The following is a 67,179-nucleotide window of genomic DNA, read 5'->3' as shown; positions in this document are numbered from 1 at the left end:
CACAGACTGAAAGTCAAAGGATGGAATACAATATTTCACACAACAGGAATCCAAAAAAAAAAAAAAAAAAGCCAGAGTAGCCTTTCTGTTTTCAGACAACGTGAACTTTAAACCAACAATGATCATAAAAGACAAAGAATGTCACTACATACTCGTTAGGGGAAAACTCCAAGAGGAAGAGAAAACTATCTTAAATATATATGCACCAAACTCCAGAGCACCTAGTTATATAAAAAAACTATTAACAGAAATGAAAACTCAAATTATCAGTAACACAATTGTAGTAGGAGACCTTAACATGACATTGACCCCAAGGGACAGATCAACCAGACAGAAAATGAGCAAAGAAATGACAGAACTGAATCACACCTGTAAACAAGTGGACTTGATAAACATATACAGAATGGTCCACCCAACAACATCAAAATACACATTCTTCTCAGCAGTACATGGGTCATTTTCTAAGATAGGCCATATATTAGCTCATAGAACATATTTAAACAAATGCAAAAGAGTTGAAATCATCCCTTGCATGTTATCAAATCATAGCGCTTTGAAATTAGAAATTAATGATAAAAGATACTGCAAAAATCCTACAAACACATGGAACCTGAATAACACTCTCTTGAGTAATCAGTGGGTCACAGAGAAGAATAAAGAAGAAATTAAACAATACCTACACGAAAATGAAAATACAGATACAACTTACGGGAATCTGTGGGATGCAATGAAAGCCATCCTCAGAGGAAAATTTATCGCTCTGAGTTCCCACGTCAGGAAATCAGAATGAATACAAATATATAACCTGATGCTACACCTCAAAGAGCTAGAAAAAGAAGAGCAAGTCAAGCCCAAAGCCAAAAGACGGGAGGAATTATAAAAATCAGAGCAGAAATCAATGCAATAGAAACTAAGAAAACAATCCAAAGAATCAATGAATCAAAGAGTTGGTTCTTTGAAAGAATAAATAAAATCGATAAGCCCCTAGCCAACATTATAAAAAAAGGGAAGAAAAGGCTCAAATTCATGCAATAAGAAATGAAAAAGGTGAAATCACTACAGACCCAATAGAAATACAGAAGATCATCAACACCTATTTCGAAAACCTGTACTCTCAAAAGTTTGATAACACAGAAGAAATAGACAGATTCTTAGAAGCATATGAAGTACCAAAGCTAGATCAAGAGGATGTATACCTGCTGAATAACCCAATCTCTATTAATGAAATTGAAAATGTAATGTAGTCCTTACCTACAAAGAAGAGCCCAGGCCCAGATGGATTCACTGCAGAATTCTACAAGTAATACAAAGAAGACCTAATGCCGCCATTCCTCAAACTATTCAATGAAATTGAAAGGGAAGCAATCCTTTCTAAGTCATTCCTGGAAGCAAATATTATTCTAGTATGAAAGACTGAGAAAGACCCAAAAGAGAAATATAGACCAATCTCCCTAACAAACATACATGCAAAAATCCTCAATAAAATACTGGCAAATAGGATACAGCAAATCATCAAGATTATACACCACGACCAAGTGGGATTCATCCAGGGAATGCAGGGATGGTTCAACATACATATATCAATAAATGTAATCCACCATATCAGTAAAGTCAAAAGTAAGAATCACATGATCATTTCTATAGATGCAGAAAAAGCCTTCGATATGGTTCAATATTCATGCATGATAAGAACTTTACAGAAAATTGAAATAGATATCCTTTACCTCAATATAATAAAGGCCATTTATGACAAACCAACAGCCAGCATCACACTAAATGGCCAAAAATTGAAAGCCTTTACTTTAAAATCAGGCACAAGACAAGGATATCCTTTATCACCACTCCTATTTAATATAGTACTGGAAGTACTAGTCAGAGCAATTAGACAAGAGAGAGAAATAAAAGGGGTAAAGATAGGAAAAGAAGAATTTAAATTGTCATTATTTGCAGATGACATGATACTCTATATAGAAGACCCCCTAAACTCCATTGAATTACTCTTAGATGTAATAAATAAATTTAGTAATGTAGCTGGATACAAAATCAATACTCAGAATTCAATAGCATTCCTATACACTAACAACAAAATCACAGAGAAGGAAATAAGAGAAACCACACTCTTCACACTAGTAAGCAAAAAAGTGAAATATTTAGGAATTATTCTTATGAAAGAAGTGAAAGACTTTTACAGGGAAAATTATAATACATTGAAAAAAGAAATTGAAGATGATCTCAGAAAATGGAAAGACATCCCTTGCTCATGGATAGAAAGAACAAACATTGTGAAAATGGCCGTTCTCCCAAAACTGTTATACAGATTCAATGCAATCCCAATAAAAATAACATCACATACCTTATAAATCTAGAGAAATCACTCCTAAAATTCATCTGGAACCAGAAGAGACCTAGAATAGCAAAGGCAATTCTAAGCAGCAAAGGCAAGGCAGGAAGTATCACAATCCCTGACCTAAAGTTATACTACAAAGCAACAGTAGTAAAATCAACATGGTACTGGAATAAAAACAGAGCCGAAGGTCAATGGAATAGGATAGAAGATACAACCACAGCTACAAACACACTCAACCATCTTACCTTTGATAAAGGAACCAAGCAGGTTCACTGGAAGAACGACAGTCTCTTTAATAAATGGTGCTGGAAAAACTGGCTATCCCTTTGCCGAAAACTAACACTAGACCCATGCCTGTCACCATGTACTAAATTCAAATCTAAATGGATGAAAATCTGAATATTAAAACAGAAACACTAAATCTACTGGCAGACAAATTGGGTAGAAACCTTAAAGATAAAGGGGTAGGTAGAGAATTCATGAACAGGACTCAAACTGCATGGAAAATACTTGACCACCTCTTACTAAAAAGTTTCTGCATGTCAAAAGAAATCTCCAGCGTAGTGAAAAGAAAACCCACAAACTTGGAAAAGATCTTAGTGAACTCTCTCTCAGACAAGGGACTTTTTACATATCTAAAATATATAACGAATTAAAAAACTTCAGACCCCCAAAATTCAAAGATTCAGTCCAAAAATGTGCATCTGAGATGAATACACACTTCTCAGATGAAGAAATACAAATGGCAAATAAATACATGAAAACATGCTCATCATCATTGGTCATTAGAGAAATGCAAATTAAAACCACACTGAGATACCATCTCACTCCTGAAAGAATGGCCAGGATCAAGAAAACCAACAACAAATGCTGGAGAGGCTGTGGGGAAAAAGGAACTCTCCCGCACTGTTGGTGGGAGTGTAGACTGGTACAACCTTTGTGGAGGTCAGTCTGGAGATTTCTCAAAAAGATGGAATTGGAGGTCCCATTTATTCCAGCTATTCCACTTCTAGGCATATTCCCAGAAGAACTGAAAGCATCATACCACAGTGATGTATGTGCACCTATGTTTATAGCAGCACAATTTGTAATCACCCAATCTTGGAAACAACCCAAGTGTCTGTCAACTGAGGAATGGATAAAAAAGTTGTGGTATTTCTATACAATGGAGTATTATTCAGCTGTAAAGAAGGATCACATTGAGATATTTATCAATAAATGGGCGCAGCTTGAGACCATACTCATAAGTGAATACTCAAAATGAATACTGAATATTTTCCCTAATATAAGTAATGATTCAAATATATACTCATAAGACCATACTCATAAGTGAATACTCAAAATGAATACTGAATATTTTCCCTAATATAAGTAATGATTCAAATATATAAAAGTATGTAGTAATCATGATTCCCCATGTATGTGGCCTTGAAGGCCTATAAAGTTTTCACTTATTAATTGGAATGGCTTTATTCTGAGCTGCTTGATATTATTGCCTGTGATGAAATGAACAGCTATTTTGAAGAAAATAAGTCATCATAATATAATAGCTAGTGTTGATTTACTATCGTCTTGTTTTGAAGCCCCAGCAAACTATGGCTCTTCTGTCTCCATTGGTTTTATCATGATGTATCTTGCTGGATTTTATTATATGTGATAGTATAAACAAAAATCGTTATAGGCAAAGAGATAATATAGTAACCATTGTTCGTTTTCTGTTAGCTGGTTCTAAATACCCTACAATGCTTTCATCCACTTGAATGGTTTTACACTGACTTGATATGTTTGAAGCTATAGTATGTGAAGTTATATTCAAATATTTCAAGGAAAAAGACACTATGGTAACTACTATTAAGTCTAGTTATTTGGTGGTGAAGCACTAGGTTGCTGAAACTGTCGTGCTTTGACCTATTGTTATGTTATGTCCTCTTTTATCTCACTCTCTCCCTTATTCATTAAAAATTTTTTAAGTTATTTTTATGATTTTTTTAATTAATGGGAAAAATAAAAAAATAGCAGGATATATTATAGTAACTTTTTTGATTTCCTATTAACTTGATTTGAAGTCCTGTAATACTCCCACTATCTTGTTTTGACTGATTAGATTCTGTTCCATTCTGTTTGATAGTTTCAAGTTTGAAGGTATAGGCAACTATTTTGAAGGCAATAAGATTCACTATGATGCCCATTCTGCTTTGACTATTATCTTCTTTGGAAGTCCTGTAATGTTTACAAGGTTTAGGTTTTATTGGTCTTGTTCTCTACTGTTTTGTTCAACTTTATAATACCTAATGAGATAGACAATTCTTTTTAAGGAAGCAAGAGGCATTTTGGTAATCATTGTTGATAATCTTGTACTCTGTTTTTACATCATGTGCTATGTCTATCCTTGGTTTTGACTGACAGCTCTGTTTTGCCATATTTTAGTTTATTCTCTTCCAAAAAAAGTAATAAGAACTAAGGAGTAATAAAACCCAAAATGTGTAAATTTTGTTGTAAAAAAGAGAGGAAAAAAAAGGTGCTCTAAAGGATACAACTGCAAGTGTGTTTGGGATGTAAAATAGATGAGCATATTAATGTTTTTGGTTTGATCATTGAACACAACTGTTTGTAGTCTCACTGTTTGAGTGTCCACTTTGTATGCTTTGATACTGTGACTTGAGCAACTATGTCTAAGATGATAATGTGTAATCTATTAAATGGTGATTTCTCACTTTTTTTTGTAATTCAGTATTACTTGTACCCTTACTCTGCTTTGTTTTGTTTTTTATCTTTTTCCTTTTAAATAAAATTTTAAAAAAAGTTACTGCACGTGAAAAAAAATCTCCAACACAGTGAAAAGAAACCCCACAAACTGGGAAAAAATCTTGGTGAATTGTCCCTCAGACAAAGGTCTTCTGTCTAAAACATACAAAGAATTAAAAAAATCAGACCCCCCAAATTCAAAAATGGGCATTTGAGATGAACACACGCTTCTCCGAGGAAGAAATACAAATGGTAAATAAATACACGAAAAAATGTAAATCATCATTGCTCATTATAGAAATGCACATTAAAACCACACCGAGATTTCATCTCACTCCAGGAACAGTGGCCAGGATCAAGAGAACAACCAACAACAAAGGCTGGAGAGGCTGTGGGAAAAAAGGAACTCGCCTGCACTTTTTGTGGGAGTGTAAACTGGTGGAACCATTGTGGAGGTCAGTCTGGAGATTCCTCAAAAAGCAGGGGTTGGAAGTCCCATTTGTTCCAGCAATTCCACTTCTACGCATATTCCCAGAAGAATAGAAAACATCATACCACAATGATATATGTGCACCCATGTTAATAGCAGCACAATTTGTAATAGCCAGATCTTGGAAACAATCTAAGTGTTCATCAACTGAGGAATGGATAAAAACGCTGTGGTATTTTTATACAATGGTGTACCACTCAGCTATAAAGGAAGATCACATTGAGATATTGATAAATAAATGGATGCTGCTTGAGACCATACTCATAAGTGAAATAAATCAAACTCACATGTGTACATACCAAATAGTTTCCCTAATGTAAGAAATGATAAGAATACATAAAAGTATGTGGTAATCATGATTCCCCATTTTATTGCTTTGAAACCTTCTAATGTTTTCATTTATTAGTTGGAAATGGGTTTATTATGGGTTGTTTATTAGTTGGAATGGGTTTATTATGGGTTATTGTCTGTGATGGTATGAACAGGTATTTTGAAGAAACAAGATATTAGAATAGCTAGTGGTGATGTAATATCATCTTGTTTTGAAGTCCTACGAAGCTTTTGTTCTTCTGTCTCCATCAGTTTTATTATGTTGTACCTTATTGGATTTTATTACATATGATAGTACAAACAAAATTTTTATGGACAAGGAGATAATATAGTAACCATTTTTCACTTTCTGTTAGTTGGTTTGGAATACCCTGTAATACGTTCATTCTCTTGAATGATTTTAGACTTTCTTGTTATGTTTGATACTACAGTATATGAAGATATACTCAAATATTTCAAAAAAGAGACACTATGATAGCTAATGTCGTGTTGGGTTGTCTTGTGGTGAAACAGTATTTTGCTTAAATTGTTCTATTCTGACCTGTGTTGTTATGTCCTCTTTTATCTTAATCTTTTTAAAAATATAATAAAAAATAAACAGTGTTAGAAAAATTGAGTCTCCACATGCCAAAGACTGAAACTAGATCCATGCCTATCACCATGCACAAAACTAAAGTCTTTATGGATCAAAGACCTAAATATTAATGCAGAAACAGTAAATCTACTGGAAGACAAGGTAGGTGGAAATCTTGGAAACATAGGGATAAGCAGAGAATTCATTAAAAAAAACACAAATTGCATGGGAAATACTTCCAAGAATTAATAACTAGGATTTCATATTATTGAGAAGTAAAATGGGCATCTGAGATTAATACAGTTCTCAAATGAAGATATACAAATGTCAAATAAATACATGAAGAAATGTTCACCATCACTGGTCATTCAAAAAATTCAAATTAAAACAGCATTGAGATTTCATCTCACTCTGGGAAGAATAGCAAGCATCAAGAAATCAACTCATAACAAATGTTGGTGAGGCTGCGGGGGAAAAAGGAACACTGCTCCACTATTGGTGGAAGTGTAGACTGGTGCAATCACTACAGAAATCAGTATGGAGAATTCTCAGAAGACTAGGATTGGAACTTCCATTCAATCCAGCTATTCTCCTCCTGGGTATTTTCCCAGAAAGTCTGAAAATGTCATATCCCAGTGATACATGGGCCACCCATGTTCATAGCAGCACAATTTGTAATAGTTACATCTTGGAAACCACCAAGATGCCCATCTACTAAAGCACTGATGAAAAAGATGTGGTATGTTTATACAATTGAATATTTCACAGGTATAAGAGAGGATGATCTTGAGGCCTTCATAGGTAAATGGAGACAACTTGAGACTATCCTCATTAGTGAAATAAATAAGAATCATATTTATAAATATTACATTGTGTCTCTAGTATTAAAAAGTAATAACAAATGTAGGAGTAAAAAAATCCAAAATGTGTAATTGCTGTTGTAAAATGGATAGGAAAGGAAAGTGCTCTAAAGGATATAACTGCATGTATGTTTATGGGTACAGGATTGATAACCATATTACTAAGTTTTTGTTGCATCATTGAACAGAACTGTTTGCAGTCTCGCTGTTTGAATGTCCACTTTGTATGCCTTACTTCTGTAACTTGAACAACTATTTCTAAGAGGACAATATGTAAATTATCTATTAGTGATTTGTTATTGTTTTTTTGAAATTAGGTATTATTTCTACCACATAAATTCCTCACATTTCTACTACTACTGCTACTACTACTACTAGAGTTAATAAGGAAATTCAGCAGCAAATCCGGATACAAAGTCAACACTCAAAAATCAGCATTCCTGTACACAAACAACTCGCTGAGAGGGAAACCACGGAAATAACACATTGCTCCTATTAACAATCACTTACACGCCCCAGGCCGAAGCACAGAAAACTTTGGCTGTTTTTTCTTCCTGCTTCTTAGCATCAGCCATGGCCTCCTACCTGAGACAACAGGTGACCACACAGAAGTGCAGGCTCCCCCTGCTGTTTTTAAAAGTAAGTCATTTTGTCTTGTGATATTTCCCATCATTAAACATAGTTTTAATTTATAGAACATTTGAATTTAGAAAAAGCTTACTTGTGCTCCTTTAATTGATCTTTATAATTTCTCTTAGAGATGAAAAAACTGCCTCTTAGAGAGTAAGTGATTTGCACAAAATCACACAGCTATCAAGGGTGGAGACTTTACAGTTCAGATGTCTGACTCCTCACTCAGTTCCTCCTACGTTGCAGAAAGTACACTCCACACTCCGTAAAACCGATCCACGCTACCTGCTACCCACCCAGCAAAAGGAACCCTAGGCAAGGTGCCATAGTTTGCAGGAGTGTGGGTCCCACCTTGGGACACCTTTCCTCTGTCTAAGCGCTGTTACCACAGGGGGCGCTGCTGCAATAAGTTGAATCTGAAGTGTTTCATTTCCAGGCAAGCTATATTCTCTCTTCAGCTCCCTCTTAAATACTTTCTTCTCCTCTGCTTCGTATTGAGGTAAAACTGCTTATTATTTCTTGTAACATCTTCTTTTTTTTTGCCAAACATTACTAGAAGCCATTACTATTACTCCTCTTTTTATGGGGAAATGGCAAGTTGCTTTTCATTTAGAATACTGTGGACAAATCTTAACCTAAAAAAGAAGCGTGTCTCAAATATTTTCCAGCTTTATTTCCACTTCTACACTATGTGGGCAAAGAACCCAACTGTACACTGAGTTTCCACATTAATATGTGTATCTAGGATGCTTATCACAGCACCTTGCTGACTCCTTAACCGAATGCTGTCTTTTGGATATGGCTCTTTTTCCAAATGCCTGGTTTTTAAAAATTTCTTTTCGTGTTACTGAGTTTGTACTGTATTTATTTTTTTTTAGAAAAAGTTTCATTAGTAAATGTTTCCAGGATGTAATGATTGTGTTCTTCCTGGGGAATTGTGCATGTAGATAAAATATCTTCAATTCTTTTGCACTCTTTTTGAGTTAAATTATTCTTGGCTGATGCATTAAATCATAAAATTATACATGTTTATGGGATACTATATGACATTTTGATACAGGAATGAGTTGTGTGATGTTTAATTAAATCAAGGTAAACTTACCTCTGTTTAGTTATTTATCATTTTTGTAGTAAAAGTATTCAAAAGCTTTTCCTGTAGTTTTTGAAATATATTCTTCTGTATTTTTTAGCTTTACATAAATATTTACCTGTTTATTATTTTTTTGTGATGCATAAGTAATATATTCATTGTGAGAGATTGCTGCATATATGCGTTGCTTTCTGATACTTGTCACTTTTCTTTCCCCTTCTTCCTATCTGTCTCTTGTATTCTTAGACCCCACCTCCATCTCCACAAAATCTGTTTCTTATAATTTTTATTTTATTTTGCTTTTTAAATTATTTATATTTTATCATATAGGACAAACCACATGACATTTCATCATCTATGTGTGATTTCTTTTACTCAGCATTATGGTATTAAGATATATTCATTTTCCTACAAATGACCCCAATTTATTCTTCTTTATTGCTGAAATATCTGTAAATTATCTATCTATCTATCTATCTATCTATCTATCTATCTATCTGTCTGTCTGTTTGTCTATCTATCTATCTATCTATCTATCTATCTATCTATCTATCTATCATCTATCTGCCAAATCTATAAGCAGTTAGACCTCAGGAAAGATCTCCAATGAAATATGGGCTCCTGGGCCCTTGTACTGGCAGATTTCATCCCTGTTCTTCCTGGGCAGCAGCTGAGTCTTGCAGGGAAGCTGCACTCCGCTGCTCTGCTGGCTGGTGGGTGGTGCTCTCCTAAGGACAGCCCCAGGTGACAGCTGCTAGAGTGAGCCAGGGAAGTGGCTGTGGTGCTTTGACTCTGGTTTCCTTTTCAGTTCAGGGCTGGGATCAGTGAAAGCGTAGAACTTCTACCCTGGTACACATTTGAAAAATGGAGCAGATGATAAGAGTGACCGTGCTCCTCATCCTGGGTGAGTTATTTTGGACTAAGTGGAATTTGGATCTGAAGCTAAGGGATGTTGAACAGAAGTGTTTATTCCGTTCTGCTTTCAACTGCTGTTTATCCAAGATGTTGGGAGAAAGCTTTGAGTCCTGTTTTTCTCCTGGAAGCTTCTAAGTCTTTATATGAGAGCGGATTTTGGCCAGTAAAGTTACTCTGGACTATTGATCCATGGGTTCACGATGGGAGGGAGAAAGCAAGCTCCTTACTCTGTGTAGGGAACCCTGAGCCCTCCTGGAATAAATATAAAGAATTTTTTTTTATTCTGGAACACAAGTGAGAAGTAAACTGTGTGTGATGGAGAAGTCAGGGGTGGGGTGGATTGGACTGTGAGAAACACTGGGGAGTGGGGATGGGGGGCTTCTAACCACCTCATTCCAGCACATGCACCAGCATTGTGTTTACTCCCACAGGTACTGGGAGCCTTGCTAAGACCACTCAGCCCATCTCCATGGACTCCTATGAGGGACAAGAGGTGAACTTGTCCTGTACCCACCCCGACATCGCTACAAATGAGAACATCATCTGGTACCGACAAGTCCACCTCCAGGGACCACAGTTTATTATTTAAGGGTATAAGACAGATGTGGCCAATGGAGTGGCATCTCTGTTTATCCCTAAAGACAGGAAGTCCAGCACCCTGAGCCTGCCCCGGGTTGCTCTGAGAGACACTGCTGTCTACTACTGCATCGTGGCTGATGCACAGTGAGTCATCTGGCCCTGCACCTGTGCAGTATCCTGCTGTTAGGTGACAGTCATGCCCAGAAGAAGCCCCAAAGTAGGGCTTTCTAAAACCTTCTTTTTCCAATTTTTGAGTGTTTGTAAATTAATTCTTATGCTATTTAAACCTTCCTATTAATTATTTTTAAACATATTTAATTTACATGGAGAATTGAAAAAATGGTACAAAATTGAGAAGGAGTATGGTGCAATGAATTTATCCCATCATTGTCTCTTCCCACTCAGCTGTGCAGATGGCAGACTCATGGGTTTTACCAGCTTTCTCTGCAGTGTGCTGGTGTGCCTCAGTTTGCACATAGACACACATCCATGTACTACACATGTGCACATCCAGTACTACACCTACTTCATATCCACTCCATACACAATGTGGAAAATACAGATTCTTAGGTTGTGATAAATTTTGCCTGTCCGTTTACTGTTACATAAACATTTTGAACATTTCTGTGACATGTTCACGTATCAACAATGTGGATTCCATGTGTCCTCTTAGATTTCTCTGCTGCTTGTCTTTCTCTGTCCTTCTGTGTCACTGTCTATTTGTGGATGATGTGGAAGGGGTAGAGGAGACTGGATTCTGATTGTGGTGGATTAACCAATGTGCAGCTCGTAACACAGAGCTGAATCAGTATGAATGTGGGTTTGGATGGCCCACCTGAACGTTGTTGCCTACAGCATGAAAAGAGACCTGGAGGAGAGAATGTGCTGCTGTTGACTCTCTTGGAGATGCTGGCTATGCTCGCTTTCTTGGCATGAACTCGGTTGTTCTCATCATCAGAGGAACTCAGTTGCTCATTGTCACTGAGGGCGGCTATGGTTCTCTTTGAGGGAGCTCTGGTCCTTACTCAGAACATTTATCCTGGCCCCAGTGCAGATCCCTCAGCCTGATGGCACAGATCCTTCATCCTGCTGTGAAGGTTTCCTAGCTTCTCTCACTGACCTCTGGGGCTTCCTAATGCAGATCCTTCATACAGACTTGCATGAGACATTGTCCTGTGCTTGAGGCCTCTGCTTGAACTTGTGGAGGACATTGCCATGGGTATCTAGGTCTTCAGCTGGACTTATGTAGTACATTGCTGTGAGATCAAGGTCCTCAGCTGAATTGTTTGGTTCTCCAGAGTGTGGACAAATGTCCTGCACTTTTTTCATTTCCCTTCCTTCTATTCTCCTTTCCTCATCCCAATTTCTCCTTCCATTTGAACAGTTTCTTCTCATTTCACAATATCTACTGTATGTTTTGGTTCTGAGTTACACTTTCAGCACCTTACACTATGAAGACAACATGAAATTTACACATGAGTCTGGCTTGTCTCACTTATGAGTATGGCTCAAGTTGGGTTCATTTACTCATAAAGTCTCAAGTTTTTTGTTCTTTATGGCCAAGTAGTATTGTATTGCATAGAAATATCATACCTTTTTTATTTATTTCTCAGTTGGTGGGCATTTGTATTGCTTCCAAGATTCCAAATTGTTTTTTCTATAAATGTGAGTGCATATATATTGCTATGTTATGTGCTTTCAGTTCTTCTGTGAAGAAACCCAGAAGAGGAACAGGTGGATCAAAAAATGGGAATTCTAATGCTAGTTTTTGAGAAAACTTCACACTGATTTCCATAGTGGTTGTACCAGTCTGCACCACCACCAACAGTGAAGAAGAGTCCCTTTTTTCCCGCCACCTTTCCAGCATTTGTCATTGGTTGATTTCTTGTTTGCAGTCACTTTTTCTGCAGTGAGATGGCATCTCAATGTTGTTTTAATTTGCATCTCTCAAATAACCACCGGTGCTGAACCTTTTTACCTATATTCATTTGCCATTCATATTCCTCCACTGAGAAGTACATGTTCACCTCAGATGCCTATTTTTGGATTGGGTCTTTGAATTTTGGGTTCTTATTTTCAATTTTTTATATGTTCTGCAAGTGCTTTGTCTGAAGGAGAATTGTGTATGATTTTTTTCCTATTCTCTCTGTTGTCTTTTACTCTGTGGTGATTTTTTTATTTGCAAACATTTTTTAATAAATAAGACCCCATTTTTGGTCATTCTTGGTAGTATTTCCCATGGAATATTGGTTTTGTTCATGAAATTTGTGCCAATACCTATGTCTTCAAAATTTCTAACTATTTTCTCTTCCAGGAGATTTAATTTGTCTCATTTAATTAGATATTTTTTCCATTTTGCCTTTAGTTTAGGGAATGGTGAAAAATATGTTTCTAGTTTTCAAATTCAGTATGTGGAGAACCAGTTTTTCTAGCACCACTTATTAAAGAGGCTGTTTTTCTTTCTCTGTACATGTTTGGCCCACTTGTGAAAGATAATGTGACTGAGTATTTTGGAGCTAAGTCTGCATTTTCCATTCTGTTCTATAGATTGTCACCTGATTTATTTTGCCAGTGCCATGCTGATTTTATCACATTAGCTTGGTAGTACCATTTCAAATCAGGGTTTGTGATTGACTTGCCTTTGTTGCCTGGGATTGCTTTTGAAATTGTAGGTCTCTTGTGGTTATATATGAATGTTAGGGATATTTTCTCTATATCTGTGAGGTACACTAATGCATTATGATCAGAATTGCATAAAATCTTCATAACAATTTGGGACTAGTGTCATTTTCACTATATTGGTTCTTCTTATCCATGAACTAGGGTTATCTTTCCATGTTCTGAAATCCTATTCAATCTCCTTTTTTAGAGTGCTCCAATGTTTAATGTATAGGTGTTTTACTTCTTTTATCAGATTGATTCTAAATATTACATTTTTTGAATGCTACTGTGAAGGGTGTGGTTTCCCTACTTTTTCTCTCAGTGAGATTTTTGCTTGTGCACAGAAATGCTATAAATGTTTGAGTGTTGAGTTTTTATCCAGCTATGCTGCTGAATTTGGCAAGCAAATCTAGAAGTGGGTTGGTAGAGTTTTTGGGGTGTTCTACACAGAGTAATATGTTATCTTCAAATAATGGTAATTTAACTTCTTCCCTTCCTAACCTTATTCCTTGCATTTCTTTTTCCTGTCTAGTGTCTCTGCCTAATGTTTCTAGAAGTATATTGAACAGGAGTTGTAACAGTGGACATCCGTGTCTTGTTTCTGATTTTTTATCATGAATGGGTGCTGAATTTTGTCAAATGCTTTTTCTGCATCTATTGAGATGATGATGTGTTTTTGTCTTTGGTTCTGTTAATACGTTATGCTACATTTTTTATTTTAACGTATAGAAACATGCTTGTATTCCTGGATTGAATCCTGTTTTGTCATGGTGTATAATCTTCTTGATGCTTTGCTGTATTCTGTTTGTCAATATCTTATTAAAGTTTTTCGTATCTATGATGATTAAGGAAACTGGTCTGTAGTTTTTTTTTTTTTTTTTTTCTGGGCGGGTCCGTGTCTATGCACTTTTAAACTTAATTCTATTGGTAATGTTAGATGTACATAATGATCATATCCATGATCTGTCTTGATGGCTCCTTTGTCCCCCCATCCCTTCCTCTCCACTGAACTTGCCTTTCCTTCTTATTTATAAAAGCTTTGTGTCTAATTTTTCTCTCTATTCCATTTTTTTCTTTTCCCTTCTTTCTTTTTAATCCCCCCCTCTCCATTGATCCCCTTCCTAGTTTAGCATTTTCTTTCTATTTGTAAATATTTATTATACATTTTAGACCTTATTTTCCTTTTTGATCTCTCATATCCGACAATGTGATATTTATGTATGTGCCAGATCTAAGAAAACATGTTTATGTACTGATCTTTGTTCATATTGCTAGCTTCTTCCAAATTTATGCAGATTCTTGGATTTCTCTGTTAGTTAAGAAGGAAGTAACAAAAAGTAAAAACTGACTGAAGACCATGTTGCAACAAGGCCTTGAAACCAGGTGGTCGTGGTCTTAAAGCAATGAGATGAAGTGGCAGCATTTTTCAGAGTGCTTTGAATACCAGATGTGGAAGGATTTACTAGGAGGGTGCTCATAACACTTCTGTTGCACTGAAATTTTTACAGTTTGCCAAAAATATTTTTAGAGATTTGTCTTTTTTGCCTGGTGGGTAAAGGTATTTCATTATTTGTGGATATTTGTATTTGTGGGAAAGAAAAATGTTTGGAATTGGATGAAAAGTTGATGTTCTGATTTCGATAGGAGGGGGCTCTTTAATAATCACAAAAGAGATTCTCTTAATATTTGAAGTTGAAATTGACACTGTGAAGCATACTGGGATTTAAATAAGAGAATGAGAGTGAGGGCGAGAATACTGGATATGGAATGGTGGAGAAGGTCCAAACATGTTGTGGTCTCCTCCCACTGAGACAGATCAGCTTACAAATTGGCTTAATAACAAATCACTCAGTAAGGCTGAGAATCTGGCTCAGTAGAACAGTGTGGGCTTAGCATGTGTAAGGCCTGGGTTCAACCGTTAGCTCCACAAATGGAGAAGAATGAGGAGTCACAGGAGGAGAAGTATGAAAAGAAGTGGAGAAGGAGAAAAAGAAAGAGGCGAGTAAGAATGTGGAGATAAAGGAGAACGTGGAAAAGGAGCAGAAAGGCAGACGAGAAAGAGGAGGGTCAAGAGGGGGATGAAGATAAGAAAGAAAAGGAGGAAACTGGTAAAAGAAAAGGAAGAAGAAGAAATAAAAGAGGAAGAAGAAAAGAAGGAGAGGGAAAAGACAAAGAGAATAAAGGAGGAGAAGAAGGAGAAAGAGAAGAACAGGAAAACAAAGTTTTGTGATTAGAGTTGTAGAGTTCCAGGGTAAATTTTTACTCTAAATCATATTGGCAGTCTCTATCATCTCAATTTAAATTTTGTAGAAACTTCTCCTCAGCTTCAAATCGGGGATAACTCTTTACTTTTCATTGTTATTTGTTTGTTTTGAGACAGAGACTGGCCTTGTAGTTTGGGTTGACCTTGAACTCACAGATATCCTCCTGCCTGTGTCCTGAGTGCTCAGATTACAAGTATGTACCATCATGCCTGGTTTACTCCTCATTTTAAAATTACATGTGGTGAAGATCCTGTATTAGACAGCTTTCCCATTGCTGGGACACAGTTCCTAATACAACTGAAAGGAGAAAAGGGTTAACCAGGCTCATGCTGGAAGCAGAAGTGCAAAGGCATTTATCTCATGGTACCTCGGAAGAAGAGAGGGGAATGGTGCCAGAGGAGCAGATTCCAGGTCTGAGACATAGACCTCAGAGTCCTGCCCCCATGATACACCAGGCACTGAAAAGTGTGCTTGATTGATTTCCTTGGCAGCTCCCAAGCCAACCGAGTTGACAGCTGCTTTAATGGTCACAGATTCATTCCCTCCCCATGACAAGAGCAGACATTGCCACTCACTGTAATTTTCTTTCTTTGTATGTTTTATATGATATATGGTGGTGATGTAATTATCGCGACAAATTTGGACTGTGAGTTGTTTTTTTTTTTTTTTTTCTTTTAGAGATAACTGATGTTTCCAAACTTTCTGCTGCTGAACACCTAGCCAACACTCCCTCCACTCCTCAACCCAGGCGAGGGAACAGAGTTTGCACAAGCCTGCCCCAGGAGGTGGGGACCCAGTCTGCTTTGCACAGGAACAGAGAAGAGGTGCTGAAAATGGCTGGGAGGGTAGAGCAAGCCTTGAGAGCTGTGTTGTCTCATCGTTTTCTCCTTCTCCTGTTCTTCACTGACTTTCATTGAATACAGACCATCAAGTTCTTGGACTCTATATTAGTGTGCAGTGTCCTACAGTGTGGACATGCACCGGCAGCCCCTACTGTGTGTGGTCTGTGCCCACCAGACAATGCATCCTGAGAACTGCTAAAGGAGAAGAGGACTCAGCTCAAACACTCTCACTCTCCACGGAAACCAGCAGCTCACAGGAGCCACACCAGGGTAGCCAAGCATTGCTTAACACTGTTGTTATCACAGAGATGCACTGTCTACTTTGTATCAATAAGGTTAAACTGCACTCAGTATCCAACATAAAGAATACCTCACACAGAATGAAAGACAACAGTGATCACAGGGAAACATGTGCAGAAAATTAAAAACAATGTGAATATTACTCATGCACAGTGAGATCAATGTAGTATGAGAAAACAGCAGTTTCATAGCACTTTTTTTGATAAGGACTTAAGGACTAATGACAAAGTCACATGACTGAGCATTTGTTGCAGGAATACTTATTCTCCGGTTTTAATATATATGTAGAACTGAGTACCATAGTTAAGTCACTTTCAAATGTCATCAGTTTTGAATTCTATACACATATTGACCTCTAGTGTCAAGAAAGGTACATGAGAAAGACAGCCAAAAATATCACTGTAAAATATTTGATATTTATATTCTATGAAGAATGAGTGAAAGAATGAAAATCTTTAAAATATAAAATTTAAATAATTGGATTTAATGTATGTAAGTGTACATGTTTCTATCATATGTACATATATTTCTATATTAGGAAAGTGACTTTGCATAATCACAACCTTGAAATGTATGAGTATAATATGAATAAAAAATATGTTAATTTTCTAAATATCCTCAGGTTCCATTGGCTCTAATCACTTGGAAGAGATTTTTGCTTCTAACGAACAGTTGGGCTAGGTACTCTGACAGTCAGTTTCTTATGGCTGAGTGATGTGCCACTCACAGGCATTGACTTTAGCTTTGCCCAGAGTCATTTCTGCTGTAATAAATCAAGAAGATCCAAGATGTTAAAACAAATGAGAAAGGACTCAGAAAGAGAACTTATCACAGGAGAATATCTACAGAGTGATTTTAGCACATACAAGAAAATCATGCAAAAAGTTTGTGCATCTCAAATTTGAGGTAACAGTGGTCTAGGCACAAGTGGGAAAATTCTACTACATGGTATTATTTCATAATTATGTAACCTTAACCCTAAGTAAGCCAATACTCAAGTTTTTAGACCATCTGTTCTTAGAAAAAGATCTTAAAATTTATGTCAGAGTTCCCATCACAATTTAAGGCTAACTTGCTTCTTTGGGTGGACTAATACTACTCTCTCGTGGGAAAGTTTGTCCCTCCTCTTCTCTATCTTAAGCTTTATTAAGGAACATTGTGTTTTCTTTCCTGAACTGTCCATTTCCTTGGAGTGGCAGTTCATGCCCAAAACCAGATATGGGGAGGAGAGTCTGACATAGTGTGTACCTGACATATCTAGTGAGCATCTGTCCTTTACTCAGGTCTTTGGGATTAAATGTCACTTGAAAGAGTTACCTTCCCTGGTTGATTTGGCTGATTCTCCGGCCAACTTCATAACAAGGAGAAGGATGGGGAGGCAAAGTTTGACTTTCAGTTGCTTAGGAGAGTCGATCATAGCACTAATTTTGTTACATTCAGCCTGGAAAAGCTAAAATATTAAAGTTAATTAAAATAAGTCAGTAGCATGCTGAGATGAGATACAATTTTCAACTGTACATTTGTTACGGGGCCTGATTTCTGCTAACCTACATTATTTTTGATAGGAGAAAAGCTTGAGATTTAACTCTTTTTGACCTTCAACCATTTTGTGTATCAGTGAGTCTCACAGCTATGGGATAAAACAGAACATGAAGGGTTGTCTTAGTAATTGAGGATCTGGCCACAAGATGGCAGAGCATCTCTCTTGATGCAGAATATGTAACAGACCTTGAGGTTGAATTCTTAAAAGCAGGGCACAAAACAAGCAGATTCTGTAGACAGTTTAAAAACCTGCTGTTCTCTGGAGGAGAGGAAGAGAAAACCTGATAGCAGAAGCATCTCTCGTGGCTGAAGGTCGCAGCCCTCCTGGAGAGGGCAATGAAGACACCCACTGCTCCTTGGTTCCTGTGCTTGTGGCTGCAGTTGCACAGTGAGTTGAGAGCTTTTGGAAACAAGGTGTTTAGTAATATTCTTCGTAAGCCTGGGACGAGTCTGGCCTTCCCAGGTTGAGTGAAATTGATATAGGAAACCCTGCAAAATCTGGAGAAGGATGACTGGTGATTGTCTGACTTTTCCTTTTGCTCAGGTTTGAGTGGAGGCGAGCAGTTGGAGCAGCATCCATCTTTCACAAGTGTCTTGGAGGGAGATAGTTCTGTTCTCAACTGCACTTACACGGACAGCACTTCCTCTTATTTCTACTGGTATAAACAAGAACCTGGTGCAGGTCTCCAGTTGCTCATAAATATTTTTTCAAATACAGCCAACAAACAAGATGGAAGATTCATTGTCTTTTTGAATAAAAAGGATAAACATCTCTCCCTGAACATCACATCTACCCGTCCTGGAGACTCAGCCTCCTACTTCTGTGCAGCCAGCACACAGAGCTCTTGAGGCACCTGCAGCCCGTGCGCAAACCTGGAACTGGGGCTGGGTACACAGCCTGCCATTCTCATGTTTAAATTCAGGATTTTCCCATTGTTTTTAAGACATGAACATTTTAAAATATTCTGAGACAAGGTCAACTTCAAAGTTCCCCGTATTTTAAGGAAGACCAAGTAAGTTTTAGAATACTCTGGGAACTCTCTTTGAAAGTCAGGGATGTCTTAGGGAAATGACAAGTCTCTAGGGTGGACTTTTGTGTGACATTCAGATTTCTTTCTTCCAAGGACATCTGATGTCAGTGTCAAGTAATATTGTTCTTACTAGAAAGGCTTTTACTTTTAATAACAGGATTACTAACTGATTTGAAAATACAATTAATAGCTGCATGGTATAGGAAAACAGTAAAATATTCAAATGTTTGCAATCTTGTAGCATAGATAAATCATGGCTAACTTCTGATAGCTTTTCTTCATTAAAGTTAGAAATAACGTTTTGGCTTTCTTTCATCTAATTGTATAAACTAACCTGAGGATTTCAAATTTCTTAACTCTTATAAAACCTGTTTTAATTTTATGAGTGATACTGCAAGTTATTCTTTTTTCCTCTTCTAATTGCCCTTGTAAATACGTATTGAAAGACAAAACTTTTCCTGCACTCAAATGTTTGTTTTTACACAGGTAAGTGGTTTTATCAATATATTATTTTATATTTATGTTGTTCCAGAATAAACCTTTTCATCAACCTGTGCTGCTTCTCTGGTCTCTTGCCTTCCTTAAGGTGCTAAATCTTTTCATTTGTACCATAATTTTTCTATTTTTGCATCAATTTAGAAGAAAAATCTTCTGTTTCCAGCAGTGTAAATTTTTGTTTTTATTTATTTTTTATCACAGATGATACTGGATTCATTAAAAATCTTTCAGATGGAGACAAGGAGGTCAGCATTTTATGGAATTAGTTGCAACCAGGGACAAGGCTGTTTTTTGACACAGTGGTCCCTCACCCATGTTGAGACCTCAGCTGGAGCTATGATGGAGCCTTCCAGTGCTGTACATGCTGGGCCTGAATTGTTTGGATGCTTCCATCTCCCATGTGACTTGAATTATTATCATAGGGGTGTATTCAATGACCTAGGATTGATGATTTTGTCTCTTAGTAATGACAGTGCCTGTTGAGAGTCATTGTATATAATCTTTGGGGGCAATAATTTCATACTTAAGTTGTGATTGGTCATCCTCTAAGGCCTAGCGTCTTGCAATGCAGCTGGCTGTGGTACACAGAAACATAACCTCCTGTGCCTCTGGTCATAGCTGAGGACCATGATGCTGTGATGTTCCAGGACAATATTATATCAGCTGATTCCTTGGAAACCAAATAGTGATAAAAAAATTTTACCTAGTGGAAAAGTCAAGTTACTAGTGTACCATATCTCCCCTCCTGCTATTGCAAGAACACTGTGCACATCCTGCCATCCTCATCAACATAGATTCCTCATCAGCATGAGATCACCACCTGCCTGCTCTCTGAGTCACTCAATACTTCCTTTGGTTATTGTGCGCACCCAATAAATAGTGGCTAGCTTGAGGTGTCTTTGTCTTTGCCTATTCTGAGGGATTTGTTCTCCCAGTCCTCCTCTTGTATGTTACTAAATTTTTCTCTGTCTGTTCTTTCATCCTTTCACCATATCCCTCATCCAGGCAGTTGGAGAAATTGGCCAGATCCCAACAAATGTTTCTATTTGCTATTCTGTTAATGACATGCAAGACAAGTATATTGAGCAAAATTACATCCTTACTTTCTGAACCGTTTTATGTAGAACAGTTGATGTTAACCTAATTTATGTTTTCACTATATTTGATCTACTTATTTTCAATATTAATGCAAGCCTGTTATTTTATACTTTGTGATCAGAATTACCCATTAGACTTTTGGCCTCACCCTGTTTATCTCTTCCTGTTCCCAAGGGCCCCATCATTGCTTGTGTGGCTTACTAGAAAGGCTGGCTAGTTGGCTTCCTAAGATGAAGTCTTAAAATTATGTTCTTTGTTAAACCTTTGTATGGCTTTCCCTTGTGTTATTGAGTTTTTATTTTAAAGAAAATGAAATCAAACAAAATGAAACAGAATAAATCCAATCAAACAAAACAGTGAGAATAGTATAGGAGTTCCAAACAAGATAATAGAAAATCACCAATGGCTACCATAATGCCTCTTGTTATCTTCAAAATAGCTGCCCATATCACCCAACATAATAAAAGTAATCCAAGCATAAATAGAATAGAGTAAAATAAAACCAATAGAATAGAATAAAACCAATCTATATAATGACTGATACAAAATTTCACAACAAGATAAGTTTTCAGAAGGTAAATCTGAAATTTCAAGTAAATACCATGATTGAGAATGACAACTGTTTCAGGAATTCACTAGAGTTCGAAGAAAAGGTGACATCTCCAGATGAGTGAAGCAGCAGCAACACTGCTTTATTATCACACGGGAGTATAAATTCAAGGGGCTGTTGAAGAAAAAAAGAGGATCAGCAGAAGAAAACAAAAACATAAAGTAATAAACCTAAGCAGTGAAAAAAGGTGGAAGAAAGAACAAAAAAGGGAAAAGGAGAAAAATAAAAAATGAAAGAAAAAATTCAAAACCAAAATGACCACAAAATACAAAACAAAACACAACAAAATAAAAGCAGCCAGGAAAAAGATAGCCAGTCAGATAATCCAGGGAGAAAAAGATACCTCTGGGGCTCACAGTTCCGCGATGGTGTCCAAGTCACATCCCAGAAATGTGCTGCTTGCTGTTCGACAGTCACACAGCCATGGGATTTGTGCTGGTACAGAGCTGGTCTTGGCCTCTAGATGTGGGGACTGGGCCTGTTCTGTTAGTGTCCTCTAGAGCTGAGATGCGGGCTCTCTGTTGCTGCCTCAGACCCTTCCATGTGTGTGTTGGCATGCGCTGGGGCATTGCCTGCCTGGTGTATTGGTGTTTCCTCTGCTCATCAAAGGTGTGTTAAACAGACTTTCTTGTCTAAGTTCAGCAAATCCATTTTCATTTCCTGTTTGGAGAACTATATTGAGGTAAAGACTGGTTATTTGAAAAGAAGAAGTGCTATGATCCCTCCACCCTCTTATGATTCAAAAATTCATCAAAAGAGAGTTGGCACAGGAGGTGTTCAATATTTGAAAGACAGCATTGGACAGTTACCAAATCACAGCTGGGATCTAGTACTGATACTTATGGGAAACTTTCCTGTCCCAAGAAGTGGTGGTTAATCTTTTACAAGAAACCAATTGAGTCTTTGAAAGATGTCATAGGCTTTCTGATTTGCCAAGGAATACCTTTAGACTTTCTACTATTCCTGTTGAATGTTTATGTATTGAACCTATGTAATATCTTGCTATGCATTTCAGAAAGGCCTTGAACTCACTAGATAGCCCAGCCCGGCCTTGAGTTTGCAGTAGTCCTCTTGGCTGAGTCTCTTGAGTGCTGAAATACAGGTGTGCCCCGCCATGCCTGGTTTATGTATTCAAGATATTGGTTATGCTTTGGAAATATGACTTGCTAGAATTCCTTCCTCAGATTCTAGGAATGGAAATCTGTATTTTTTGGGATGTTGGGCAACAGGCCAACACAGTTTTTCATATTTTTGATAAGCAATTTAATGATCACCTCATGCCACTAATAAGCTATTTTCTTCAGCTATCTGAAAGACTTCAGAAGAAAAAAAATTAAACATATGGAAATGAAACTAGACACTGGCATCGATAGAGCAATGTATTCTATGATTGGACAGATGAAGTGTATCTTAGCTGCAGAACAAAAGAAAAATATTTTGAGCCAGAAAATGAAAACAATGTTTTAACTCAATAGACTAATGGCTGTGTAAAAGTCTGCACTTATGTAAGAAAACAAGCGGAGAAGAAAAAGATTCAACAGAAAGAAAAATGTGGGTACAATTTCATGAAACTTGGAGGACATTTTCATAAACTTATTTACAAGTATCTTCTGCAGTATTCCTAGTTTTATGAGTGGCATGTTAGCAACTTTGATGAAGCTGAATATCAGAACTGTGCCAAAGATTTCCCGAGTCCAGGTATTACATTTATTTATTTATTTTTATTTTGAAGAGAATAAAACCAAATGAGAGAAAACAAAATGAGGTCAATCAAAACAAAAGGATGGACACAGTATGTGTCTTAAAACCAAATTACAAGGTGATCCACAATGGTTACCGTGATATCTCTTGTTCAATAGAATTTCTCCTGTTATCAGGCATAATAAAACTGAACATAATAATACAGAACAAAATCAATAAAAACAAAACATTGAAGACATTGTAGGACTTCAAAAGAAGATAATAGTCAAACCACAATGGGTATCACAGTGAATCTTATTGTCTTCAAATTAGTTGTCTATACCCTTAGACTTGATGTAATCAAACAAAACAGATTTGAAAAAAATCAGTGAAAACAAGACAACCATCAATCAAAACAGATTCAAATAAAATCAGTCAGGGATTTTGGGGAGCTGGGAATATGGCTCATCAATAAGCAGCAACGTAAAAAACCTCTGTGAGAGAAACAGCCCAGATGCTGGAATACAGCATTCTGAAGAAGACCAGAAGGAAGGAGACGGATGCTCTTGACCCAGGATAAAACTAAAAGAAAAAAGGAGGAAAGAAAGAAAAGAAAAGAAAACCCTGGACAGAAGGCTGTAGCCAGACCCGCCCTCACTGGAGCCCGTCCCACTGTGTGCCAGAAGCCACTGGTATTACATTTTTTGTTATCATTTTGTTACACATTTTGCAACCATCTGTAGCAGCTGCCCCAGCTAATGTAAAGCAGGTCTGCTGATGAGAACAATTTGCTACTCTGGACAGTAACCTCTCTATTCCTTCATACCACTTCCTGCTGGCTATAGAACTGCCTGCTTCAGTTGACACTTTGGCTGAGGTTAAAGCTAAAAAGGAATGTGTGACATTTCAGCAGGCCTCAGCTTACAGAAAGCACAGGACACTCCTTGTGACACAGCCAACATTTTACAAAAAAGACTGGAGGAAAACAGCAGCCGTACTTACCCTCTAGATTACATTTCAAATTTGGACACAACTAGCCGTATTTATTTTTCCCACTAAATTTAAGCTCATTTTTGTATTTGCAAATTTCAAATTCTGTAAAACTACATCTTACTGTTTTTTTCTGGAAATTGTTGGTGTCACAAGGCAAATGTGTCACACTTAAAAATGAATCCTGAGGTAACAGCTTACGTGAACCATATTTCTGACAGAGTTTCTCCCAGCTGGCACCATCACTCAGGCTTCAGCCAGCTGTTCCCTGTTTCAGTTAGGTTGGCTGCTTCTGGGTGATGTGAAATGTGTCAGATTTGTCAATTAAATGAGAATGATGTTTTGGAGTTGTCAGATTTACTAGTATCACTAATTCAATACTTTTATAAATGCTGACTGTAGAAAGTATTTTATAAAATCACAAATTATTGATAAGAAGGAAGGGAAGAAAGAAGGAAGGAAAGAAGAGATGAAAGAAAGAAGGGAGATATGAAGGAAGGAAGGGAACAAAGCAGACGGTTTCTCAGGCAAAGATGGGATGAGCCTTCTCTCTTGCTTTGGTCTCTCTCCTGCTCCATTGCTGAGATATTTCTGGCTTGCAACCGGCTAAAAAGCAGTGGAACCAGCTGATCATGGACTGGAATCACTGAAATTGTGAGTTGGACCATGTCTTTCTTTCTTTAAGCTTTAATGTCAGATATTTTTATCTGAGTAATGGAAACCTGATTAGAAAAACAAGTAACAGAATGTCTACAGGAAATATCACTGAGTTTGAGGAACTGTTAATACAAGCATCCTTCTTCTTCTGGAGAAGAGCCTGAGATGGTCTTCATTTCCAAGAAAGTTATCATACCTTGGGGAAGGTGGAAATTTACAATTTCTTTGCTCTATGCACTTCATGTGTGTGAAGATTGTTCTACGGACCTTTCCAGGCTGTTTACCCCCGTGGTTGCTTTCCTAGCTCCCTGCTAATTATCCTTTTTGCCTTAACTGTATAAACAATTGCCACAAGAGAAAAGAAATTATCATTAGTCTAACATTTGCCCAGGATTTGCTGAGTTTCCAAGGCACACCGGACACCCTCCCAGTCCAGATGAACTTTTTCACTCCCTATCTAGAATAATATTACAGAAAACAGGCCTACAAACTCCTGGAGCAAAATCTCTCCTGTAGGGACATTTTTATACAATGTTGAATAATCAAGTCAGGGCATTTAACATTTTAATCTCCTTAAACAGTTTTAATATTTTGGTATATACTTGATATATATTTTTGTATTCCTTTTTAAGAGTGTCCTTTCTTGCACAGATGAAGTGCTTTTGTTTTCTTTACTGTTTCAGAAATGCAAAATTCATTTCTGCCATTATAAGTAATGTTAAATCTCTCTCTGTCTCTCTCTGTCTCTCTCTCTCTGTCTGTCTGTCTCTCTCTTTCTCTCCTTTTACCCCTTTCTAGCGCTCGCACGCGCGCGCACACACACACAGGATGAAAGCCTTTTGTCTCTGTTCTTTTTTTTTTTTTTTTTGGTACTGAGAATTGAACCCGTACCTTGCACTTGCCAGATACGTGCTGTGGCACTGAGCTATATCCCTGGCCGTCAGTGTTTTTCCAGTGTCCAATATTACTCATTTTTCCTTCTCGCATGATAATTTTACTTTCTTCCCGTATGGTCCAATTCTTTTCTTTTGTGTAGTTTCCTCCATTTGGTTGGAGAAAACTGTAGTAGTATTATATATTAAGATGTTCAACAATAATTTGTGAAATTAGGAAGTTCAGCAAGTTCAACAATAATTTGTGAAATTAGCTGTAAAATTATGGCTGTATAGAAGGGAGGGAAGGGATCATCAGCAAAAGGGATCTGCCTGGCTAAGCACTGTGGTCTCAGAGCCTGGAAGCCGAGTTGTCTGCAGCTCACTGGTGGAGGGCAGGTGCTGGGAGAGCACCTTGCAAGAATCTTTGTCTTCTGGATGAATGTTAAAGACAGGTTTGTTACACAAGTCTGTGCAGCAGGAAGAAGAGCATTTTAGATAACCTTATGTGAGACCATAGATCACTGCAGTTTGAAATCATGAGTTGGCTTCTTACTTCACAGGACTCACTGTAAAGTGATATGCACTGTAACTTTGAAGCATTTGTTGTAGATGATGCAATTAAGCTCAGAAGTGCCTTTGACATTTAGATACTGAGTAACAGAAGCACATAATTTCACTTTTTAAAATTCTGCTCAGCATATTGGACATAGGTTTTTCATTCTAAGCTTTATACTAATAGCCAGAGCCTCCAAAGCCACATTTCTGTCACTGTGAGCATCACTGAGCCTGCAGTGGCAGGTGGGGTGTCCTTCAGGCTTCCAGTCAGTGAGGCACTGCCCACTGGACAGGAGCAGGACTGCTAGGAGGCCCCTCCGAGTTCCTCTCAGTACTCCCATCCTGGTAGACAGCTGTTGGTACCTCATCTTGAAGAGTCCCAGTGAGCGCATAAGTCAGAGCCCTGCACAGAAGCCCTTCTCTCTTAAAGGTCTTAATACTTAGGAACAGGGAACACGGATTTACTTCAAACACTGCTGCTTTGGAGAGCGTGGGCTGTGTGAAAGGCTTGTTAGTGTGGTTTTAGAAAGTCACTGACAGACTCCTGAGGCAGGGCATGTGCACTTCCTTCCTGGTCTCCAGGCTCCCAGTGTTGTTTGGGTCTGACAAGAGGGACTGCATCTTGGGATCAGCACTGTTCAGAGAACTTTGTGAGCCGCTTGCTACGTAACTGTGAAGGTGATCATACAGGACTGTAAAAAGCTCTCATTCGGTTAGGATGAGGAACTACAGCCATTATTGCTTTTGCATACTGAACCAGCCCTGCCATCCTCTCCTTGCTGCTGGCAGTTGGCTGAGTCCCTCATAAGGTGAGAGAACATGGAACCAGAGTCAGAACTTAGCGATGTGACCACGAGGGGGCAGTATCGCCCAGCTGGTGCTGAAGCTGTAGGTGGAGGGTTTATTTCAGGGATTCAGAGTGAGCAGGCTGAGAGCAGAAGCACAGCTTTTTCCTTATTGGCTGAGAAGACAGTGCCAAAAACCAGTACAGTCACTAGAGTGGAAGAAAGGGACACCTTGACACGAGAAGTAGCTCTCTGGCAAGAGCTTGCAAGTCTACTGTTGATCCAACTGGGAAGAACCATGAGGACTCCAGCTCAGGCTCTGCTCACGTTCCTGTGGTTGCAGCTGGATTGTGAGTTGAGGATTTGGGGCCGAAAGACACTGTATATTAACAGGTGCTCTGTAGATGTCCAGAGAGAAGACTGGCTTTACTTAGGTTCCTTACAATATTGTAAAAAAAAGTCAGCTGTGGAGAGTGATCTGACTTTCTCTGCTTTCCTTTCCTCTGTGCAGGGGGCCGAGCAGAGCAGCTGGAGCAGCTTCCCAGCACCCTGCGTGTGCAGGAGGGAGACACCTCTGTCATCAACTGTACTTACTCGGACAGTGCTTCGTCCTACTTCCCTTGGTACAGACAAGAAGCTGGGAAGGGGCCCCAGCTCATTATTGACATTCGTTCAAATGCAGTGAGTGTGCAAAAGCAAAGACTCCTTGTTTCATTCAGCAAGACAGCTAAGCAGGTCTCCCTGCACATCACAGACACCCAACCTGGAGATGCAGCCGTGTACTTCTGTGCAGCCAGTGCACAGTGCTTGCCAGTCACCTGCAGTCTGTGCGAAAACCTGCCTCTGGCCTGTGCCCTCTGCTGGTCTTGGCAAGACTTTCCAGTATTTGCTGTGTTGGTTTGTAAGTAGCAAAGTGCAGTTTTCAGAAGTTCCACTACTGCAGAAACATTTAATGCATATAGTAGGAGAGTTAGATTCACGATGATTTGGGAAGACTCAGTGTTCTAGTGAGGGGTTGTACACAGAGAACAACTAGGATTAGGACATGGAATTTATAATATTTCTATGGTGGTCACCGGAAGTTCACACAGTGAAATGCAGGAAATCTAACCCAACACCAAAGACATAGATTATTTAGTCAAGAGCCTAAACCCCACGGCAATGTCCCACATGAGTCCAGATAAAAACACAGAGCTCAGGACAATGCCTCCCTCCCATGAGTCCAACTGGAGGTCCAGAGCCCATAGGAAGGACTCACGCCAGTCTCTTTTAGGGATCTGTGCTGAGAAGACCAAGGGTCAGTGATGGAAGCCAGAAAGCCTATGCCAGGAGGATGAAGGAGCTGTGCTAGTGGGATGAGGGTTCTACCCTGGAGCCAAGAAGTCACACTCACGACAAAGACCAGGGCTATCCTGAGAGGCACCACAGCCGTCCTCAGCCACACGGAGGCCCCGAGTACTCCGATGACAAGCACAGTCGGGCACATGCCAGAAAGCAGCGTGACGAGCTCATGCTGGAGACCAGCAGCACATGTCTTCCCCTCCGGAGCCAGGAAGCAATGCTCCATGTGAGGACCAAAGCCTCTCCAGGAGAATCAACAGCTCAGACAGCAACTTGTATGAGAACCCACAATGACTCCTTAATGCCTCAACCCTCAATAACTCTCTTCTTCTCCACCTATTTATCCTGGCAACTTTCCTGAGGTGGAGCATTTTCGCTCAGTGCCATGCCAATGTAATCCAGCTGGCATTAAGTTGACCACCAGTTCTTAATCCATAACACTCAGTTTCAGAATATCTTGTTGGTATTAAATATTGACTCTTAACAGATAGTTTTTCTGAGTTATTTTTTATTGTTTCTATGTAAGGTGTACCAACATGATGTTCTGATATACATGTATGTGGTGAAATTAATGGTTTCAAGCTCTCTTATGTGTAGCAGTTCTAGTGCTGCATGCAATAGAGTTTCACAGATAATTAGTCGTGTTTTGTGTTGATTTCTGGGCTTTAAACATATGGCTATGTGTGTTATTCAAAGTCTTCTCACATAATAACCCATCAGCATCAATATCACAATCTCTGTCATGGATAGACTTTTGAGTTTTAGAAAATTGTATTTATTACTTTTATTATTAAACGTCAAATATAGAAAATTTATAACATACAAAATATGACATTTATATTTATGTACTACATAGTTTGTTGCTAATATTTGTTGAAAGGATAAAAAGGGGAAGGTCTGTGGAATTTGAGAAATCTGGAGATACCATGCAAAATACAAGGAGTGTAGTTAATAAAATTGTTCCATATTACTTTTGTTAGAGGTGTAGATTGTTAGCTACTCCTGTAAAAGGCCAAGATAGTATCTATTTATGGTATATATGTTAATTTGCTCACTATAATGACCACTTTGATATTTATTTGTTCTCTACAACATTATCTTGTAAACTGTACACACTATACAATTTCTTGGTTTTTTTTCTATTCAAAGAGAAAAAAAATAAAAAAAAAACAGAAAAAGGAGTAGAAATAATACAGAATTACAGAAAAATAAACAATAGGAAATCACTAGTTGATAAGTTACATATTGTCATCTTAGGAATAGTTGTTTAAGTTACAAAATTAAAGGGTACAAAGCGACATACAAATAGTGACACTGCTAACAGTTCTGCTCAATGATCCAGCAAAAACTTAGTAATATGGTTATCAGTCCTACTCACTTGTTTTTATCTTAAAGAGGGTAAGATTCAACATACCAAAACATAACAAAACTGTTCATAAGGAAACAATTTGAAGAAATATGGATTTCAAAGCAAGTCCACTGGAAATCTTCAGTATCTTATTGTCTCTAGTTTTCTTCGAAATAGTTGTCTCTATCTTCACACACATTGAATACATACTGCATATTATAGAACAAATCAAATCATTATAGGATGATAAAGGCTTTTTAGGTCTTCAAGACCTGACATTGGGGAAGTCAATAATGACTACCATAATGTCTCTCATTCTCTTCAAAGTAGCTGTCTTTATCTTTACATATGCTGAAATTGAACTTAAAGAGACTAGACTAATATCACTCTGAACAGTGAATAATACTATTGCTAGATTTTGCATCATAATGCTATAGAATTAGCATTCAGTTTCTTAGTGTCTCTTCTTCTTCAGAGTAGCTGTTCATTACATCATGCATTATATAATCTGTTCCGGAATATAGTTTAAAAAATTCTTCCCATGTGTGAATTTCTACATGTATACATATCTTTGTATTATAGGGAAAAACAGACCATAAAAAGACAACAAAAGAAATTCCTAGAAAAACATGCAATGAAAAAGACACATAAGACCACAGTATTAGGTGATCTACCATAGTTACTATGATATCTCTTCTTATTTTCAGTAGACTTGTCCACATCCTCAGGCTTAATATAGTTAAGCATAGTATTACATAGCTATTTTCATAAAAACACAACTTTGAAAACATTGTAGGATTTGAGAGCAGTTAATAATCCAAACTGGTATGGATATCTTTTACATCTTGTCATCTTCAGAATAGTTGCCTCCACTCTTAGACTTGATACTATCAAGCCTACCAAATTTGAATAAAATCAGCCAAGGCAAAACCGTGGTCTAACAAACCAGCTTCAAATAAGATCAGTCACAGTAAGACAATGTAAGTAATACAGGGTTTCACTTTAAGTTAATAGGAAATTAAGAATACTTACCATGGTATAACCTGTTATTTTTGGGTTAAGTGTCTGTGCCCTCAAATCAGATATGAGTGGATAGACCGGAACAAAATAAAATCAAACTAAACAGAGTGATAAGACTACTGTGACTTTTAAATCCTGATACACTATTAATAATGTCTTCTGCCTTCCTTTGTTAGGCTATTTTTCACCTTTCCCCTTCTCAGGATGCTGGATGAGTTGTTCCTATTTCTCTCTGGTTTCCTGTCACATATAGCATTGCTTTCTTATCTTTGACTTTCAGTTTATTAACTCTCTCTTTCAGGTTGAATGTATTTCCTATTCAGAGCATCTTGATAGAACCTGCTTCCTAATCTACTCTGCCTGTTTCTTTTTTTTATTTTAGTATATCAAGGCTATCTATATTAAAGATTATAGCTTACCGTCTCTGCCTCATGTCTGCAATTTTATTTGTCTGTTATAATTTTTCCACTTTACTCCTTCATTCCATTGTCTGCCCCATTCATTGAGGCTGCTCTGCCATTGTTGCTGGAATCTTGGTATTTATTTTCCTCTCTCTCTGTTTAATGTCCTTCAGTATTTCTTGTAGGGTTGGGTTGGTCATGAACTCCCACAGTTCCTCCTTGTCTTGGAAACATCTTATTTCTCCATTAATTTTGAGAGGGAGTTTTCTGGGTATATCAGTCTTGGTTGCAAATTATTTTGTTTCAGGTATTGGACTATTTCCCCCCAGGCTCATCTTGATTTGAGAGTTTGTGTTGATAAGTCTGTTGTTATTTTGATAATTTTTCCATTGTAGGTAATCTGCTTCTTTTTCCTGGATGCTTTTAATATTCTGTTCTTTTGGTGGATCTCTGAAATCTTGATTATTATATGTCTGAGTACAGATCTCTTTTGGTTGTAGGTGACTGGAGTTCTGTATGCCTCATTTATCTGGATATCATTTCTTTTTCCTATGCTTGGGGAGTTTTCCTTAATTATATCTGTGAATAGCCTTTGTAATTCATTTGTGGTTACTTCTGCTTCTTCACTCATGTGCTTTATTCTTAAATGAGAGGTCCTTTTGTCATCTTCTAGCATTTGAATTTTTTTTCTGGTTCCTTGTTATTTTTAAGAGATCTTTTCTTTCATGATCATATATCATAAATCTCTGTTCAAGTTTCAAAAGACTAACTTTAGTTTCTATCAAAGCATTTTGCCAGTTTTCAATGGGGTTTTCTGGTGATCTCTTTGGATCTGTTTCATGTATTCTAGGTTGTGTTTAAATTCTTCATCAAAGGTTTCTCGTTCTTTTCTGATTTCCTCCATTCTCCCATCTGTGTTCTCTTGGGAGGGGCTTATCATTTTTTTAATTAATCTTTTTATATCTTGCCTCACTTGGATCAGAAGTACAGTTTTAAATTCATCTATGAGGTCATGAAGGTATTTCTTTATGGCCGCTGATGCTGTGTCTAGTATTGGATCCTTACTGTACAGGATCTCTTCTGTATTTACTTCTCCTGGACTTATTTTCCCAGGTTCAGCAATTGGAGGGTTTTTTTTTTCCTATCTCATGTAATGTTTTCTGTTTTTTTTCAGACTGGTTTGTCCTGGGGGTCTCTAGCCATCTCCATATTAGTTAGGGACTTTGTAAGCACGCTGACTGGGGTTTTGCTGCCCTCCCCAATTTGCTGTTATCTGAGGTACATGCAGGGATGCAGGGATTGTGCAGGCTAGCCTTGAGCCTCTGAGCCAGTCAATCTGCAAGTTAAGCTGTACCTTGTGGATGTCACAGAGTTGTGACAATTTTGTACCTGCTTATTGGGTCCCAAGAAGAGGTGTGGCTCAACCCCAGGAGATCCCGCCAGTTCTTTCTGTGCCAGGGGCAGCTGACTGATGTCACCCTGGCACCAGGCTCTGCCCAACTTGAAGATGTCCTCCAGCTAGCGACAGCAGCCATGGGATCCAATCCCTAGCACTCACCAGGAATCAATGCAGTTCTTCCTCTTGGGTCCACTTCACACTGTGCCGTGTGTCTTCACTGCACTCCCAGTACAACGCAGATTGATCAGAAAACTGTGCGGTGCCAGGCTTTGGTGCCCAGGTGTATGGTCCTCTCATGGTCTCCTCTAGCAAAGCCAGGTGCCTCCGGCTGCTTTGTGGGGCCCTGAGACCCAATTTCCAGCACTCACTGAGAGTCAATAAAGCTCTTTCTCTTGGATCCACTTCTCACTGCGTTGCATGCTCCCATTAAGGTCCCGGGATTCTCCAACTCCCGTTATCGGCAACTGCAGTCTCAGTGTGACTTTGGATCATCCAGGTGTGCCTAGTACAACATGGAATGGGTCTCAGTGGGTGTGTCAGGTTTCAGTCCTCCACCTGTGCTTTTCCTTCCTCTTCCTAGTTTTATTTTTCCCTTTGGTTACCACCTTGGTTAATAAAAATCGTTAGCCAGTCCTCTGGCCCTCTCCATGTTGTCAAATTCTAGCATCTGAGCTGATTTCTCAGAAGAGGTTCTCTATCCAGCTTCCTACATGCCACCATTTTTTCTCCTCTCTCCAATTTGTTAAAAAGAAATGAAAAGCATTGGATGTAGCTAAGTGAGAAGGCCCTGGGCTCGGTTCCCCCAAGAGGTTTTGTTTTCATTTCTTTACATTTATTTCTCAATAAAGCTCTGTGGTTGTAAGATAAGCAGATTTTTTTGTAGTTGTTTAATTTTTACTTCACTTTTACCTATTTTTTTGTATATCTGAGAATATATGTGTGTGTGTACGTGTATGTGTTTGTGTGTGTATTTATGAAATATCTTGTTCAACTTTCACTAGTTTATTGTACAAGAATTTAGAGTAGCAGTTAGCTTATTAGGAGCTTATTATGTCTCTGTGCCTAATATTCATGTTTTGATTGAGTTGTTACTGTCATCAGTTTCTTCTTTAAAATGTTTATTTTTCTGTGTTGTAGATAAAGCAATGCAAAAAAGTTGTAAGAATGATTGATATTCAAAAATTTCTCACTTCTGTTAGGATGGGCTAATTTTTTTTTTTTTTTTTTTTTGGTCTTTTTCGTTTTTACCAGTATCAGGGATCAAACTCACGACTGCCTGCTTGCAAGGCAGTCACTTATGCCGCTAAGCTAAATCCCAAGCCCCAGGATGGGCTAATTTTAAGAGTTCCCATATTCTTCTTAAGGATATGTAAAATCAGTGATTGATGTGTGTGATGATTTTTCTTCGAAGATTATGGATGTTATTTATCATCTAATTGACTTGTTCTAATTAGAATAATTCAGGATTAAGATGTCTGAATAGGAAAGTTCAGCCATATAGCCCAACTAGCAATTGCAAAAACAGTTGCTCACTATATCATTGGCTGCTGTGTCTGACTCTTGAGTGATTCATTTATTTCAAGGCTGACAATGGAGTGAAAGGAAGCACATCTTTCAATTTGTTGCTTTATTTTATGGCTATAAGAGAGAGGACAATATCTCTGTCTTAATGACTTATCTCACTAAGATGATAGTTTATCTAACAGAAGAAACACATTCTCTAGCCAGAGTGTGCAGAGTCAGTGCCATTATCTCAGATCCAGAAACATTTAAGATTAGACCATCAGCATGATTACTGTATTTTTTGCTCTATTGTTTCTGTAACAGACATGGTGATATGAAACCATAGAAATACTTTTTCCTCATGATTCTGGAGTCCTAAGTGACTGGGAAGAATAAAAGTGTCAGCAGGGCTTCACACATCAGACTGTTTGTTCCATGCCTCATCGTGCTCTGAGGGTCCTAGCATTTCTCCGTTGTGGTTGTGTCATCTTAGTCTCTGCCTCCATAGCCATGGTGACATTTCTTTTCTCGTCAACTCTCTCTCCTACTTAGAAGCAGAAATATGATTGCATGTAAGGCTCAAATAATCCAGGATTCTCTTCTCATCTCAAGATCTTAATCATATCTGCATATAAGGTAACAGCAATTTCTGGTTAAGACCTAAATTTTATGAAGTTATTATTTAATCTATCACAGTTGACATGACAACTGGGATTTTTTTATGTATATATTTGAAAAGAATTATATGGAAGAGCCTGGTTGGAAAAATAGAAGCTGGAAGATTTTTTTTTTTTTTTGGTACCAGGGAGTGAACTTACAATGTTGTGCTTGCCAGGCAGGTACTTACCCTGCAGAGCTAAATCCATGTCTCAAGCCTTTGTTCTCAGCATTTAAAATTTTTATTCTAAAAAATGTAGGAAATTAATATATTGATATAGGGTCCTATTTTTGAATACTAATTTTAATGCAGTATATGGATTCATATAACTATTATGAAATCATGATAATAAACAGTTTAGTCACCTAAAAGCTCTCTTTTACTGTCCTCCTGCAGTCACACTCTCTGCATCAGTGTGGTCAGCTTTCCATGCCTATCAGAACACCTGACTTAGATGTACCTTAAGTTGCAAAATGTATTCTGGCTCACTGCTTCAGAGAATTCAGCCTGCAGTTGGCTGCTGTAATGCTTTAGAGCTCTTTAAAGGCATGGACACTATGACAGAACACCATGGCAGAGGAAAGCAGTGCATTTGATGAGTGACCAGAGGCACAGTGAAGGAGAGAAAGCAGAGGGGAAAGGGTGAGGGAGCAGATTATCTGGTCCTGACATAGATTCCTGATCTTCCAAATGAGTGTACAGCAGAGGTTTAAATAAATCGAGAGAAGTTTTATGATTTTAGGACTCCAGGAGTGTCAAAACCTGTTAACTGAGCTCGAGACTCTGAGGGCTAAGACAAGACTTCTCTGGTTGGCCCACTTTCATTAGGACCAAGGACAAAAGGCAGGGAAACTAAGGAAAGCATGAGAAATGAGCAGGACCTTGGGAGTCATTTCAAAGACTTCTCCAAGTAGTACATTAAGCCAATTTAAGAAAACTGTTTTATCTCCAGAATAACATTTATGGTAGGAGTGTGAGAGGAGTGAAAGTCCTTCAGCTGCAGTCTCTATTTACTTAATTAGTGTTGGAGCCAAGGTGTCTTCAGCTGTGGCCTTATCTTTGAGGTATCTCTGGCCTCACAGGCCACCACAGGCCTCAGCCAGGACCAGTGATTCACAGAGGTTCACTTACTATGAATCAGCTTCCATCACCAGGCAAGGTGCCTAGGCCTAGGACAGACTCACAGATAAACATAGAAAGCCAACTAGTAAAATTTAAATCCTCCTCAGAGCCACTTCGTGGTGATCTCCAACATCTCCTCCCTTTTGTTTTTCTAATAAAGCTGGTTCAGGGTAAGGAATGTTTGAATGGTATCTAGGAGTCAGCCTGTCTTGGCTCCTCTTCATCAGACTATGAATAGAATAAGCATTAACACGCAGATTACTCCAAGTATACCAACATAAAGCCAGAAATGTGCCTTCAGATAGTTGAATACATTTAATTGATGTAAAGCATTAGAAAATTTGTCCCAATCTTGAATTTTTTCATCAATTTGTTGGGTTTGTTGGGACATTGACAACACCTCCTTCTGGAGGGTATTGATATGCATAGTAACATTTTGATGGATGGCTCCTTGTATATGCTCCTTTATATCCTCCCAAGGATGCAAATCTTTGTTATAATGGAAGGGAGTTATGCAGAAATGACTGGCCTTGTAATGGCACAATTTAGGAAGTCAAGTCTAGTTAATGATAAATCTCAGATGGAGAATCTACCCAGGTAATGAGTCTAAGTAGTGGGGATCAGAGATATAAGTCAATTACAGGTGTCATATATACAGATACTGCCAGAGGAGCCATTAAGTTAACAAGAAGATTTTCAGGGGTTGCTGGAATTCCCTTCCTGATGACTATATCTCTAGCCTAAAGAATTGTTGCTTGAATCTTGTCTCACTGGATCTCTTGTCTTCTCTGTTGGTCTTTTGGGGGAGCTGGAGGTTGATTTTGTAGCTGATTTGCTGGTCTCTCTGGGCCCAGATTGGTAGAGCAATCACCTAAGGCTGTCCTCAGCATTGGTTGTGTCTTTCATCAAGGCTGCATGTTTCTCAAGGGTCTTTCACCTATTAAGACATGTGCATAATCTCACTTCCCAGTTATTAGATGTATTGATCTTTTGAAGTTTAAATTAAGCATGGAAAAGGCAAAACTTGGTCTATCTGTGGGAAAAAGAAGAATGTTAAAAAAGCAAACTTTTAAATCATTTATGATGAGAGGCCAGTCTCTGGGAGCTGTAGTTGAATCTGGCATTCCTGGCTGCAGTGCCCCATAGGAAGTAAGCAGGCATTTACAGCTCTTAAATCTTGTAACAACCTCCATTTGCCTGACTTCTTTGGAATAACAAAGAGTATTCCAAGGGCTAACAGCTTTCTAAATGTCCTAGTTACAATTGTTCTTCAACGAATTTATGCAATTGAGTTAGCTTCTCCTTTTTAAGGGGCCATTGATCTACCCAAATGGGTTCCTTAGTTTTTCATTGTAAAGGCAGAGCTGTTTTGGAGGGAGAAGTAGCACTGGCTGTTGTCAAAAAACTTGCTGATATCCAGTACCTTTCCTGTCATTTTTAGGTGTAATCTTCACAGGATCTTTGATTCCCTGTAAAATTTTTCTAGTCCTTTGTCTTTCTGATATCCCATTTTAATCATCATTTGCTTAATCTTAGGATCTGAATTTATTTATTCACTTCCCAAGTTGGAACTTGTTTGTTTAGCTTTAAAATCAGAATCACTAGTCAGCACTAATTTCCACTTTTGTAACAAATCTCTTCCCTACAATTTAACTGGAATAGGTGCTACATAATGTAAAAAGAAACCTTTTTGTTGGTCTGTGATAGGATTATTTCCAGAGGATGAAAAGTATTTCCAAAAGATGAGAAGTATAAAACAAATGAGGCCTTTATTCTGAGAACATGGCTAGAGAGGACTGGCGCGCTTGCCAATGAAATCTGGCAATCTCTCTCTCCCAGATACATGGCGTGGGGGAATATAAGTAGCCTAAGCTTAGGTCAGTGCCCTAAGGCCATTAGAGATGCACAGGTATTTCATTGGCACACGTTTGGCGCCAGGAGCAGGTTCTGAAGGGTGGGGTGGGGGGTATAGGGTTACAGGTAAATCTCTAGGTGTGGGGGAGGCAGGAACTCCCTAATTCTGGCTGAGGCTTTTTCTGGCTACAGTGTCCACTCTGGGTCAACAAGCCTTTCATATCCCATCTTATGATTATTAGGAAAAGGGGCAAATATTTCTCTGTTTAACTACTTCCTGCTGGCAGGGGGCACTGTACTAGAGCCTAGGGGAGTTGATGGGATGAAGGTTGATGCCCAGGTAGACGCTAACACCAGGTGTTTTAGCCAGGACAACTTCACTGGTGAATGTACGTATGTTAGACTGGAAAAACAAAGAGACATGATGTTATTAGGAGATATGGCACTGTCATATTTAAGGACCCAGTTGAGGTACAGAGGAAGGTGCCTTTGATTTAGATATGGTATTTTATTAGGATGACGTTAAGGTAGGATCATTATCACCGTGAGGTAGAATTCTGAAAAATAAGTGTGAGGTTAGAAGGAGTGAAATTATGAGAGGTCATTACTCCCCCAACCAAAGGCATAAAATTTAGGAGGGTAGGTTTGTAAAACTTGTCTCCGGTCTAGAAGTTGAGCTGGAAAAAATAGGGGGAGTAGGGGAGATGGTGGCTGTACCAGTATAGGGAAGGTAAGGGCTTAGGCTTTCAGGGATGTCACTTTTAACCAGACAGCTGAGGGTAGAAAGAATCACGACAGTTATCACATAGAACATCATAAAGATGATCTTACACATGATGTGAGAGTCTCTAGGAAAGACTGTCAAGAGTCCTGCTGTAAAAATGATCATTAATAGAGCATAAGAGTTTAGGAACCAAATTGGATAACAAAACATGACTTAGCCTGTTTACTGCGGCTGTGAGGCCTTCGTGAAACAGAGACAGGTGGGTGACAGAAAATGAGATGACCACTCAGAATGATCAGATTTGGGGTTGGGAGGGCACCTCTTAGCCTGAGTGATGTGAAACCAGGATGGGAGTCCAGCAACTTTGACCACTGTAGGGGTAGCCAAGTAGACCAGGTAAGGGCCACTCCACCTTGGTTGTAGTTTTGTGGATTTAGAACATTTGAGATAAATTAGATCTCTTTGGGATATGGGAGGATCTGGTTTGACCTCTCCAGAGGGTTGTGGAAAGCAGAGATCAGCATGTTGTCGCAACAGGCGTCGGAGGAAAGAGAGGACTGGGACATAGTCAGCCAGGGGAGGGAGATTTTGGGGAGCAGGAAGATTGTGGAGTAAGAATGACCTGCCATACATAAGTTCAAAAGGACTTAAGAAAGTAGGAGCTCAGGGAAGTGCCCTGAGCTTGGCTAAGGCTAAGGGCAAAAGTTGAGGCCAAGGTTGGTGTAGTTCTAAAGTGAGTTTTGTAAGGTGTGTCTTTATGAGGCCATTTGCCTTTTCTACTTTTCCTGAGGATTGTGGATGGTATGGAATGTGTAGGTGCCAGGTGATGTGCAAGCTCGAGGATACCTGTTGAGTGATCTGAGAAATAAAGGCAGGACCATTATCTGACTGAATACTCTGAGGTAGACCAAACCTTGGAATTATTTCTTGTAATATGACTTTGGTAACTACATCAGCAGTTTCCCTGGTTGTGGGAAAGGCTTCTATCCATCCTGAAAAAGTACAAACAAAGGTGAGAAGATACTTGAGAGTCTTGTGGCAGGGCATGTGTGTAAAATCTATCTGCCAGTCCTGACTAGGGGTGTGTCCCCGAAATTGATGGGTAGGAAAGGAAAGGGGTGCCATACGTCCCTGAGGAGAGGTCCTGGCACAGAGATCACAGGTGTGAGAAATCTTAAGAATGATTGCTTTTAGAGAAGGGTGTGTGACTATTGGAGCTAAGAGTTTGTATAGGTTCTGTGATCCTATATGAAAACAGTTGTGTAAGTCAGTGATGATGTCTGAGGCCTGTTGATGTGGGAGAACAAGTTTAGATCCCTGAAAAATCCATCCCTGAGTGTTTTGTGTGTAACCTGGTTTATGAAGTAACTGTAACTGCTCTGGTGAATAATTGGGCTGAGGTAGACTGTTTGGGACTAACAGGAGAAGATGAGAAGGGCAGGGCCTTTATGCAGCTAACTTGGCTTGTGAGTCTGCAAAGGCATTGCCTTGAGCAATAGGATCTGTAGAGCTTTGGTGTCCTCTGCAATGGATGACTGCTGACTGTTTTGGAAGTTGGGCTGCCTCTAGAAGCTTAAGGATAAGGGGAGCATTAATAATGGGGGTTCTCTGAGTGGAAATAAAACCCCATTCTTGCCAGATAGAGGCATGAGAGTGCAAAATGTATACTTTGAGTCAGTGTATATATTTATAATCTTGTCTTTTTGCTAGTGTAAGGGCCCTTGTAAGGGCAATAAGTTCTGCCCTCTGGGAAGAGGTCCCAGGTGGCAGTGGATTTCCCTCTATAACTTTTGACTGGTTAACTATTGCGTATCCTGCCTTCTTTTGGTTATCTGTGTTTGTTGAACTGCCATCTATGAACCATGTGTCAAAGGCCAAGGATAGAGGTGTGCTACTGATGTGAGGGAAAGGAGTGGGAGCCATCTGTAAAAACTCTATACAGTCATGGTGACGATGGCCCTCTGAGGTGGGAAGTAAGGTTGCTACATTAAGAGGACCACTATTTGCAATAGAGATGCAAGGGTCTTGAGAGAGAGCTAAGTATACCTATTGAAGGCGAGAAGGGGTCATTAGGGCAGGGAGCACCTTATGTGAGATAAGCTCACGTAGGTGATGAGGTGAGTGTACTGTAATAGATTGTCCTAATGTAAACTTTTTAGCTTCCTGTGTCAGGAGGGCTGCAGCTGCAAAAGCTCGGAGACAAGGAGCCCATCCTTTTATACTGTGTGATCTAACTGTTTTGATAAGTAAGCTACTGCTTGAAAAGAAGGTCCTTTTCTGTGTCCTAGTACACCTATAGCATTGTGGTCCTAACAAGTAGTGTATAGGGTGAAAGGTTGGGTGGGATCAGGAAGGGTAAGAGCTGGAGCTTTTAGGAGAGCCTCTTTTAATTTTTGAAAGGAGGCATGTATGGGCCTAGTAGGGTCCAGGGATTCTGATAAGGGACCCTTAGCAGCCTTGTAGAGGGGTTGAGCTAGGGCTGCAAAGTTGGGAATCCAGAGACGAAAGAAATTAGCACAACCTAGGAAAGATGTAACCTGCCATTTAGTTGTGGGCACCTGGAGATCACGAAGAATTGCCTTATGATCTGAGGTGATGGAGCGAGTGGTGGGGTTTTATTTCCACTCAGGGAACCCCCATTATTAATGCTCCCCTTATCCTTAAAAGAGCAAGACCTAGGTATTTGACTTTTGGGGAGGCTATCTGGGCTTTGGCAGGAGACATCCTGTATCCACGGCTAGCAAGGAAACTAAGAAGACTGGCTGAGTGGCATATGGCTAACATATGGGATGGAGAACAAAATAGGAGGTCTACGTATTGAAGAAGAACACTAAGTTTGAGATCAAGCTCTGTGAGGTGAGTAGCAAGAGCCTGAATAAAGAAGTGGGGACTATCCCTGAACCCCTGGGGGAGTACAGAAAATTGTTGAGGTCAGTAGCAAGAGCCTGACTAAAGAAGTGGGGACTATCCCTGAACCCCTGGGGGAGTCCAAGTAAATTGTTGAGACCTGAGAGTGTCTGGGTCAGTCCATGTAAACGCAAAGAGGTTCTGGCAATCAGGGTGTAGGGGGATAGTGAAGAAGGCATCTTTAAGATCTCTAACTATAAAGTGAGTAGTGGAGGGAGGGATATGAGAAAGCATGGTATAAGGATTTGATAACACTGGTTAAGTTGGGGTAACAGCACTGTTAATTACCCTAAGGTCCTGTACCAGGCGATAGGACCCATCAGTCTTGAGTACTGGGAGGATGGGAGTATTGTGGGGTGAGTGGGTAGGTTTAAGAAAACCATTGTCTAAAAGCTGCTTAATGATGGGTTTAAGTCCCCTTAAATCTTGGGGGGGCTATAGGGTATTGGGGAACACAGGGAAAAATTGAGGGATCCTTGAGACAGATTAAAACAGGCATGGCATGTGTAGCCAGAGTGGGATTGGATGTGTCCCAAACCATGGGGTCAACCAGAGAAGGAGGAAGAGGGGGGATGGCTTTGTGATGCATTGTGAGGCAGTTTGGAGGATTAGGGCTGTGAGGAGAGAGAAAGTAAAGGAAAAATTGAGCTTTTGAAGAAGGTCTCTACCTAAAAGGGGTGTGGGACATGTTGGAAATACTAGGAAGCTATGGGTAAATAAAAGAGTCTGGAATCTACATGGGATAGTTTGTCTGCAAAGGTTGATTTGGCTGGCCATCAAGGCCCACAGCAGAAATCAGAGACTTATTACAGGGTCCTGAAAATTCAGGAAGTACACTATAAGTTGGCCCCATATCCACAAGCAGAGATATTATTTTGCCTGAGACCTCCAGTGAGACTCGAGGCTCTGACAAGGTGACCAGAATGGGGGCTGTGAGCCCTGAACCCCATCAATCTTCTGCAGCAAGTCTGAGCGGGTCAGTCAGCAACGAATCTGGCATTGACGAAGTCTCTTGTGAGGGTGAGGGATTAGAGGATGGCCTAGTCACTTGCTGGCATTTAGGACAATCGTTCTTCCAATGCCCTTTATCTTTGCAGTATGGGCAGGGCCCAGGAGGAATGCCAGGGTTAGGGCAGTCTCTTGCCCAATGTACTTGTTTGCTGCATTTGAAGCATGGTCTGGGAGGGACTTGGGCAGCCACACCTTGTTGTGGATTTTTTGTCTTGGGAGCTCCAAGTGCCACTGATAAGAGGTCAGACTGATATTTAATTTTTGAGCTTGCTTTTCCTCTTTTTGAAGCTTATCTCTATTGTTGAAGATATGGAAGGCTAATTTAAGTAGATCTTGTGGAGTTTGAGGGCCATGTTTAACCTTTTGTAACTTTGCATGAGTATCAGGAGCAGACTGTGAAATAAAATAAGAGTTAACAACAATCTTTCCTTCATGAGAGTCTGGGTTTACATTGGTATGTTTAATTAAGGTTTCCTGAAGCTGATTTAGAAACACAGCTGGGTTTTCATTAGCCTCCTGGACCTGTTCTAAAAGCTTGTTATAATTAGTGTGTTTGTGAGTGATCTTATTAAGGGCCATAATCAGCCATTCAATCATCTTATGTAATTTTGTTGGACCTTGACCATTTTGATAGTTCCAGTTAGGGTCTTGGTCTGGCACAGCCACAGGCCCTTAGGGATCATTGTCAGTAGTATTTGCTCTGTGCCTGCGGTCAGCCTCCTCTTGAGCTGCTTGCCACAGCTGATTTCACTCTTGCGAGCTAAGGGTCGTATTTAAAAATCACATAAACATCTTTAAAATGCAAATCATAACAATTGGTGATAAATTCAAATTGTCTGATATAATTCTGTAGGTCAACAGAAAAGCTGCCCAATTTATGGGTAATCTGAGACAGATCAGAAAGAGAAAATGGCACATGAATATTCACAAGGCCTTCAGGGCCACCTTGCTCCAGAAGTGGCAACAGAGCCTGAGGAGAAGAATGTGGAGGAGAGTGCCATTGGGCAGCTATCGGCCTGGTAGACACGTGTGAGTAATTATCTGAAGAGGGGCTACAGAGTGGCTGATGCTTACCCTGTGAGGAGGAAATACAGGTAGATGGCATCGTGCTGTGTGCCTTGAAACGAGCACGACAAGGCGGCTGTTGCTGTTCCCAAGAGGAGCCACAAGAGGGCGCCCATTGACCGTGAGACCAGAAGGAACATGGTGGCACCATGTTGCCATGGTAACGAAGTGAACATGGTGGAGCACCACGTGACCCCTCTGAGCATGGCGGCGGCCCATTGCCATAGCAACTATCTGTACCCGGTGGTGCTCTGTCGTCACGTGACCCATCTGAACTTCCGGAACATGGTGGCTATTTACGGTGCAAGCTAGAAAAATCATGCTGTGTGCCGGAGGGGCACAATGAAGGTGACCTAGTGTGGTAGGTGGGCAGTGAGAAGGTATCAGAGGGCAGAGCAGAGCTGCCAGGAGAAGCCAGTATCGCGGAAGGCGGAGGGGGAGACGATCACACAGCGGGAGGTACCTAACCGGGCATAGGGGGAGGGGAGAGTGATCTGGCAGGGGGCAAAGGGCAGGGAATGAGTTGGGGGGTAAGCAGGCGGAAATGCAGCAAACACCGGAGGAATATCCTCAAGTGAATCTTGAGGGCAGGATGGAAAAGTTTGAGCCACGGTAGAGGTAGCTAAAAGATCTCAGCGGGAGCACAAGATTTAATGAGGGATTGGCATGTTCTCAGAACCAAAAATGCCTCATTGTATGGGAGTTCTATGACTGTCACTGGCCCTACAGAAATCATGAAGTGTTTGTAGAATGGAAGCATCAAATGTTCCTTCTCGAGGCCAGTGCTTGCCAAGGAGTGGGTATGTAGGCCAAACTTCTTGGCAATAAAAAGTTAATAATTTAGTTTTTATGGTACTTTTAATTTTTAAAGTACGTAAATTGGAGATTAAGCATTGTAATGGTGTTTTTTTGGATGTAGGAAGTAAATTTCCCATCGTTGATTAAGGCAAGCAAAAAAGCCGGTGGCCCAAAGGAAAAGCCGTCACCAATCCTATAGTGCCAGGCGGTGGGGCTAAGGTTCCAAAACTTGCGTATTCCAGTCATCACTGAGAAATGCACGAGTGGATTTCGTGGAAGGTCAGTAGCAACTTTGCCAGTGAAAGCGCAAGGCTTTTAAGGAAAGCGAGGTAGTTTTTTTAATGGGCGGTCCAAAAATTTCTGCTTTGTGCTATCAGAACCCAAAGAACGTGAGAAATTTTAGTGTGGACACAGGCTAGCCCAGAAAATAAACCTGCTCAGGTCTGTCCTAGGGACATGAAAATGCTAGAGACCCATGTAAATGGAGAAGAGACTAGTCCGCTGGGGCCCTGCACAGTGACACGAGTCTTCTGGAGTGTGTTCACCTTAAATCAATCTAGGCGGTGGTGTGTGGAGACAGCTGGCAAGAGGTGAAATGGGTCTCAGCAGAAGGAAAAGTGCAGAATCAAGCCAGGATGTTACTGGTTCTTGAATCCGCCAGGGACCCAACGGGACATGTGTCCCAAGAGTCAATCACCTGTCGATCGAGTCACATGGCAACAAATGATAGGATAATTTCCAGAGGATGAAAAATATTTCCAAAAGATGAGGAGTATAAAACAAAAGAGGCCTTTATTCTGGGGACACCGGGAGAGGGGACTGGCGTGCTGGCCACTGGAATCTGGTGATCTCTCTCTCCCAGACACATGGCATGGGGGAATATAAGTAGCCTAAGCTTAGGGCAGTGCCCTAAGGCCATTAGAGATGCACAGGTATTTCATTGGCACACGTTTGGCGCCAGGGGCAGGTTCCGAAGGGGGGGAGGGTATAGGATTAAAGATAAATCTCTAGGGGTGGGAGAGGCAGGAGCTCCCTAATTCTGGCTGAGGCTTTTTCTGGCTACAGTGTCCGGTCTGGGTCAACAAGTCTTTCAGTCTGGATCCTCATAAGCTAAAGGCGAGGCACTCTGTAACACGTGCTGAGGAGTTCCCAGTCTGATAAGAGATGTAGGGCCCGTTTATGTTGGTCACGTGGCAGGTCACTGTTCTAATGCCATTACAGACACATCTGCTCCAGTGTCTATTAGACCTTCAAAGTATTTTCCCTTAATTCTTATAAAACACATAGGCCTGTTTTTGGTCACTTCTTGTGTAAAATAAATTTCTCTTTTTGTAGTCTTGCTCTGAGGGTCTTGCTCCCTTTTGAGCTGTCTATACTTAACAAAAGATGGCTTCTGTATAGGGAACAGAATCAACTGCATCATATAGTCTCCCTGTTCAAAAACCCTGAATTCCTACATAAGGGTACAGGAAATACTTCCCAGATTTAATAACTGGGATCACCTCTTATTAAAAAGTTTCTGCATGTCAAAAGAAATCTCCAGCATGGTGAAAAGAAAACCCACAAACTTAGAAAAAATTTTAGTGAACTGTCCCTCAGACAGAGGACTTCTGTCTATAACATATAAAGAATTAAAAAAAAAATCAGACCCCTAAAATTCAAAGATCCAATCCAAAAATGGGCATCTGCGATGAATACACACTTCTCAGATGAAGAAATACAAATGGCAAATAAATGCATGAAAAAATGTTCATTGTCATTACTCATTAGAGAAATGCAAATTAAAACCACACTGAGATTCCATCTCACTCCTGAAAGAAATGCCAGGATAAAGAAAATTCCCACAACAAATGATGGAGAGGCTTCGGGGAAAAAGGAACTGTCCTGCACTGTTGGTGGGAGTGTAGACTGGTGCAACCATTGTAGAGGTCAGTCTGGAGATTTCTCAAAAAGCTGGGATTGGAAGTCCCATTTGTTCTAGCTATTCCATTTCTACACATATTCCCAGAAGAACTGAAAACATCATACCACAGTGATATATGTGCACCCATGTTTATAGCAGCACAATTTGTAATAGGCAGATCTTGGAAACAAACTAAGTGTCCATCAACTGAGGAATGGATAAGAAAGCTTTGTTATTTTTATACAGTGGAGTACTACTCAGCTACAAAGAATGATCACATCGACATATTTACAAATAAATGGGTACAGCTTGAGACCATACTCATAAGTGAAATAATCAAACTCACATGTATGAATACCGAATAGTTTCCCTAGTGTAAGAAATGATGCAAATACATAAAATTTGTGGTAATCATGATTCCCCATTATATGGCTTTGAAGCCTTATAAAGTTTTCACTCATTAATTAGAATGGTTTTATTCTGGGAAGTTTGATATTATTGTCTGTGATGATATGAACAGCTATTTTGAAGAAAACAGGACATCATAATAGCTAATGCTGATTTAATATCATCTTGTTTTGAAGTCCCATCAAACTCGTTCTTCTGTCTCCATTGGTTTTATCATGTTGTATCTTATTATATGTAATAGTATAAACAAAATTTTTTATAGGCAAAGAGATAATATGGAAACCATTGTTCATTTTCTGTTAGCTGGTTCTAAATTCCCTGTAATACTTTCATCTTCTTGAATGGTTTCCCACTCTCTTGATATGTTTGATGCTATAGTATACGAAGTTATACTCAAATATTTCAAAGAAAGAGACACTCTGATAACTACTATTAAATCGAGTTATCTTGTGGTGAGACAGTATGTTGCTTAAATTGTTTTGTCCTGACCTGTATTGTTATGTTCTTCGTTCTTCTTTTACCCCAATCTCCACTTTTTAAAAAGAATGTAATCTATTAACTAGTGATTTCTTACTGTTTATTTTTTTTAAAATTTATTTTATTATTATTATTTTTTAATTAAGGGAAAAATTTTTTAATTAGCAGGGTATATTATAGTAACTTTTTTGATTTCCTATTAACTCAATTTGAAGTCATATATGGCTCTCACTACCTTGTTTTGACGGATTTTACTCTATTCTCTTCTGTTTGATAGTATCATGTTTGAGGGTACTATTATCTTTTGAAGTTCAGTAATGTCTTCAATGTTTTGGTTTTATTGGTTTTGTTCTGTAATGTTTTGTTCAATTTTACTATACTTGATGATATAGGCAACTCTTTTTAAGGTAGCAAGAGGCATTATGATAACCATTGTTGATCACCTTGTATTCTGTTTTTACATCATGTACTGTGTCGATCATTTGCTTTGACTGATTGCTTTGTTTTGTCACGTTTGGTTTTATTTGCTTCTAAAAAAAAAAAAAGTAATAAGAACTGTGGGAATAATAAAACCCAAATTGTGTAAATGTTATTGTGAAAAAGAGAGGAAAAGAAAGTGCTCTTAAGAACACAACTGCAAGTGTGTTTAGGTGTGTAAGATAGATGACCATATTACTAAGTTTTTGTTGAATCATTGAACACAACTGTTTGCAGTCTCACTGTCCACCTTGTATGCTTTAATTTTGTAACGAACAACAATTTCTAAGATGACAATATGTAATCTATTAACTAGTGATTTCTTACTGTTTATTTTTTTTTGAAATTCTGTATTACTTGTACCCGTTTACTGTATTACTTGTACCCTATTACTTTTATCCTTTTTTTCTTTAAATACAATTTTAAAAAAACCCAGAGATCCATAACACATGCAAGAACTTGTATCTCATCTCTGTAGTCATCATCAATCATACTAGGCACAACAGTTATTCCTTTTAAATTTAGATCAGCCTTTCCTAGCACAAGACCAACATTCCTTCAGGTGTGGGACCCCAAATTTCTTTGGGAATTGGGGTGTGCTTGTCACCTCCAATGAGAGTGACTCTGCAAGCTACAGGAAGATCTACTCCTACATTTTTCACTTGACGTGCTGTAGCTGCAGCATCTGTCCTATTAGATCTAACAAGAACTCTGCGCTTTTTTTTAGTATGTACCATCTTCCCCCAGTTAAACGTTTCACATTACTCCTTTTTGCATTTGCAAGACCGGCCATAACCTGAGCCATCACAGTTGCCTTATAATACTCAGTTGCAATGTCCTGACATGATTGAATATGTTGTTAAATCAGTTAACTTTACAGGATTTAAAGCCTGTTTAGAATCCCAATTAGCATTTTTGCATGCTAATTTTAAAGTTAAAATGTTTGCAGCTTCTGTGTTTGATATCTGTCTATGAATGGCTTCTTGTAATTTTGCCACAAATTGAGTAAAGGGTTTCTGGGGTCCATGCAGAATATGTAAGAAGGACATCACCAGAGCCCATTCTCTGGAATAGTTGTCCATGCTCTTTTTTTTTTTTTTTTTTAATTTTTACTAATTCTACCAATTGTGGATATAGCTCTTCAGGACATGAAATCTGTTCCTCAAGTGGTGCATATATCTTTGTCCCAGAAAGCATTTCCTCATTAATTGCTAGACATGGATTGGGACCTGTCCTGTTTTTATGAGCCTGCTCTGAAACGAGAGTTTTTAGCTTTCCATCAAAATAAAGGAATTGAGCAGGAGACAAGGTCAAATGTCTGATGTTTGATATCAGAAGGTGTCAACTGATATGTATTCAAAATATTTTGCAAGAGTCCTACAGTAAATAGACTTTGGACTCCATTGTTAACCACACTTTCAAAAAGATTTTTTTAGCAGCTGTATTTCAAAAGGCATATGAATAAAATATTCATCTTCATTAGCATCTCTTTCAATTCCAACTGAGAAGCACACAGGGAGGGTATTATTTGCTCCCTTTGTGGCTGCCTCTTCCCTCACTATCTGTGAGTTTTTGGATAGAGCCCTATGAGATACTTTTTGTAAAGGCTCTGGCCCCTGTTGAGTGATTCCTCTAGGGATTTTGTTTTGGTGGCAGGTGCCTCAGCAGGTAACTCTCTTATTCCCTCCCTGTCCGAATCAGAGATAGTTGACTGTGAGCTCTTTAAGGGACTTAAAACTGAATGGATCAGATTCCAAGTTGGAAACATCTCAGGGGAAATGATTTGTCATGTCCTGTGTGGCTTTTTAAGATTTTTTCCAACTCTTTCCCAAGTATCATAGTGCCTGTTTGAGGAAACCATGGATTATATTTGGTTACTTCTTTTAACATTTTTTGTTAAGTCCTTCTTTGGCACATAAGCCCCTGAGCATGTAAGCAGGCTGTGGAGCAGTTGTAAATACCTTTGCTCCTCACTGAAATCTTTTGCTCCATGTTTTAGTCCTAGATAAAACGGCTTTTCAGAGCAGGAAGACTCACCTTTTTCTTCCCTCTCTTCTCTCCAGGTGTCCCTGATGAAGTTTTTATCCTGTGAAGGCCACCTTTATATGTAAACCTTGCCACTCTGGGCAGACTTACTCATTCAGGCTAAAATTCCTGGTCCAAAGATTTTAGATTCCTGTTCCAGGTGCCAGTTATCAGGTCCTGACCTAGATCTTCAGTCTCCCAAATGAGTATACAGCAGAGGTTTAAATAAATTGAGACGAGTTTTATGATTTTAGGACTCCAGCAGATCAAAACCCCTTAGCTGAGGTCGAGACTCCCAGGGTTAAGACAAGACTTCTCTGGATCAGCCCACTTTTATTATGACCACGGACAAAAGGCAAGGAAATTAAGAAAAGCACAGGAAATGAGCAGGACTGTGGGAGTCATTCAAAGACTTCTCTAAGTAGCAATTTATGCCAATTTAGGAGAGCTGTTTTATCTCCAGAATAACATTTCTGGTAGGAGTGCTACTGCAGGAGTGAAATTCCCTCCATTGCAGTCCCTATTTACTTAATTAATGTTGGAAGCAAGTTGTCTTCAGCTGTAGCCTTATCTTGTCCTTTGAGGTATCTCTGGCCTCACAGGCCACTACAGGCCGCTACAGGCCTCAGGCAGGACCAGTGATTCATAGAGGTTCACTTACTATGAATCAGCTCCAATCACCAGGCAAGGGGCCAAGGCCTATGACATAGAAAGAGAATTAGTAAAAAATTTTTTTAATTTTTTAATTTTTAAAAAATTTTATTTAAGGAGAAAAAGAGAAAAAAAAAGCAGAAAAAGGGTACAAGTTATACAGAATTTCAGAAAAAAAATAAACAGTAGGAAATCACTAGTTACTGGATTACATATTGTCATCTTAGAAATGTTTGTTCAAGTTACAAAATTAAAGCATATAAAGTGGACATTCAAACAGTGAGACTGCAAACAGTTCTGTTCAATGATCCAACAAAACTCAGTAATGTCACTATCTTATACACTTAAATATATATGCAGTTATATCGTTTAGAGCACTTTCTTTTCCTCTCTTTTGTACAATGACTATTACACATTTTGGGTTTTATTACTCCACGATTCTTATTACTTTTTTGGAAGAGAGTAAAACCAAATGTGATATAACAGAACAGAGTCGGTTAAATCAAAAGGATGGACATAATAGATAATGTAAAAACATAATACAAGGTGATCAGCAATGGTTACCATAATGCCTCCCGCTATCTCAAATAGAATTACCTATATCATCAGTTATAATAAAATTGAACAAAACAGTAAAGAACGAAACCAACAAAACCAAAACATGAGAAACATTACAGGTCTTCAAAAGTAGATAATAGTCAACTAGAATGGGCGTCATAATGAATCCCACTATCTTCACAGCTGTTGCCTAAACTTTTGAACCTGGTACTATCAAGCAAACAGAATAGGGGGACATCAGTCAAAACAAGATGGTGAGAGCAATACAGGGCTTCAAATCAAGTTAATAGTAAATCAAAGTGCATTACTATAATATATCTTGTTATTTTTTAGTTATTTTTCCCTTAAAATGATAAAAATTAAAAAGTAAATAATAAAATGGAGATTGAGATAAAAGAGGGCATAACAACAAAACAGCGCAGATCAAAACATAACCATTTAAGCAAAATAGTGTTTCACCACAAGATAATCCCGACATAAAAGTAGTTACCATATTGTCTCTTTCCTTGAAATCTTTGAGTATAACAGTATACGAAGTTATACTCAGAGAATTAGTAAAATTTAAATCCTGCTCAGATCCTCTTCGTAGTGGTCTCCAACAGCAGATGTAGTCTTCAGTGTCTCAGCCCCATAACCCAGTCCTCCCCACTGGCTGTCATATCCTGTTTTCATTACCTACCCCAATGCTATTTAATCATGATCTCATCAATGAACTTACCCATTGATGATGTGTGAAAACTCATTATAAAAACACTTTCCAGAACTCCATAGGCAACCAAGGCTTCAGTACGTGAGCCTTTTGGGAGACATTCTGAATTTTAGCATAGTACTATGATTAACTCCTTACAAACCTTAGTATGTTATTCTTCTCTGGATGTTTTACCAATGGAACTCACAATAGGTAAGCATTTGAGAAGTCTGAATATTGAATAAAGGAAGCACACAGCACTGGGTGATCTTTATGTCTACCATCACCCCATTTTCTTACACCTGAAGGTTTTATAAAATAATTCATGGATATGAGTTAATATCTTTGAATATTTGAATTCAAAAAAAAGACAAAGCAAAACAAAATCAAGAAATAATTTATTGGCAATTAAGAATGGAAATCCATAGGTAACTTTATTAACTTATAAGATCAAGTTGGACCATACTCTACATATAAACTAAATTGTATCAACTTTATGTTAAAGTTTTATCATTAGATATTTTTCTAACACTTTAAGGCCAATTGCATTGGTCAGAATTCAGTTTAGCCATCCTAACTGGGGATGATTTATATAGATATTCCAGTGGCATTGAATGACATGCTCAATAATTTTTCAGGTTTATTGCACTAGTAATTCCCTAGTAGAATTGAATTGTAGCATTACTGTATTACCATCTTAAGTAAAGCCTTTACCTAAGCAAGTCATGTTATCAGTAAGAGAACAAAAGAGGATACAGTAGAAACACATAGTATTCTACCATTAGCATCAGAAATACCACCCAAGTGATGACAAATGAGGGGCTGCACAGTGGGAGACCATCAGTGTTTATATCAGCAAGAGAGCTCAGAGAGCTGTGGATGTACTCTCTGCTTCATGCAAGAACATGTGGTATCAGGGACCCTAGATCAGCACTCATTTTCTGTGGACTGTCCTGCTCATGGAGACAGCATTGTTAGGATGCTCAATGTGACTCATTTTTAAATTCTCACTTAAGGATGCATGGCATCATACTAGTTGGTAACATGCCTCTAAATATCAATTCCCTGTACTTTGCTGAACTGGCAGTAAATAATGCCAGTAATGTCATTTCAGCTGGCTTAAAGGTTTCAACCTTTCCATGGGGTTTATTCAGATCCATGTCATTCAGAGTTAGGTCACAGTAAAATCATTAAATGCAACCTGGTGGTGTGGTGATAAAGGACTGAGTATCATGAGTTTATTCATCTACTTAAGTTTGTAAAAGAATGGAATACATATGCTTCGGAAGTTGCATGTTTTTACTGGTGACCAGTTCATAGGCAAACAACATAATTGCGAATGGGAAGGACCCATGAGAGATAAGGGCAAAATGCTTTGGGGAGGCCTGGGAGGGTCAACAGAGTCCTGATACAATAATTTCAGTTTTAACATTTCATTTGTTCTTTCCAAATTATCTGAGGACAAGGAAGAAAAAGAGTGAAGTTTCAGAGTGATGTCTAATCTGGCAGTGATAAACAGAGATGGGTTGCCTAAAACTGAGAAAAGAAGCCAGGATTTAGTATAGGATGCAGTGTCTCAGGGCTCTATCTAAACTCTAGCAAAGACAGCTTAGTGTTTGTTTCTTTTCTAAAATAGGTTACAAGACAGACACACATCAGAAATAAGGAGAAGTGTTGTTAAATCCATAGATAGATAGAGACCAAAGGATTAGTATAAACAATTATGTCTTTGATTAACAAAATGATTGATTCATACCTTATAAAAAGAGCATATTTGTGAGGATATGTGATTACTACCTCTTACATTGTCTCTGTAATCTATTGCACAGTGTTTTAAAATAACATCAAACTCCATCGAAGTTCCATCACAGATGCAATGACACAGAGTGAGTGTAGCCATTGGTCAAATCAATTTTTCTTTCACTACATCTATGTTTATTTTTAATTCAAGTATTCAAAGTAAGAGTTGGAAGCTCAGAAGGAAGTGTGGCTTGCATAAGGTGTCAGACAGGACACAGAGCAGTGTTACATGGCTCACGCCCACCTGCTGCACCAGGAAACCTCTGTTTCCTGCTCTAGCACAGCACTAGCAGCAGCAGAGCAGAGCCCAGCAATTCTTCCCTATCCTGTCAGCCTCACCTGAGATTGCAGAGCTGAGACTGGAAAAGGAAGGGGGAGAAGGCAGACGTGCTCATCTCTAGGCTTCTGCAGTTGGTGATGGCTTCAGTGTGGCTGGGTAGGGAGAGTTCTGCAGGGAGCAGGTTTCCTCTGTGAGCTGAGGACTCAAGTACAGAACTGGGACTGTAGGAATGAAGTATAGGAATCAGATTTCATTATTTCACACCAGTTACCTCTAAACTCTCTGATTGTAACTTTTTCCCTTAAGGATCCAGTATCACCCAGAAGGTAACCTAAGCCCAGCCAGGGGTACGGGTGCAGGAGACTGAGGCTATGCTCCTACCCTGCACCTATGACACCCATGCCTTGTTTTCTGGCTGAGGCTCTTATCCATCAACATGTTGGAGCCTGCTTCATGGGAAGACATGGTTTCTCTTCTGGCTGAGGGTCTTTCTGATCCACACAGCAGAACGTGTTCTACTTGTTGATGACCAGTGCTGAGGGGCAGAGTAACTCTATAATGACTTTCTACTACAGCCTATGGTTTAGTCCAAGCCCTTTTATGATATTTCAATAGCTTAGAGGCTGTCTGAAATAGATGACACTCAAGACTTGTATATTCTCTCAGCTATCGACACCCTGAGATTCACTACTAAAGCATTTAAAGGTCAGATGAGTCTTACAAACAAAAGGTTCTTCATATTGTCAAAGGCACCGGAAAACCTACAAGTGTTTTATAAATGAGGACAGTAAGGAGGTCATACCTGACCTTTAGGAGTCTGAAAGGAAACCATTAACACCATGTTTGTCCTCTCCCACCAGGGGGCGCAACTTCCTATCACTAAAGCATTTTCTGTGTAATTTGTAGGGTGAGGCTCATTTGGGTAGGACTTCAACAGTGCTTTATGGTAAGTGAGAAATACTTAGGTGACTCTCCCAAGATGAATATTTCTCCAGGCTTCATGACTACAATATTCTTCATACTTGGTGGTGAGTTAAATACCTTTAAAAATTTGGACTCCTATGATGTCAATGAAATTTTTCTAATTTAGATAATCTGTCTAAGAGCTGCATCCCCAAGGTGACAAAGATCTCTTTTTTCCCCCTAGGAAGGACATATGGAGACTCAGTCACACAGACGGAAGACCAAGTTACTGTCCCAGAAGAGACTGTGCTGACCATAAACTGCACTTATACAGCCACAGGATACCCTGCTCTTTTCTGGTATGTCCAGTATCCTGGAGAAGGTCCATGGCTCCTCCTGAAAGCCACAAAGGACAAGGATAAGGGAGGCAACAAAGGCTTTGAAGCCACGTACAATAAAGACACCAGATCCTTCCACTTGAAGAAAGCCTCAGTGCAGGCGTCAGACTCGGCTGTGTACTACTGTGCTCTGAGTGACACAGTGGCAGGAACTGCAGGGGGAGCTGAGCACAAACTCTGAGTGATGACAAGGGAACTGGCTGCTCAGTGTCTGGTTCTGGGAGCATTTTCATTTCTGCATAGTGTGTGATGTGTACCATTCTGTTTCTCTCATTGATGTAATGTCACACAAACATCCAGAGCAGAAGACAAGACGTAGGTATCACCTACCGACAGCTCTTCAGTAGTAACACAAGAAATAGCTTCTGTCACCAATAGTTCCTCATGCAAAGGGTAATTTCAAGGTAAAACCATGTAGACAGTTTATCTTTGCAGACACGGTCCAGCCCCACTCTGGTCACAGGGTATCCTGGAAAATTTTGCTGTCTCACACATTTAGGCAGCTAAGTGTGATAGAGAAAGGGGCTTCCTTATAGTGTTTCCCTAACAGAATGAGGGACAAGAAACAACAAGCTAGCTACAGTCCCCACCTCCAAACCCTTTGGGCAAATCAGAAGGTGGGCACAAGATGATGTTCAAAAGAAACGGAGGGAGAAATGCACAACTGTAGAAATAACTCATGTCTAAATGGTGAGTGCCTACGGCTAGTGCACAGATAGTTGGCTTGTAAGAAAGCGGAAAGGGAGTTAGGTTTCAGGACAAGGGGAGGTGAAGCTTATATTTTTATCTTTTATCTTTATGAAATATTGTTAGAAAGACAGTAACAAAGTTAAAGGGCACAAACTGAGAGAGTATAGAGAAGAAGATGACAGCTGTAGAGTCTGTACAAGTCCACAAGATGAGCAAGTGTGTGGAAAAGGAAAGACTGTATCCCAGCCTGGAGAAAAATGTACCTCGGCCTAGTGAGGGACCCCACTAAGGCCCATCATGTGTTGGCCCCCCCGGAGCCTTCTTTGGGTGGGTTAGGTGTCTGAAGATCTGATTGGGTGCAAAACACTGGAGAAGATGGTGTGCATCTGGTAAAGATATTTGAAAGTGAGAGGATGAAGGAGTAGACCCAGTGGACAGAAGTGTGTGATTAAAAGGTCATCCGTGCTCTCTACTGCAGCTGGAACAGTAAAAGAAAAATCATTTTCCAAAGCCAGAAGAGAGTTAAAATGTCTTTAATGAATTGAGGACCAGCAGGTTTAAATGTAAGAGAACAAAAACATTATAATAGATAAATATAATATTTAATTACTCGATATAGGACAGTGATAAGTTATTCAAGAAATGAGCTTACCTTTTGGTTCAGAATACTGTCACCTGATAGCTTCCACCAAGTTACACCCTCAGTGACATGGACTAGGCAGAATGTACCTTTTTTCCAAAACTTGTGTATTATCAACCATTTGTTGATCTTCAAGACTTAAATATTAGCATTTCCTATATGGAGCTTTACTTAGTGTATTTAACTCATTTATATGTTCTGTATATTGTCCGTGCATATGCATGCCCATTTTAAATGATATATTCTCTGTTTTTAATGTTAACATTTGATCCAGTAATTTTATATTTACAACTTTTTGTTCTTTTTTAGATACTTAATTTTTAAGAGTAGTTTTAGGTTACAGAAAAGCTGAAAGAAAAGGTACTGCATCACAGGGTTCACTAGAAAAACAAATTGATATTTAATGTTTGCTCTTTTAGATTTTGTTCTTGCCCTGGTCTGATTGTTTTCTTTTTCCATTCCCCAGTTTCGTATGTGAATGTTTATCTTGTGCCACTTTTATTTTGGGAGTATATAATATGCATTTTGATTTTTATAAAAGTTTTTAGCTAAGTATTTGCCATGCATGTGTTAGAGATTCTGGACATGGACATTTGAGCAGTCTGGAATTACAGAGACTTTGAAAACTCTTGGAGATGGACTGAATATACTTTGTATTACTAGGTTGACATGAGTCTTCCGGACCTGGAGTGGAATGTTACAGTTTGGATTGAAATATTTCTCTAAACTCATGCAACAAGGCTTGGTTACCAAGTAATGAGCCTTGTGCAAGTCATTGTATAATGAAAGCTATAACTTCATTAAGTGAATACATTCACTGAAGACATTATAATCTGATAGTATTATTGGGAGGTGATGGAAACAGAAGGCGGGGCCTAACTGAAGACAGTGAATCATGGGTTTGACCCTGGAGACTCTTTCTGTCCCCTGGCCTGTTACTCTTTCCCTCTTTCCCTCTCTTCCTCCTTCCTGATATAAGGCAAGCAGATTTGCTCTTCTGTGCTCTTCTGCCTTGATGTTCTGTGTCATCTTGGGCCCACAGCAATGGAACCAGCTAACTGTAGGTTGAACATCTGAAACTATGAGATGAAGCAATTTTGTTTCCTTATGAAGATTTTCTCAGATATTTTGTCACAGCTGGGGAAACGGTGTAATAATGTGGTGTGCAGTAAGCATCATTTTTTGTTGTTTTATATCATGGAGACTTGGATAATTTTATAATACAATATGTATACTACTGTCGTATCACACAGAAACATGATTGCTAAAAACATGACTCTTAGTACTGGAACAAAATTACCATTCTGTTATTCAGTACAAATTTCTTATGGACCACTTCTTGGCAGATCTATTCCAGAAACTGAAGATATGGTAGAGAATAGAACAAAACCGATAAGCATCCCTAATACAAAGGATCTTACATTTCAATTTAGGGCTAACTTCATTCATTTCACTGCTTTTTGCATGAATCACGTCTTTTAAATCTTTAAGTATTAGGTAAGTGTTACTGCTGTTGTTTAGACTAAAATATCCCCCAAAGGGTTATGTGTTCAGTGGCAGTGCTCTGGGAAAATGACAGGATCACAGGGCTCTGTATTATCACTGGATGAGCCCCTTGATGGTACAGGGCTGAGTAAGCTGCCAGGAGGTGGAGCCTGGTAGGAGGTGAGTCACTGAGGAAGTGCCATGCAGGGTTTATGTCACCCTCAGTTCCGTCTCTTTGCCTCTTTTTTGCCCCTCTCTTCCTGCTTACTGGCTGACATGGTTGAGCAGCTCTCCCCCTCCTGCCCCTGCACTGTGCTGTTTCTGCCTTGGAGCTAGCTGAACATGGACTGAAACCTCTGAGCTAAATCGACATCTCCTCCCTCAATTTGTGTGTGTTGGGTGTTCTGTCCTAATGACAGAAAAGTGACCAAAAGGCCTACCATACATTTTTCAGATGAGGAAGCTCAAACTAGGTTCTGTATTCATAAGATATTGCTTATTCTACTTCCTGAACATTTCTTTGCTTAGTGGTACAAACAGAAGATTGTTCGTCAGTGAGTCAGACTTGGGGGCCGAGTGTTCCAGAGTAGAGAGTATTAGAACACATGTTTGGTGCCATTGAGGCTGTAATTTTTAGGGAGTTATTGATGAGTTTTAGTGAGGTTGACACAGAACGTGCAAGGAACAGTTTCTTAGTGTTTGCGATGGAGATGTCATGCATTGTGTGAGAGGAAGGAAGGAATGGAGCCATATTCTGGTTCACCTTTCTAGTTTTTAGCCCTTCTATTTATCATGTTTAAAGTGGTAAAACAGGACACTGTATGGCTGGCAGGAACTGTCTGTGAAACACTTTGTGGCAGTTTTCACTCACTCAAGCATCAAACCTACGTCTGTCAGCTCCTACTGTGAGCCAGCACTCAATGTAGGCAACAGCAGCCAAAGACACACTTGCTCAAGCCGAATGGAGCTTTTCAATGCGTGCCACCCTCTTCCTCCTTTCATTCTTTTATTTCACCCAGGCTATAAGCCTATGAGATGGCACCACTCACAGCCAGTGTGGGTCTTTCCCTCTCAGTTTGCTGGCCTTTATACCAATTATCTGTGGAAACTGCACAGGCATTCCCAAAGTGGGCTTCACTCATCAGCTAGGCATTTCTTAATCCAATCAAGTTAATATATCATGATAAAGGGACACAATCCACGGCTTGTCACCTTAACCATGTATGTCTTAATCTAAATTTAGTCTTTGAATAAAGACAATAGCTTCTCAGTGTTTGACCACGGCAGCACAGAGGATGAGTGATTTCTGGGAGACGAGACTTAGTTCAGTCATTGAAAGTCCAGCAGGGCTATTTCAACCAAGAACATTTAGCATTAGAGAGACTCTGAGGAGAGAAAGCCTGGAAACAAAGAACCCTTAGGCTCCTTTTTTTTAGAACATCAGAAAATGTTAGAGAAAAACAGGAGAAAAATGGAGAGAAAAAATAGGAAAAAAGCACTTCTGGCAACTAGCTGTCTCAAAGCAAAGAAGCTTTTCTTGGGGAAAAGAGAAGAACAAGGTCAGACACAACATGCTTCCTGCATCTAAAGTTCTTGTTGAAACATTCAGTTTTTACACAGCCTGTGTTTTTGTTGCCCTGTAGTGTTATTGTGCATTACTTAGCTAAGTCCTCCATAAATAGCAAATTTATGTTTCCCCTAATTCTTCTCCCAAAATAGAAGGCAAAGTTTGTGTTTGATGCTCAGGCTTTTGTTGTTTTAATAATGTTTAAACACCTATCTAAAGTCAATCAACTTTATGTTTCACAGAAAGAAAATAAAGATATCTGCTTAATGTATGTGAATATACAGAAGTATATGAACAAAATAGGAAATAGACATTCATTACAATTACACTCCTTGTTTCTATAATTATACAGTCATAGCTGACATTTATAACTACCTTCTTCTACCTATTTTGTAATCCCTTGGCCTTCAGCAAGCACTTCAGTAAGTCTTGGTTTTTTATCTGGCAGTGTGACCCAGCCTTCACTCTGAAACAATCAGACCTGTTTGTCATCCTGCCTGGATTGTACCATGCAGTTTTCCATTGACCTTAATGAAAGGGCGTGGCAATACTAGAAAATGCCTTAAGGGTCTTCCACACTCCAGAGTACTCTCTCTTCCCTTATAGAGCAATAGTCCAAGTTCCCCTTGGTAGTCTGGATCAATCATCCCAACAAACACTGCAAGTACTCTTTAGCCTGTTGACTCAGAAGCACGAATAGTCCAAAATGACTAGGACAAAGTTCCCAGTGGAATTGTTGTACCTCTTGATACGCAATTTACTCACTTGAGCTAAGGCTTTTAGGCCAACAGAATATAAGATCACTGAAACAGGAAGCACAAGTTTGCAAGATGTTCACTAGTATAAATGTGATTGATACCATTCTCATTTTTCACCCCTCCCATGAATCCTGACTATCCAGGAAATAGTATCATATATTGAGCACTGCCTGAGAGCATAGAATTCCTTCTGGATAAACTTGCCCCAGCACCTGCATGGTGTTGCACTTTGGTGGATGCTGTTACTTCCTCTTCTAAAAGCAATTCCACTGTTCTATCAATCCAGCTGCTTCTGGATAATGGGTAATGCAGTAAGATTAGGGGAATCTATGAGCATGAGCTATTTTCGGCCAATTCTTTGGCCACCAAATGCATTTCTTGGTCAGAAGCAACACTGTGTGGAATACTGTGACAGAAAAGTGTGACACTTATTTATTTTTGGTACGGGAGATCAAACTCATGACCTCGTACTTGCCAGGCAGGTACTTGTGCCGCTGAGCTAAATTCCCAGCCCAGAAAAATGTGATATTTAAAGGGTGACATTTGCTTCAGCAAAAAAAGTTCACTTATTGTTCGTGGGCATGCACTTATTAATTCATTTGTGTGTTTCAGAAATAGTTGTTAGCAAATTGCTGTGCTTCTCATATTATTCCATAGACAAAAATCTAATTTTCTACAATCCCAGTCATCTGCAAATGACTAAATCTGTGTTATTATTCTTCTGATTTTATCCTAAACTTGCAGTTAGGATTTTGTAGTGTACCACATGGCACCATACTGGCTATATAAGATAAAGTGAAATGGAATTCATCTTAGAAATATCATGATATGGAGTTTCCAAGTAAGGTGATGTGTAGGGTAAAAGTAAGCTAGTGAAAAATGCTAACTATTCATTAGAATTAAATAGAATCACTTGATAGTCAACAGGTGTCTTAAAAAAAGTCAGAAGTAAAAATACAATGCAGGCCTTGCAGTGAATAGCTTAATAATCTGCTGAATTTATTATCTTGACACAAGGGGGTGCACTTTCTCTCTCTCTCTCTCTCTCTCTCTCTCTCTCTCTCTCTGTCTCTCTTTCTCCTGGAGCTCAGAAGTATTTTTCATTGTGAGCTTAAACTTCTCTTACATTAAGAAATCAAGAATCAAGGTCTTAAAAGTCTCTGGAAATGGACTATTTTCCAGCATCCATTATTGCACTATTCCTAATGTTTGGTAAGTAAAATGACACATTAAGTTTAATGTCTATTATATAATGTTGCTGAAATTTCTAACTGTATTTTTTCTGAAGTATCAAAAGCCAGATCATGACCAGCATAACAAAAACTGAACTGATATATATATATATATATATATATATATATATATATATATTTACATTAATTTTTTTAAGGCAGAAATAATGGAGACTCAGTGACTCAAATGGAAGGCCAACTGATCCTTTCAGAGAAAGATCCCCTGACTGTGAACTGCTCCTATCCAAGCTCACTGCATCCTACACTATTCTGGTATGTCCAATACCCTGGAGAAAATCTACAGGTCTTTCTGAAAGCTACAAAGGACAAGGAGAAGGGAAGCAACAAAGGTTTTGAAGCCATGTATGATAAAGGAACCAGCTCCTTCCACTTGAAGAAAGCCTCAGTGCAGGCCTCAGACTCGGCTGTGTACTACTGTGCTCTGAGTGACACAGTGGCATGAACCACAGGAGGAGCTGAGCACAAACTCCTAGAAGAGGCCTAGGGCCTGATTTCTGAGTGTCTGTCTCTGGAGTCACTCTAGTTCAAGGACCAAGAACTAGAGTTTTACTGTTGCCGAATACCACAGTATTATGGAGTAAAAGTCATCCAAATCAATTCCAAAAATCAGTAGAAGAACAAGAAATAAATGTTTCTCACACAAGATGTTTGCACAGCATGAAAGAGAATAGTCTATCTTGATAGTTTCTCAACCATGACATAGCATTGTGATTCTAAAAGCATAAAACTTCAAAATAAATAAAATGCTCTCTATGTTTATTCTTACACATAAGTGGTCTCCCTGGTACTGTCCCAGTGATCCAAGAACATTACCTCTAGTCATACAGCTGTGGCATATGAGGGCTCACACTAATAATTTGAAAGAAGAGAGGTGAATTTTGAGATAAACTTTGACACAGGAAATAATATGTTCTTAAAGAAAAAGTTATAAGAAATAAAGAGAGGAAGAGAAGGTCTTATATTTGACTATACATCTGGGAAGAGATGATGGAACACTTATTAACTTTGTTTTAAGAAAATTATATGGTGTAAATGCATTGACGTTCTCCAAAATAAGTTACCAGTAACACAAAGTTGTATAGCTATCCTACTTTCCATAATTTCTCGGTGGGCTGTCTTTCTGTGAGCAACACATTATTTAAGATAGACAAGGAAATATGTAGAACCTGGAAAGGGAAAACTGCATTGAGATCAAGGTCTTTAGCTGACAATTTGTGGTGGAGAAGATCTTAGATTCCATAACACATTTATTCTACAGAAAGAAAGACTACAAATGGAATGAAAAATGATAGCAAGGATTACGAGGGAGGAAGGATGGCAAAGAAAAAAAAATTTGTATTTCAGTTCAGATAAAATGATGACTTAGCAAATACTGGGTATTTTGTTTTGCTTTGTCCATTATAAGAGCCTTTTATATCGTATAATTTTGTTGGCCCATAAAGGTTTTGATTGTGAGTTGGGTCCTTGAGCAAAACAGTAAGAGTGAAGGGATAATTTTCATGATCACTATTTTAGGGGCTGTGACGGAATGCCACAGTGCATATTACTGACATTGGCTTTGAAGACTTTGCTTATATCTCATTCATTATTGTCATTTGCCTTTCTTAGTTTATTTTTTAAAGAGGACCTTTTCTCTAGCTCTTTTTAATTAGTTGAGTGTATAGCTCACAGAAGAGAAATAATTTAGGTATACATATTGAAACACCACTGTAGTTTTTTGGATCACAAATCATATATATAGCACACTGTTATGATTGGTGACTAATTGTACAACTTCTTGCAAAGCCTGATGCTGACTGATTGGGGCAGATTTGCTATGTAGCTGGTACCCTCATGTCAAAGCATGTGGTTGTGTTTCTTCTCTTTCTCAGTGATAAGCTCATGTGACAGACTGCATGGATAAAGAGGAAATCAACCTACAAAGATGAAATGGTAACTGGGAACAGAAAACAGATGACACTGAAAGTGAAACTGTAAGAGAATGTTATAAAATTATAGAGTAAATAATGGATCATGTGCACGTGGACACCACTGTCCAAGAAGCACTGCATGTGCAGCTAATGACTGCAAACCTAGCAAGGTCAGTGGAGATGGTGGTTACGAGGTAAAGGACGAAGCACTCTGGGGTACTGACACTGCTGAAGAGCTTCATGAGCTCTCAGAGACATTTCACTCTACCAACATTAGAAATGCACAACTGAAAGTTAACTCAACTTAAAAGATGTGTGACAATTCTCCAAGGCATAAAAAGATGTTGGTGCCATAAATTATGTAATAACAAAATGACAACCACTGTTCAAAAAGTACTCTTCCCTGAATTTTTATAAAGAAATGAAACATTTTACTTCTCAGTATTTCCATGTTTTGACAGTTACTGAGGTAGAAAAATCAACTTAATGCTTGCAGAGTTTAGTATCTGATTGACTTCACAGGCCAGTGGTCTGAGCACATGTTTGGAGGATCATATTCAGTGTAGCAGCTATGAGGGATTTTTTTTTCTGAATGTGGTAGTCATGATTAATTCCATATTATCTTGTTTTAAAATCATGTATCATTTTCATTGTTTTGCATTGCTTGGTTTTATTCTGTTTTGTCTTGTTTGATTTTATTATATCTGGTGGCATTGGCAGCTATTTCAAAGATAAAAAATGATATATTATGGCAGCTATTATTAATTTCCTAATATCCTGTCTTGAAGTCTTGTATCACTTTCATTGTTTCATTTTGATTGGTTATATTCATTTCTCTTTTTTTATTTTATTGTCTCTCATGGTATGGGCAGATATTTGGAAGATATCAAGAAGCATGGCAGCGATTGTTGCTTTCCTGTTATCTTGTTTTGAGGTTCTGTATCACTTACTGCATCACTGTATCATGGATCACTGATCACTGTATCACTTTCATTAGCTTTACTGTTTTATTTTGTTTGATTTTATTCTTTTTAAATAAAATTTTCATGTTTTAAATTGCTAAACAAAGTAGTATTTTTTTATTTCTCCAAATATTTATAAGATACTGTGGACAAATTTTCAATGTTTTGACAAATATATAAAAAAATAGAAAAATTTTAATTTGTTCTCATGGACTAATGATAATTTGCATTCATTCATTTTATTAATTATCATTATTATTATTATTACTATTGGTACTAGGGATTAAACTCATGACCTTGTGATTACAAGGCAGGCACTGTGCTGCTGAGCTATATCCCTGGCCTTCAATATTATTTTAATGGTTCTGTATCACATAGAAGGCGAAGTTCCTTTTATAGTCTTCTTTTTTTTGGACAATCATGGACAAGTTTGAATTATTTCTCATGAATGTAATTCTGGGTTAACATTAGAATGTGGATGTTTATTCATTACACAAATAGATTAGTGAGCAAAGTAGAATAATTTTAGTGATTAGTGAAAATAATTTGAAAAAATGCAACTCCAATTCAAGATAAAACAGAATAATCAAAACATAAAATATATTCAATATCAAAAAAGAAACTAAGAAATGCTAAAGTACCACTAAGTACAAAGGAGAAATAAATCCAAATTCATCACACTGAATATTAATGTATAAACAAAAATTTTAAAATTTAATTATGTTGTTTAAAATAGAGATATAACTGGAACAGCAGGCCATAGAAAATTGGAAAAAGTGAGTTACTGTTTAGTAAGAAAATGTCTACCTAACTAGGATGGGATAAAATTTTTCTCCTATGAAATAAAAACCTGTCTCTAAACATAGAAAGTAAACTTTCCAAGACCTTCATGATGGAATTTTCTAATGCATATTCATTATGGGAAAAGTTTCTGTAACTTTTATTCAAATCCTTTTTATTGAAGGAAAAATAGGAAGAAAAGAAGAGAAGAAGCAGCAGCAGCAGCAGTAGCAGAAGAGGAGGAAGAAGAAGAAGAAGAAGAAGAAGAAGAAGAAGAAGAAGAAGAAGAAGAAGAAGAAGAAATAGAAACTACAAAAAAGTTTCAAAACACATCAATAATCAGGGGGCAACAATGGTATATACACTACACTGTCATCCCCAGATCGTTCACACAGAGCACAAGGCATCTGCATTCAAGTGTCTGAACAATAGGAGCACAAATCTTTTTGTTTAGTGAACTCAGAGAAATCAGTAGTATATTTATTGTAATTTTTATCTTAAAGAGAATTAAACCAAGCAAAATAAAATAGAATAAAACCACTCAAAACAAAACAAAGTAAGCAATACAGGACTTCAAAACAAGATAATGGGAATTCAACAGTGGTTAGCATAATGCCTCTTGTTGTCTTCAAAATAACTGCAGATATCTTCAGACATAGTAAATATCAAAGAAAGCCGAACAGAATAGAACCAGTAAAAACAAAACAATAAAGACAATAAAGGATTTCAAAACAAGATAATAGTAAATCTTAAATGGCTAACATAAGATCTTCTTATTTTTGAAATAGCTGCCCATGCCATTGGATATAATAAAATCAAGACAAAACAGAATAAAGCCCAGTCAAACAAAACAATGAAAATGATACAGAAATTTAGAACAAGATAATAGGTGTCGGTGTCGCTCCCGGCCGGCAGGAACAGCACGCAACAGGGTTTCGTGGTGGACAAGCTTTTCTTTATTTGTCTTCCTCACAGTCTGCCCCGGGATCCTACCCGGCCGAAGCCTCAACCGGTCCGCTCCCCGCGGCTCCTTCCGTGCTTCTCCCTCTGGCGGGAGAGGCACTCACTTTTATAAGGTTACAGTGGCCAATCAGTTCAAAGCGCGCGATGCGGGCTGATTGGCTAACATCAGTTGTTGCTAGGCAGACTATCTTACAGAGTGGGTTGTTTACCAAGCAGGAAGCAGGAGACAAGCGCCATCTTAGCACACTCGATGGGAGGGGTAATCTAGCTCAGGCTTTGCTCTTTCCTACAGGCCTCACGACCGCCAAGTAAGGCGACCGGGCTCGGCCGCGGCTCCCAACAAATAGGTAAATTAATGGCCACTACCTTCAGAAGGAGCTCCCACACAGATGCCACACAGTATGTTGTTATCCTCTGAACAGGTGATCAGACTACCAGCTTTGGTCTACAAAGTCAGTGAAACACTGAACACTGCAAGCATTAAGTTGTATTTTATCTCAATAGGCATCATCACAGCCTGTGTTTCTCTGATCAGCTGGTCGCTTAAGGGGGTGGGTGGGTGACGCTGGCTCCTGTTGTCTCCCTGCCCACTTCCCCGAAGAGGCTGATGTCTGATTCTCCCGCTAGTGCCTGCACATGGCTCTGACTCTCAAGGAGGGTCTGGCTTCTTGTTGGCTTACTGTTCTCCTCCCCCACAGTTTACAAATGCGCCGACACATAGGAGAAGTCTGGTGTCTGGTTCTTCCCCCAGTGGCCTCCTATCATGAGAAATTTTAACACTGCTTTCTTCTTTGTAATTAATTAAGATCATTGGCACGTTTTAGCTATACAAAATGATCACATTCATCATTGGCATTTTGTGCCTGTGTTACACCTGATTTTTCCCCATTCTCCTACACTGCTTTCAACCCTTCTTTCCCTTCCCATTTACAAAGTCTTTGTTTTTTTTCTTTTTTTTTTAATTTTTCTTTTCCCTTCCATTCTTTTGCCCTCTCTCCTTCATTGTTCCCCTTCACAACTGAAAATTTTATATATATTTCTTGACATCAATTATAAATTTTGGTCCTTATTTACACTTTCAGATTTTCACAGAGGAGAAACAATGCAGAATTTTCACATGTGTGTCCTATTTATTTCACTTGGAAGTATGACCTCAAGAATCATCTATTTACCTAGAAATGTCTCAGATTTATTCTTTGTTATGTTAAGGAAGTTCCCCATTGTACAAAAGAACCACAACTTTTAATCTACTCATCAGCTGGTGGGCATTTGGGCCATTTCCAAGATGTAGCTACTACAAACTGTGCAGCTATAAACATGGGTGTGCATCGATCACTGTGGTGTGATTCTTTTAATTCTGTCATGAAGACACCAAGAAGAGGCATAGTAGGATTGAATGGAATAACTAGTCTTAGTTTTTAAAGAATCTCCATAGCGATTTCTAAGTGGTGGCACCAGTCTACACTCCTACCAGCAGTGGAGAAGTGTTCCTCTTCCCCACAGC

The 67,179-nt window shown here is 38.8% G+C and overlaps 1 protein-coding gene, 1 long non-coding RNA gene, 1 pseudogene and 3 gene segments (V, D, J or C); 5 read left to right on the top strand and 1 right to left on the bottom strand.

The window, feature by feature from the left end:
* The first annotated feature begins 18,383 nt into the window (after positions 1-18,383).
* On the top strand, positions 18,384-19,127 carry LOC134473122 (T cell receptor alpha variable 5-like). The segment is given in 2 exon segments: positions 18,384-18,557; positions 18,714-19,127. Coding segments are annotated over 2 exon segments (357 nt in total).
* A 1,948-nt stretch (positions 19,128-21,075) lies between these two features.
* Positions 21,076-22,021, bottom strand: LOC134473121 (uncharacterized). The gene is made up of 2 exons (XR_010043225.1): positions 21,750-22,021; positions 21,076-21,520 (listed from the first exon to the last, which is right to left on the bottom strand). It is a non-coding gene; the product is annotated as an uncharacterized LOC134473121 (long non-coding RNA).
* Position 22,022: 1 nt separating this feature from the next.
* LOC100713486 (exocyst complex component 5-like) lies at positions 22,023-23,031 on the top strand (annotated as a pseudogene).
* Positions 23,032-26,967: 3,936 nt separating this feature from the next.
* On the top strand, positions 26,968-28,984 carry LOC106028628 (uncharacterized). Its single transcript, XM_063236630.1, has 2 exons — positions 26,968-27,298; positions 27,460-28,984. Exons 1-2 carry the CDS (start codon positions 26,983-26,985, stop codon positions 27,855-27,857), a joined length of 714 nt encoding a protein of 237 aa, XP_063092700.1. The 5' UTR covers positions 26,968-26,982; the 3' UTR covers positions 27,858-28,984.
* A 25,251-nt stretch (positions 28,985-54,235) lies between these two features.
* LOC101789182 (T cell receptor alpha variable 9-2-like) lies at positions 54,236-56,880 on the top strand. The segment is given in 2 exon segments: positions 54,236-54,394; positions 54,514-56,880. Coding segments are annotated over 2 exon segments (420 nt in total).
* A 4,017-nt stretch (positions 56,881-60,897) lies between these two features.
* LOC134473120 (T cell receptor alpha variable 9-2-like) lies at positions 60,898-61,895 on the top strand. The segment is given in 2 exon segments: positions 60,898-61,019; positions 61,198-61,895. Coding segments are annotated over 2 exon segments (351 nt in total).
* Positions 61,896-67,179: the final 5,284 nt, after the last annotated feature.

The sequence above is a fragment of the Cavia porcellus genome, unplaced genomic scaffold, assembly GCF_034190915.1.
Source record: "Cavia porcellus strain 051 isolate PalLab524CR breed Dunkin Hartley unplaced genomic scaffold, mCavPor4.1 scaffold_26, whole genome shotgun sequence".
Taxonomy (NCBI): domain Eukaryota; kingdom Metazoa; phylum Chordata; class Mammalia; order Rodentia; family Caviidae; genus Cavia; species Cavia porcellus.
This window is presented reverse-complemented; position numbering and strand designations above follow the sequence as displayed.

Bases quoted from the DNA above. Each gene is read 5' to 3' on its own strand.
- LOC106028628 (XM_063236630.1), top strand. From the start codon at position 26,983: ATGGAACCAGAGTCAGAACTTAGCGATGTGACCACGAGGGGGCAGTAT. The intron at 27,299-27,459 runs GTGAGTTGAGGA...TCCTCTGTGCAG, and splicing joins CCTGTGGTTGCAGCTGGATT to GGGGCCGAGCAGAGCAGCTG.